The following is a 68282-nucleotide window of genomic DNA, read 5'->3' on the forward strand; positions in this document are numbered from 1 at the left end:
GAAGGTCAACGGCGTTTCCGTGCGCTGCTCTGGTTCGCCAACAGCGGCTTAGTCCTGCTGGCCACATGACCCGAAAGCTGTACGCCGGCTCCCTTGGCCAGTAAAGCGAGATGAGCGCCGCAACCCCAGAGTCGGCCATGACTGGACCTAATGGTCAGGGGTCCCTTTACATTTACCTTTATGGGGCAGGGATGGGGCAGAAGGGCTTTGAGCTTTGCAGAGGCTGCTTTTCCTGACTTGGATATTGGGGGGCCTTGTTACTGTCAATCCAAACCGGGTCAATGAATGCCCACCAGTCACCCCACTTTAAAGAGCAGGTCAAGGGACCGTGCAGCCACGTGGGTCAGGCCTGTGATGCCCTGAAGCAGCCCCATGTCTGTTGTCCTGAGCTGGACTCACCCAGGTGGTCTCGGCAGCGCCTGCCTCTTCCTTCCAGCAGCTGGGAAAGGGGCCACGCAGCCGCCCTCTCCGTTTGGCCCCGTGGCTCTTGGGGCCCGGGGGAAGCCAGAGCAAGCCGCCTCCAGAGTGCTGCTTTAAGGCAGGGAGAGAGTCTAGAGGCAGGAGGTGTGGAGAATTGGGGGCTCTGGCGGGAGGTGCATCCTTAGATGCCGGGAGAGCAAAGATGTCTCTGGCAAGTGAGCCAGGATCCCTCAGGGTTCACTGGCCCAAAGAGAGGTGGGGAGGGAGGCTGAAAGAACCAGGCAGAGGGTCTTCTTGGCAGTGGCACCCTCCCTGTGGAACGCCCTCCCGTCAGATACCGAGATAAATAACCATCCAACTTTTGGAAGACATCTGAAGGCAGCCCTGTATCGGGAGGTTTTTCAGTGTTTGATATTTTATTACGTTTTCATGTGTTGGAAGTCGCCCAGAGTGGCTGGGGCAACCCAGCCAGGTGGGCAGGATAGAAATAATAAAAGGTCATCCTCATTATTTTATTTTATTTTATTTTTATTTACCTACCTACCATGAGTATGGTGATCTGAAAGAGAAGTCGTGTTTTTTCAAAACACACACAAATTGGGCGGGGGGGGGGGGGAGAGAAGAACCTAAGCAGAGGCTGCTGGGTCCGGCCAAAGGGGACCCATCTAGGTCTCACTTTGGCCAAGCAGGGTTGACACCCCCTTGGCTGAGGCTGACCCTGTGGGACAAAAGGCAGAGGGTCTTCTCGGCAGTGGCCCCCTCCCTGTGGAACGCCCTCCCTTCAGATGTCAAGGAGATAAAGAATTACACAACTTTTAGAAGACATCTGAAGGCAGCCCTGTATCGGGAGGTTTTTGACGCTTGATGTTTTATGTTTTTAGATATGCTATAAGCCACCCACAGTGGCTGGGGAAACCCAGCCAGATGAGTGGGGTATTATTATTATTATTGTTGTTGTTGTTGTTGTTGTTGTTGTTGTTGTTGTGTGAACTTTTTGAAACACACCTGTGTGAGTCTGGGGAAGAAGAGCAGCCCTTTGTCTTCCTTTCGCTGCCTCCCCAGAGCAAAGGGCATCTCCCCCAGCTCCCTGCAAGGTCTGCGCAGGCCGTGCCCTTGGCCTTGTTCTCGGCTGTGGCAGGAGGGGCTGCTGGGGTTGGCGCCCCCTTGCCGGCCCTGGCTCACCTTGCCCGTTCTCTCCCCGGGGCGGGGGCAGTTGGTGGACCTGAAGCTGACGGTGGACGGGCTGGAGAAGGAGCGCGACTTCTACTTCAGCAAACTGCGGGACATTGAGCTGATCTGCCAGGAGCACGAGAGCGAGAACAGCCCCATCATCTCAGGCATCATCGGCATCCTGTATGCCACGGAGGTGGGTGCCAGCCGGGGGCGGCAGCTGCCCGTGCCCCAGCCCTGGCCGCCGCCGCTGCTGCTCTTGGAGGGAGGTGGGAGCAGCCCTGGCCGATGAGCCTGGCGGGGGGGGGGGCGCCCACTTGGCCCCGCCTGTGTCTCACTCCTTCTCCCCGGTCCTTGCAGGAAGGCTTTGCCCCCCCAGAGGACGAGGAGCTGGACGAGCAGCACCCGGAGGACCAGGATGAATACTAGCTGGGCCCCCGCCCTTGTGCGCTTGCTCGCTGCCCCACCATGACCGACCGCCCCACACTCCTCACAGGCCATGGACATTTACGGTTTTGCATTGTACAGCCTCCTCCTGCACAGTCACACATTATAACAGGTTTCTACCGACCCGAGAGGCCCGCGGTGCTTTCTGTGCGTTCCGCAGATCCCGTGGGAAGCCCACGACTACCTGGTAAACAAGCGTCCCTAGAGAGGAGACCAGCGCTGTAAATAGGCCTGCGGTGGGGCAAGATGCTGGGTCCGGTGCCCCGGGCTCTGGCCCCCCACCCCGCTCCCATCCCACCCCATCTTCCTTATTTATTGAATAATTTTATTCTTTCTCCAGTTGTCTTGGGTGTGAGCGCTCCCCATCCCTTGTATTATATTGAGAGACAAATTCTTTGTATATTTTTCCGTACTGGATTTCACTTGCACTTTGCCTGTTGTGTTTGTGCGGAGCCAAGCTCTGGCACCCCCTCCCGGCTTGGGGGAGTTTTGGGGGTGTGCGAGCCGGGGGGGCCAAGCCCAGCACTGGAGGCTTGCTAATTTGGGGGTGGGGGGTGGGAGGAGGAGAGGGCTTGGACTTGGAATATTTATTTATTGGGGTTACTTTAATGAGGCTGCTGAGAATGTGGCTTTTCCAGCTGCTCTGTCTGACATATCAAGTGGGTTGAGGGCAGGAGAACTTCATAGATGGCTGCCTTCCTCTGCCAGGAGCTTCATGGGCGGAGGGGTGACCCGGGGACATGGCAGCCTTGCAGTTGGGAAGAGAAGGGTGGACAGGAGCTCTCCCCCCGGCCCCCAGAACCATCTGTTTCTCATAAGCATCTCTTTGGTTTGAGTTCCACCTCTTGCCCTTGGGACGCCCACCATTGGGAGGGGCTCAGGGCTTTGCCTGCTCCCCCCAGTTGTGGCCCCCCAAGGTTTTAGTTCATGCTGTTTTGACAAGATTGCCACACAAACTCTGCCTTGGCCTGTTCCTCGTTTTGCATTGCCTGTTTGATCACAGACACCGGTGTGCAAAGCCTGCATCTGTGTTGCGTTTTATTTAAAATAAAAGTTGTGTGGTTCGAGAACTTGTCTGCTGCCTCTGTGCCCTGGAGTCCTGCCTGCACTCCAGCCTGCAGGCCTCGCCCCCCCCCACCCCAAAGGGGCCGTCCACACAGCGTGGGGCTAATCCCTTTCATGGTTACTCTTGTGGCTGGGGGCAGCTTTGGCTTTCTTATAGAGCCCAGGTTTTATTAAGGCTCTGCACAACACAATGAAACAAACAAAACAATTTTTAAACTGAAAATAGAAAGAGAAAGAAGAAGAGGAGTTAGAAAACTATAAGGTTGTTGGGATGCGTCCGGGGAGATGGGGGCATTTGACAGGCCCCCAGCTAGCTCCAGCCACCAGCCGGCAACCAGGCAAACTCCGATTCTCCGAACAGCATCAATCAGCGACACAAGCCTCAGAGACCTTTAGAGACTTGGCATGCTCTTATCAACAGAATGAATAACTTCTCACAACAGAAGTGGCGGACAGAGACATACGTAAGCATTATTTACAGGCGTTTATTCAGCATAGTTCAGGAACAAAGGAAAAACATGTCTGCTTCCCTTCGTGACCAAGCACAACAGCAGCAACACAAAAGCAATATACAAACTGAAGTTCCCAGCAAACCTGTGCTGGAAATAAACAGGCATGTGACACACAACAGTCATGCCTGTTCCTAACATAAGGTCCCCTCTCACTGATATATCCTAACTTTTATCCCATACAGGGAAGGGTGTGCCCTCCCAGCTCTCACCTGGGGGCAGCCCTTTCTTCCCCCAGCCCCCCCCCCGGAAATCTCCCCTTCCCTGCCTCTCATACGGGGTCCTTCACCAGCTTTCCATCATCTTCACCTGTGTACAATTCTTACCAAAATACATTGAGAGTATTAAAAGGAAGTAATAAAATAACAGGAAGAAATAGAAAAATGAAAGTGATGGATAAGAGCAAAGGAATAAGAACAATAACAGAATAAAACAAAGAGATGAATAAAAGTGACTTCCAGCTCTCCGCCTGTCAGTCGTAACGGCAAGATTCTTCCCGATAATCCCATGGGGTGTCCAGTTCTTCCTCTCACTGCTAGCTGAGTTTTCCCAGGGTTCAATCCAGGCATCTCATGACCATTCCTTATCCTTTTCATCCAAGAGTGCTTCTCCCAGCTTCAGTGGGTGGGGGAAGCCAGTCCCTGCCAGGTGCCTCCTCCAAGGCTGACCCTGCTTCGGAGCCCAGAGCGGGGGCTTCTGCGCACAGGAACCAGGAAGGCCGCCTCCCCCCACCCCACCCATTTCCTCTGTGGCTTGGAGGTAAAACGGCTGACCCAACGTGGAGGCGGAGGGGTTCGCCAAGACGCAAGAAGTTCTTGTAGGCAAAAAGTACAGCAGCTGAATGAGGTGAGGCCTGACAAACTGGATTACAGGAATTCAAAAGGACTCCTCTTTGGGTCTCAAGCTGAATTACAACCATAGCATTTTACAAACACCCAGTTAGAGAAGTGGGATGACGGTCTCTATGTTAGTGGAATAGAAGCACGGCCGTGGGGGGGGGGTGGCTTTCAAGGGGAAGACCAGCTATGCTGCCCTGGTACTTTAAGAGTCAACACACACTTGCCGTTTGTGTCAGTGCACACCCCTCTTGGTATTCTTGGGTTGGGTTCCATGCAGGTTTTCCAGCAGATCACACAGAAAGGGTCTCTCTTCCACCTGACTTTTTTCTTAGAAGAGGGGCTCCCAAAGCAGTGGTCCAAGAGCTCCGTCTGGGTGGTCTGTGGTTTGTCTGCAAAAATACAATTAAAAAAACCACACAGCACCTAGCACAACACATTGCAAAATACTCCCTCATTGCAAGAAGTGAGGTTACAGGGAACCACCTTCTCGGTGGTGGCACCCGCCCTGTGGAACACACTCCCTTCAGATGTGAAGGAAATAAGCAGCTATCCTATTTTTAAAAGACATCTGAAGGCAGCCCTGTTCAGGGAAGTTTTTAATATTTAATGCTGTTTTGTTTTTAACACTTGACTGGGAGCTGCCCAGAGTGGCTGGGGAAGCCCAGCCAGATGGGCGGGGTACAATTATTATTATTATTATTGCAATGGGTGCAACAGGCAGAAAAATTAACTATGGCTCACCAAGGCTCTCGGCAATTTTCAGGTGGTCTCCGGGGGGGGGGGGGGAGATGTTTTGGGAACCAAATGGTTAAGAAACTTAGTTGTCCCATCTTCAGCTGCGTGTGGCGTCCATCCTGTTGCTAAGGCATGGTAGGTTCTGCCAGTGCTGTGTGAGTTGGGACAGTGATCAAGTGGATCAGGCATGGTCCAGATGTAGAAATGGGATCGGGGGGTCCTTGCACAGAACGGATATTTATGTATTTTGCAAAGAAAAAACAACTATACCACCAGTTGTTAGAGAAAATACCAAAATGATTATTGGTACCCCGGTTCAGTTGCCTCGGACGGTCAGTCAATCTGGACGCGAGTCAGATCAATTAAATGGTGTTTAATAAATAAATAAATAAATTTTTATTTATACCCCGCCCTTCCGGGTTCAGAAAACCGGGCTCAGGGCAGCTAACAACAAATTTAAAACACTTAATTGATGCAACAAAAAACAACATAAAATACAGTATAAAATGTAAATAATAAAATTCAAAGTTCAGAAATCAATTTAGGGGAAATCCATCCAATAAACATTAGATAATCCCCAGGGCTAGCTGGTTGAATTGGTCCTATTTGGGCCAGCGAGGAGACCAGGAGAGAATTAGCCGTGGGGTCTCAGAGCGGGTGAGGGAAGGGAAGGGAAATAAAAGATCAGGCTGAATTCAAATTAAAGGCCAGGCGGAATAGCTCTGTCTTACAGGCCCGGCGGAAGGAGGTTAAATCCTGCAGGGCCCTGGTCTCCTGGGACAGAGCATTCCACCAGGTGGGAGCCATCACTGAGAAGGCCCTGGCCCTGGTGGAGGATAATCTGACATCCTTAGGGCCAGGGACCTTCAAGCTATTATTATTCATGGACCTTAGGGTCCTCCGCGGGGCAGACCAGGAGAGGCGGTCCCGTAAGTATGAGGGTCCCAAGCCACAAAAGGCTTGAAAGGTCAAAACCAGTTTATTAGCATTGCAATGCCAGCAACACGACATAGCTAATGGCCTCCGACGCTTACAAAGCATTTCTCTGCTTCTACTGTCTTGGCCGACTTGCTCGGTGTACGGTGAGCTTTCTCACAATCCTTCTCGACGTACTTTGGCCATTCGGTTTTTTCCCCATAACAAACAGAACACCAAATAGCACAGCATAAAATCAATAAAATTCATAAAACCTCTCCAAAATACATCACAAATAACTAGATCAGCACAAGATGAAGAGAGCTAGATCACCCTTCAGGGAAAGGCTGGCTGAGGCCAGGTAGAGAGCTTGGTTTTAAAGGAAAGCCCAGAGAGACAGAGGTCACAGGGGATACCTGATGAAATGGGGGGGTCGACATGGAAAGCTGACTTGGGCCCACCTACACTTCATCAATAGAAATGGAGGCAGTGAGAGATTTTACTTTCTTGGGCTCCATGATCACTGCAGATGGTGACAGCAGCTACGAAATTAAAAAATGCCTGCTTCTTGGGAGAAAAGCAATGACAAACCTAGACAGCATCTTAAAAAGCAGAGACATCACCTTGCCAACAAAGGTCCGTATAGTTCAAGCTATGGTTTTCCCGGTAGTGATGTATGGAAGTGAGAGCTGGACCATAGAGAAGGCTGATCGCCGAAGAATTGATGCTTTTGAACTGTGGTGCTGGAGGAGACTCTGGAGAGTCCCATGGACTGCAAGAAGAACAAACCTCTCCATTCTGAAGGAAATCAGCCCTGAGTGCTCACTGGAAGGACAGATCCTGAAGCTGAGGCTCCAAGACTTTGGCCACCTCATGAGAAGAGAAGACTCCCTGGAAAAGACCCTGATGTTGGGAAAGATGGAGGGCAGAAGGAGAAGGGGACGACAGAGGAGGAGATGGTGGGACAGTGTTCTCGAAGCCACAAACATGAGTTTGACCAAACTGCGGGAGGCAGTGGAAGACAGGAGGGCCTGGCATGCTCTGGTCCAGGGGGTCACGAAGAGTTGGACACGACTAAATGACAACAACAACAACAACACACTTCATCAATATTGCCTTCACTGGCTGGCAGGGCCCTCTCCCAGGCCGCCTGCAGGCGCTCTTGCACTGAGCTGTGACTCTTCTGTAAACCAGAGGGAAATGGTGAATCCCTTGAGACACAAAGGACAGGGAAGGGGCAGGATGGAGTCCAACAAGCTAGAAATCCCCAAAGGGGTGGAATCAAGGCGGGTGGTGAAACTGGGCAGGTGCCATCTTCCTCTATACTTAGGGGGCACAGGACTCTCCATGGCTGCTGACTGAGGACTGTGTTCCACCTCGACTGTCAAGGCAGCCATGATTCTGAATACCAGTTGCTGGTAGCCACAACTTTGTAGCAGGAGAGCATCTAGGGAGGCGATTGGTGTTAAAGGAGGATAAGGAGATTGCGAAGGAGCGGAATGAGTTAATAGAATCAAAGAATTGAAGAGATAATAATAATAATAATCACTTTTTATTTATACCCCGCCCTTCCCGGTTCAAAAACCGGGCTCAGGGTGGCTAACAACAAATTTAAAACACTTTAAAACAATTATAAAAACAGCATAAAATACAGTATAAAAACATGAATGACAATAAAAATCAAAAATCAGGGCTAGCTGGCTGAATTGGTCCTACTTGGGCCAGCGAGGGAACCAGGGGAGAATTAGCCGTGGGGTCTCAGAGCGGGTGAGGGAAGGGAAGGGAAATAAAAGATCAGGCTAAGTTCAAATTAAAGGCCAGGCGGAATAGCTCTGTCTTACAGGCCCGGCGGAAGGAGGTTAAATCCTGCAGGGCCCTGGTCTCCTGGGACAGAGCATTCCACCAGGTGGGAGCCATCACTGAGAAGGCCCTGGCCCTGGGGGAGGATAGTCTGACTTCCTCAGAAAAACAATGTTTTTCTAGGTAATTTTTATAACACTCCCATTCCTTAGTGAACTTTTGGCTCATTCTATTCCTAACTGAAGACAGGAGTGCCTGGCGTGCTCTGGTCCAGGGGGTCACAAAGAGGCGGACACGACTCAACGACTCAACAACAACAACAATTCCTAATTGTTCCTGTCATTTTAGCCTGCTCAATGTACTGTATTCAAATAACTTTACTTGCCATTCCTCCTTTGTCGGGGTCTTTTCCCCCTTCCATTTTCTGGCAATGAGCATTCTTGCCAGATGGGCGGGGTATAAATAATAAATAATAATAAGAAGAAGTAAGGTTCTTGTTGTGGTTGTGGTCTTGGTTGACCACAAACTTGACATGAGCCAACAGTGTGATGCGGCAGCTAAAAAAGCCAATGCAATTCTGGGCTGCATCAATAGGAGTATAGCATCTAGATCAAGGGAAGTAATAGTGCCACTGTATTCTGCTCTGGTCAGACCTCACCTGGAGTACTGTGTCCAGTTCTGGGCACCACAATTCAAGAAGGACACTGACAAACTGGAACGTGTCCAGAGGAGGGCAACCAAAATGGTCAAAGGCCTGGAAACGATGCCTTATGAGGAACGGCTAAGGGAGCTGGGCATGTTTAGCCTGGAGAAGAGGAGGTTAAGGGGTGATATGATAGCCACGTTCAAATATATAAAAGGATGTCACATAGAGGAGGGAGAAAGGTTGTTTTCTGCTGCTCCAGAGAAGCGGACACGGAGCAATGGATCCAAACTACAAGAAAGAAGATTCCACCTAAACATTAGGAAGAACTTCCTGACAGTAAGAGCTGTTTGACAGTGGAATTTGCTGCCAAGGAGTGTGGTGGAGTCTCCTACTTTGGAGGTCTTTAAGCAGAGGCTTGACAACCATATGTCAGGAGTGCTCTGATGGTGTTTCCTGCTTGGCAGGGGGTTGGACTCGATGGCCCTTGTGGTCTATTCCAACTCTATGATTCTATGATTCTAAGTTTTATTAATTTATCAATCTATTATTATTATTATTATTATTATTATTATTATTATTATTATTATTATTGCCGCTTAATAATAATAATAATAATAATAATAATAATAGTAGTAGTAGTAGTAGTAGTAGTATCGCTCAGAAATAATAATAATAATAATACTATCGCTCAGAGCATCTCCTGCTCCTCGGACCCTCCCGTGTCCGCTCCCAGCATCTCCGCCTCCGCCTCCCTCGCAGGGTTGTTGCCAAGAGAAGCAGGGCGCCCCCTGGCGGGAAGAAAAGCCGCGACATGCAGGCCAGGAAACGCAGAGAGACGCGGGCGGAGCGCCCCTAGCGGCGAAGGACGGAACTCGGCGGCCTCTCCCTCTCCGGCGGTGTCACGTGATCCCAGGAGGCGGGCCCGGCCGGGGACGTGGCAGAGCGTGCGGGCTTGGGGCGGGCGCCTGCGCGGCCAATCGGCGCCTGGGGGAGCCGCGCCAGGTCCCGCCTCCGCCCGCCCTGGCGCATGCGCGCGGCCTCCCGGGGCTTCGGCGGGCCTCTCCGGCTGAGGCGGCGGCGGTTGGGCGCGATGGCGGCGGCGGTGCTGGGCCGCTGGGAGGTGGTGGGGAAGCCCGGCCGGAGGGGCGGCGCCGGAGGAGGCAGAGGAGGAGGAGGAGGAGGCGGCCCCTCGGGGCGGAAGGCGCTGGGCGGTGAGTGCGGCGTCGAGCCTCCCGGGCCCGCGGCAGGCTACCCTCGCTTGAAAGGCCCGGACGGCCTCCAGGGCCCAGGAGAGCTGAAGGAGCGTCTCCGCCTCCCCGGACACCGGGGTCCGGCCCAGAAGGCCTTCGGGCGGGTCCCTCAGGGCGAGGATACAGGGAGCCAGGCACAGGGCCTTCTCGGTGGTGGCGCCTCCTCCCAGCAGATGTCAAGATAGCTGACTTTTAGAAGGCATCAGAAGGCAGCCCTCTTGAGGGAAGCTTTTAATAGCTGATAAATTATTGTATTTTAATGTTTAGCTTGAAGTCACCCAGAGTGGCTGGAGAAACCCAGCCAGATGGGTGGGGAACAAATTTATTATTATTATTATTATTATTATTATTATTATTATTATTATTATTATTATTATTATTATTATTGGTGCTGACCTTTAAAGCCCTCAACGGCCTCGGTCCTGTATACCTGAAGGAGTGTCTCCACCCCCTTCGTTCAGCCCGGACACTGAGGTCCAGCTCCGAGGGCCTTCTGGCGGTTCCCTCCCTGCAAGAAGCCAAGTGACAGGGAACCAGGCAGAGGGCCTTCTCGGTGGTGGCGCCTCCTCCCAGCAGATGTCAAGGGAACAAAGAACTATCTGACTTTCTGAAGGCATCAGAAGGCAGCGCTCTTTTAGGGAAGCTTTTAATAGCTGATAAATTATTGTATTTTAATGTTTAGTTTGAAGTGACCCAGAGTGGCTGGAGAAACCCAGCCAGGTGGGTGGGGTACAAATATATTATTATTATTATTATTATTATTATTTTATTTTTATTATTTTGGCCCGAGCATCAGAGTCCATCCTGCCAACTACGATGCTGTCTTTAGGGACGCAGGTGGCGCTGTGGGTTAAACCACAGAGCCTAGGGCTTGCCGATCGAAAGGTTGGCGGTTCGAATCCCCGCAACGGATTGAGCTTCCGTTGCTCGGTCCCAGCGCCTGCCAACCTAGCAGTTCGAAAGCACGTCAAAGTGCAAGTAGATCAATAGGGACCACTTACCGTGTGCTGCGCTGGCTCGCCAGATGTGGCTTCGTCACGCTGGCCACGTGACCCGGAAGTGTCTGCGGACAGCGCTGGCCCCCGGCCTCTTAAGTGAGATGGGCGCACAACCCTAGAGTCTGGCAAGACTGGCCCGTACGGGCAGGGGTACCTTTACCTTTTTTATCAGAGTCCAGCCCTGTGGAACGCCCTCCCAGCAGATGTCAAGGAGATAAAGAACTATCTGACTTTCTGAAGGCAGTCCTGTTGAGGGAAGCTTTTAATGTTTGATGGACTACTGTATTTTAAAATTATGTTGGAAGCCGCCCAGAGTGCCTGGGGAAGCCAGATGGGTGGGTTATAAATAACAAATTTATTATTATTATTATTATTATTATTATTATTATTATTATTATTATTGGTACTGACCCTCAACGGCCTCGGTCCAGTAGACCTGAAGGAGCGTCTCCATCCCCATCGTTCAGCCCAGACACGGAGGTCCAGCTCCGAGGGCCTTCTGGCAGTTCCCTCCCTGCAAGAATCGAGGTTACAGGGAACAAGGCACAGGGCCTTCTCAGTGGTGGCACCCACCCTGTGGAACACCCTCCCATCATATATCAAAGAAATAAACAACTATCTGACGTTTAGAAGAAATCTGAAGGCAGCCCTCTTTAGGGAAGCTTTTAATGTTTAACAGACCATTGTATTTTAATACTTTGTTGGAAGCCACCCAGAGAGACTGGGGAAACCCAACCAGATGGGCGAGGTATAAATAATAAATTATTATGATTATATTAATATTATACCCCAGGGGCGGGGGCAGCTGCGCGTTCAGCCTGTGACGGCTGTCTCTGCTCTGGGCCTGCAGCTCCCTTGGCCACGCAGGACAGCCTCCCGGAGCTACGCCTGGACAAGGCGGTGGCGGCGTCTGGACGGCGGCGGCAGCAGAGCAAAGATGAGGTTCCGCCTCCTCTGTCAGGGCAGCCAGCGTCCAGGAAGGCCCCGGCCGCCGGTGGCAAGAGTGGCAAGAAGGCTCCACCCAGCGGGGACCCGGCACCCAAGCAGGGCCGCTTCCGCAGCCTGGAGGACGCGCTCAAGGCGGTGAGTGGCTGGCGGGAAGGGGGATCTGTGGGCGCTGCTGCCTGCCTGGGACGGCAGCTGCGGAGAAGCCCCGGGAGGTCATGGGGGACCGGAGGGGGGCAGGACAAGCTGCGCCGGGTGGCCGATGGGCCCCCAGCCCCCTTCCTTAACCTATTCTCTGCCCATGGCGAGGTCTGCCTAGGGCAGGCATAGGCAAACTTGGCCCTCCAGATGTTTTGAGACTACAACTCCCATCATCCCTAGCTAGCAGGACCGCTGGTCAGGGATGATGGGAACTGTAGTCTGAAAACATCTGGAGGACCGAGTTTCCCTATGCCTGGACTAGGGCGAGGCAGGCGGCGAAAATGCTCCCGTCCTTCTCTGCTCCATCCAGGCCAGCGGGGCTGTCCTGCTCCAGGGCTTCTTCTCCAGCGGCGCCCACCCCATCGTTTTAAATACTGTCTTGGTTTGTCAGCTGCCTTGAGTTTCTTTTGATGAGGAAGCAGGGCATCATTCCTAAAAAGGTATCCAGAATTGCTATGCTGGCTGTTTCACCTAGCTAGAGAAAGGAACTTTAGAAGAAACCCCGAGTTGTCAATGCGTGCATAAAGGTCTCCTCCTCATCCCATGTATCTAGGACTGCTCTTTGAACCATTTCCATGAAGGGACTGTGCCTTTCGCCAGCCTTTGCATTGATGCTGGTGTCTACCTCATGCACAGCCTTTAGCTTCAGAATAAATAGTAATAGTCTAAAAAGGCAACTCGTGTATTTTTTTTATTTTGGAGGGGGAGTCCTAAACTTTGCCTTCCTTAATATATGCGCTGGAAATGTGTTGCCTCCTTCCTGTGTCTTTTCATAGAATTTGGAAGGTGAAGTACCGAAAATGCATCTCTTGTTCATGTAGACTAGGGACCAGCTTTAAGCTGCAGGAGGAGGGAAGGAAGCAAGCAGTGCTCTAGGGACTCACTGCCTCCCTCTCCCCCTGGGGGAGGGGGCAAGCAGCTGACAGTCCTTCTGAAGATTTAATGGGCTCCACTTGGCGCATGGATGGGATGCTGGAGAAAGAGCCTTTGGCTGATAGGTCATGACCTCTAAAGGAGAGGCAGGGTCCAGTCATTTGACTGACCCTTGAAGGAACCAGCAGTGGAGCATTTCTCCTGCATGCTGAAAGTTTAATCCCTGACACCTCAAGCTAAATGATCAGGTGCTCTGTGATGTCAAACATCTTTCTCTGCCCAAGACCCTGGAGAGCGACTGCCAAAGAGGGCAGATGGACAGACAGGATAAGACAGCTTCCTCTTTCCCTTGGGGGCCAATGGAGTTGAGGTGGGACTCCTTGGCTGAGGGGCAGCCACTTCCGGTTGTGGAATAGGTTCACTTGGGGAGCGGTTCCAGAAACAGCCCAAATGTGCCCTGCTAAAGTGGGGAGTGGGGGGTCTTCCCTTTGCAGCAGCTCAGCTAACTCTTCCCCACCCCAGCTTGATTTGTCAGAACTCCAGAAGGAGCTGGACAAAAGCGTGAGCATGTTCCCCGAGAATCCTTCTGTGTGGGTCAAAGACCTGGCTGGATATCTGAACTACAAGCTGCAAGCTCCAAAGAGCGACCCCACTCTCAGCCAGCACCCTCATGGTAAGTGTTGCCTTGGAAAGTGCCTTTCTATCAGTTGTGCGTGTGTTTGCGAGAGAGAGAGAGGCCATCTTGCTCGCTTGAACACCCAGAGCACCTGTTCTGCTGTGGGCTTGGTTTCGGGCCTTGGCAGCTGCTTGCACAACATTCAGACTTTCTAGTTCATTGATCACAGAGGGAGAAACGTGAGTAAGCTCCTGTCAGCAAGATTTTGAATTCTGCAGTTAGAAAACCTCACACTTGTAAATTGGGTGGGAAATTGCCAGCATTTGAATGCTGCATGGATTTGTATGGTTTTGCTAGGAATCTTGTTCTTTAGAATTTGGAAATTTGTTCTCTGTTTTTGGAGGACTGCAGAAACAAAAGTAATACCTGACATTTTTGTGCAGCTGTGACACCAGCAACAGAGTTTTTGCAGGCAAGGAGAGGCTTGTATGGGTTGTGACCCCTGGAATTCTAAACCAGAGTCTCACCTCTTCATATACCTGAAAACACACTGGTGGTTTCTTTCTTACTCCTTTTAAAAGAAGATAAATTCTCGGGGTTGCTGATGATGTGTCCTACATTCTGTCACACAGACTTTTTTTGTGCCTCCGGGGATGAGGAATGTGGGCTTGGCTGCCTGGTTTGGCCTGGGCAGGGAAAAGCCCAGGAGAGAGAGAGAGGCGAGGTCTCCTCCCAGCCATTCCCTCTGAGCTTGTGCTTAGAGAAGCAAGTCTCATAACCACGGCATGTTCAGTTCCTGCTCGGAATGCCTTTCTCGCCCTTTTCTGACCCAAGGGAGGGTGAAAAGCAGCTCCTCTCTTTCCTGCCAATATGCCAAGTAGCTGGAAGCCAAGCAGGGGCGTTATGGGCAGAGTCTGCTGCTTTGGCTTGGGAAGGGTGTCAGGTGCCGAATGCTCCCGGCGTGGCTTCACAATGCTGCCTTTGTCTTCAGCGTTTCCCAGTGGCGTTTGGCAGCAGGGCAGAGGCCAGAAGATCCAGAGATGCTCTTCCCGACTCCGCAGGGACGAAGAGGCTGGCTTTGGCAGCTGGGCAGCATCCTGGGCTGGGGCCTTGCAGACTTTGGGGGTCGCTTATTTCCTTTTCATTCCAAGGGCTCTTATACTCATCCTCCTGATCAGAATGTATCTCTGCTCCAAAACCCAGGAGCCCTTGACAGACTCACCAATATTTGAATTGTGGTCGACTTGAGAGCTCTGGCAAGGCGGCTTCGGCATTGGCTTCTGGCTTTGTGCTGGTGAAGAAGCAGCTGTGCCTGGTTTGGTTCTCGTAGGGCAGGCCAGTCACCTCTGCACAGTTCTCTCCACGTTATCCTTGTGCTGCCAAGGTAGAATTCTGAACTGGGGCTCCCCGAGAGTCTGCTGAAGCCGCAGTTTTGGACTGCTCTGCTGTTTAGGGATGTGGCTTCCCACCTGTGCTTTACTCATGGGAAAGTTGTTGCAGCAGTGAGGGCTAACGAAAGCCAGCCCTTCCTTCACACTGCCACCTTACTTTTGGCTGCAGACTATCCCTACTGCCTTGTGAACAAAGAGCTGAGGAGCACCATCAAGTCCTTGCTGTCGAAATCGGCGGGTGTCCTGGAGCTTTTCTTTGACCACTGTATTTACACAATGTTGCAAGAGCTGGACAAGACTCCTGGTGAGTGTGAAGTGCAGCCCAGTAAACCAGCCGTTGGGTCAAAGGTTCTGCCACATGTGCTCCCGTGAGGGAAGAGAGCAGTTGAGGGAGACTACAGTCATACCTCTTGTTGGGTTTGCTTAATGTTGTGGCTTTTTGGGTTGTGAACATGGCAAACCCAGAAGCATACTTCTGGGTTTCACCACATGCGCAGAAGTGTTCTGTGCGCTTCGCACATGTGCAGAAGCGCTCTATTGCGCTCTTTGCGCAGAAGCGCCACATCCCGGAACGGATTGTGTCCGCAACTAGAGGTACCACTGTATTTGTACTCAGGGCCCTGGTGGGTGTTGCATGTACCTCAAGGCAGTTTATGTGCTGGAAGTGGCACTAAAAGTGACCAGGGCTGCCCACTGAGGTTGTGAACAAACCTGATTTCACACCCACCTAATTCTTAATGCTGTTACCCTAAAGGGTGCAAGGAGGTGAAAAGCCTCTGGTGAAGCTGTGACTTTTGTGGTGAGGTACTGAAAGATGGGGAGCAGCAGGGCAGAGGCGTGTGGGGTGGAGACCTGAGGGGACCCCAAGGGGGAAAGAGGTGCCAGCTGTGATACCTACATTGTAGGGGGTTGGACTAGATGACTTGTGAGGCCCTGCAGTTCTGTACTCTGGCTCCATGGGCCAGCAAGAGAATTGGGTGAGAGGCAGCAAATTAAAGTCAGAGCTACATTAGTGAACAAGCATGGTGCTGGCTGTGTTCTTATAGGGGACTTCAAGAGGGGATTGGGCCATTTCCTGGAGGAGGATTGGGGGCCACAGCAAGGACTATGGGCTCTAAAGCTTCTGCCACTCTATATTGTATTGAGTAAAGCGGAACACCGGGGGACACGCATGCCTGGGTGGGCTTCTGTTTCTCTCCTCCCGCTCTGATCCCACAGCAGCCGCATAGATTTGCCAGGAGCCCAGTGTGCGATGCAATCTACGGTGCGCAAGGGCTCTGGGCTCCAGGCTAAAACGCCCAACCTGAAGGGCCCTCACAGTCTTCCTCGCCATCCTTGTCTTCCAGGGGACTCCCTGCACGGCTACAGGATCTGCATTCAGGCCATGCTGATGGACAGGCCTAAAGTTGCCACCATGAACTTGAGCAAGGTGGGTAGCTGCAGTTGCCCCATCCAACCTGGAGAGGCAGCCCTTTGTCCCTCTCCAAGGTACCCAGGTTTCCCAGAGTTCCTGGTATATTTTACTGAGACAGGTAGCAAAAGTGAAAGCTATCATCTGCGGAATTGGAAAGCATACTCTTGCCCGGCATGCGCATGGAACGGGGCCCCTCCCTCCCCGACCCTCTTTTCTCTGTGCTGGGAGTCCCAGCTTCAGTCCCTCACATCTCATATCCCAGAGAAGTCAGGAGCTGATGTTCTGCGCTAGAGAGCTCCAGCTCTTGCGAGGGAGCATTGTCGCTTTGGCCCTCCTTCCCACTGGGCTCTGTGCCGAGAGTTGCGCTTTAATCCTGCCGTCTTTCCCTTTTCCACTTCAGTATCTTGAGCTGCTGAGCTCCCATCAAAGCCGTCCGGCCAAATGTCTCACGATCATGTGGGCCTTGGGTCAAGCTGGATTTACTGATCTTACAGAAGGACTTAAAGGTGAGGACGGCGGCAGCTTTTTTTTTTAATGTATATGATGATAAACACTTTGGAATATTTTTGGAGACTTAATAAAAATGATATGGGGGGGAAGGGCTGATCAGGAGCTAGAAGGAGCTTCTCCAGCCCCTTGAACGGTGATGCCCTCTTCTCACCCTGCCCCAGACCCTCTGGTGGTGTGGCTCAAGAGCATGTTGTGTGGCCTGAAGGCACTTGGAGCAGCTGCCTTTCTGAAGCTCAGCAGCCCTGAGCTCCATCCTCGGACGAAGGCAAGGGCAGAAATGTAACGCTGCTGCTCTCCCAACTCTTTTCTCCACAGTGTGGCTCGGCATTATGTTCCCTGTTCTGGGAATCAAATCTCTCTCCCCGTACGCCATTGCATACCTGGATCGGCTGCTGTTGTGAGTTGCCATGTCCTTGTTTGTTTATTCAGCATGATTCCAAGCCCCCCCCCCCCCGGTGCTATTTGACATCCCTCTGAAGCCTCTGGGAGCTGTCGTAGGGAGATTTGGAGCAAAGTGTCCTCAGTATGCAGATAGCACTCAGCTCTATCTCTCGGTTCCATCAGAATCAGGAGAGAGGCAGTTAAGGAGTCAGAGCAGTGCTTGGAGGTTCAGATGGGTTGGGTGTGGGCCAGTAAACTGCTGCTGGATCCCAAAAGGCAGCTGTGCTACATGCCCTGGGTTCTCATGTCCGGGAGGCGGCCTCTGGAAGGGGCAGCCTGGGGTGCTCCTGGGCTCAACAGCAAGAGGAAGTCAGCCAGGGATGGTGGGCACAAACAGGGCAGGTTTGGTTTTCCTGCAGTATAGCCCTTCGAGGTAGGCCTGTGGAGGCCCTTGTTCCAGCACGGGGAGTGGAGGCGGAGTTTGTAATGACTGGGAGTGGCTTTCCCCAGCTGACAGGCGTTGCTTTTTCCTTGGCAGGATGCATCCCAACTTGACCAAAGGCTTTGGTATGATAGGACCCAAAGACTTCTTCCCTCTCATGGACTTTGCCTTCATGCCCAACAACTCTCTATCCCCCAGGTATGACACCTAAAGGGAGACCGGCTCACAGTGCATGGATGGGAAGAGTTAGAGCCCCGCCCCATTCCTGGGGAGACTGAGGGGGGTGTCGTGCCTACTTTAGAGTGCCTCTGTTTGCACAGAAATTGTTTTTCAGTTGCTTTGAGATGTTTCCCAGGAAGCAATTAATACATGAAGTAAATAACAGGGAGATACAGAAAAGCCTTTCTGCAGGCTGCCTCACATCTGAGCAAGTTTCCTTTCCTAACCTTCTGCTCCACCTTTGGTAGTTTAGGCAGCATTTTCATAACCCTGCTGTTAGCATAGATTTCAACTGGTATTACGGTTAGAGTTCAATTTTGAGATTTTAATAGCTTTCAAATTGATGCTTCTAGTTTACGCAACGGGTTACTGAACTGTTTACAAGCCAAATTTAAAATAAAATGTTGAACTCAGGCCCCCAGCAGTAACCGTACAAGCCGTGCATTTCTTCCAGAGGATGCAAATGTATTCGCTGTATAGTTTAGGACAGTATTAACAGATACAACTATTTATATAAAATCCAGGCAGAACTGTGTGTGCACATGTAAAAATACAGCAGTTCATATGCAGCAAACGTTCTTTCTCCCCAGCCTGCAGGAGCAGCTGCGCCAGTTGTATCCCCGCCTGAAAGTCCTGGCCTTTGGGGCTAAGCCTGAGACCACGCTGCACACCTACTTCCCTTCCTTCCTCTCCAGAGCCCTGCCCAGCTGCCCCCTTGAGATGCAGAAAGAGGTGAGGAGGGGGCAGAAGGGGGGTGGGGTGGCCTTCCTCAAGCATCTAGTGGGGCTGCCACATTTAGACAACAACTGAGATAGACTGAGGAGTTTAAAACCTCTGGATGAAAAGGTTCCCCCAGTTTGTTGAGTCGGAGGATCTATTTTGTGCCTTAATTCCCTCCAGCGCCAAACCCATGGGTGGCAGTTCTTCTGATAAACTGGGCGTCTCTCTCTCTCTCTCTGAAATAGGAGGGGATGTCTGCTGGGCCCTCCTTGGGAGGCTCAGCCCCAGGGTTTTCCTGGCTCTTCTGGCTTCCAGTTCCCTTTTACTCCCCCTTGCTTGGCTGCCAAGGATGGAAGGAGGGGTGTGGGCTGGAATCCAGGCAAACTGGAAAGGTGCAGGACCCTCCCTCAGCCCCCAAGAGCCTGGAATGCAAGCAAACTAGTTTTGTTTGTCGCTAATGTGGCAACCTTGAATTTCCCATCTCTTCTGGAGGAATTAAATGTCCTATTAATGATCTAAAAACAAGGAAAACAAGGGCAGTTCAAGGCAGGTGCTTACGACTTGGCGTTAGGTGCATTGCTGACTCTGGCTGTGTCTTGGGCAAACAGAGGTGCCAGGGATGGAAGCTGGAGCATTTTGTGTGCTATGCAGGTGCGAGCGATGAATGGCTCTCTCCCTCTCCCTCTGCTGCAGAGATAGGTGTGCAGCAGCCAAATGACGCTTTCAGATAGACACACACACACTGTGGCACCCAGCCCCATTGCTTGGAACTGTAGCCTCCTTTCTCTCTGTCTGGAACCGTTAGATGGGGAGGAACCTCTTTGGGCCTCCTAATGCGGCACTGAGAGCCAGAATAGGAAGGAGAGCTCACCCCAAAGGCAGTTCCAGAAAGAGGGGAGGCTGTAGGGAAGGCACCCCTTCCTGACCCCAACTGGGATCAATAAGTGGGGCACCAGGAATGTCATAAATCTGTCGCGCTATCTTGAAGTCTTCAGTCCTGTGGCTGCTGCTGCCGTTTGGCCATTAGACTCCTGGGACCAATTCTGCTCTTGTCCTGTGCAGCTGCTCAACTGCCTGGCCGAAGGCCTCCGCCTGGATCCCCTCAGCTTCAATGTCTGGAGGCAGCTGTACATCAAACACCTCCCACAGTCAAGGTGAGACTCGGCAGGGATGCTTCCCCACTGCGTGCCCTGCTTGACGGTTTGGAAACCTGCAGGATACCAATCCTGCTTACAGTCGTGGTGGTTGAACGTCCGCTTGAACTTTTTGGAAAGGCTGTGCTTCGAGCCCTCATGGTTGCTGAAATGACGCAAAGTCCACCAGGGAGCGGAGGAGCCTCCCCTGTTTTGCAGGGAGAGCAGTGGGGTCTCTCTCTTTGGGAAGGTGCATGCAACAGTGAGCCAGTGTGGTTAAGAGCAGTGGACTCGTAATCTGGAGAACCGGGTTCACACCTCCGCTCCTCCACCTGCAGCTGCTGGGTGACCTTGGGCCAGTCACACTTCTCTGAAGTCTCTCAGCCCCACTCACCTCACAGAGTGTTTGTTGTGGGGGAGGAAGGGAAAGGAGAATGTGAGCCGCTTTGAGACTCCTTTGGGTAGTGATAAAGCAGGACATCAAATCCAAACTCAAAAAACAGGCCAGGCTCTGCAGAGATCCTTGAGCTGATGCCTTTGCTTTGTTTTCCCAGCCTGCTCCTGAATCACTTTGTGCAGACCTGGGACAGCACTTCCAAAAAGGTTTGTGGCTCCTGCTCTTTGGACTGCCTCTTGCTTGAAGCAGTAGTTTGTATGCCAGGGACAGACAACACGGATGAATTAATGGCCTGCCTGTCTGGTCCAGGCCAAAGAAGGCCAGTGCTAGGCAGCAGTCCATTCCAAAAGGCTGCTCCGTTGCCAAGGTTCAGTCGTTCCAGCTCATCACAGCTTGTGCTTCCTGCTAGTTCTGTCTGCTTCTGAGCTTTGCTATCTCCCATGAGCTGCATGGACAGGATGAGTTTGAACTCTGAAAGGGATCCTGCTGCCCACATTCTCCATAGTTTGCATCGGGTTCAGAGCAGGGCCTGGGAGGCGCCCATCTGGCTTGAGTGGGGCTCAAGCAGGGTGGATTTGCTTTAAATCAAATCAGTTTAAATCACTAGTCAGTAAGACTTGATTTAAATCATTTTTTTACTGAAAGACTCCTTCTTGCTGGTATAATCTTAACATTTACAACCAGATGAAGGTTTCATTTTTGGAATAATAAATTTTCAGAGTAGTTTTTACAATTCAGCAAAAATTACCGATTTGGTTATACTATTAGAAATTCATAGACAGATAATTATGAAATTATTGTGAGGTTTAATAAGTTAACTGTTTATATTTGGACAACCTTTCTGCTGTACTTTATTGAAAGGAGAAAAACAATTACCGTATTTTTCGCCCTATAGGACGCACTTCCCCCCTCCAAAAATGAAGGGGAAATGTGTGTGCGTCCTATGGGGCGAATGCAGGCTTCAGGAAGCTATCCGCAAGCCCGCGGAGCCCAGCGGGAACTCCTGCGGGCTCTGAAGGCTTGCGGATAGCTGCCTGCAGCCCTAAGCCCGGGGTGTGCAGCAGGCTACAGCACCGCGCTCCACGGGCTTCGGATAGCAGCAAGCTCCAGGAGCTCCCGGACCCCCAGCCCCGAGGCTAAAAACGAAGCCAAGACAGCTAGCGGGATCCATCCTGCTCGCTGTCATGGCTTCTTTGCTCTTTGGGGCTTGGGGGGGAAATAATTTTTTCCCCCTTTATCCCCCCCAAAAAAGTGTGCCCTATGGGCCAGTGCACCCTATAGGGCGAAAAATACGGTATTTCCTTAATAACAATTTAAACCATTTATTTAACTAAAACAATAATATAGCATATTGTCAGAGCTGCTTGAAGATCCTAGCTCACAGAGGATCACGCTAGCCAGCGATCATTAAGTAAAAGTCTTTATTGAATTACAGTTTCCATTCTCACGCTGCTGCGCGCAAACTCTACGTCTAGTAGCTAGATCGGCGAAGCTCCGTCTGAATCTCCGCCCCTTGTGCACCAACTTAATATCCTAGCCTTGCTCCACCTTTTCCGCCTGACTGTCCTCCTCTGGGTCCCTCTACCCCCCGGGGCTTCTTCCTTCCGGGATTCTTCTGACGCTGACCCGGACCCTCCTGCCTCCTTGCGCCGGGCTTTAGGACCTGGTTCCCTTTCGGGGCTGCTTACTGCGCCGCCTTCCTCTGCATTTGAACTTGGCGCGCGCGCCCAACCTTCCACCTTCCTCTTAACCGTTTCTTCGCTCCCCGATGGAGGTGTGGCCACTCCTGACTCATGCCCTCCCTCCTGTGGTGAGCTGCCAGCGCTTCCCCCCTGGCTCCCTTCCTCTTCCCTGCTTCCTGGCGGTGACGCTGGTCCCGATTTCCAGCTGCTCTCCCCTGAGTCCCTTCTGGCTCTATCTTCCTGGGGTGCCCCCCTTGACCCCCCCCTTGCCCTGGCCACTGGTGCTCCTTTCTGTGAATCCTCTGATTCACTGGAAAGACTAGGAGATCTCGGGTCGTCGTCATCACTCATCTTTTCTTCTGCCTCCTCCCCTTCGCTCTCTGTTTCCTCCCTTGCCCGTGCCTCTGCTCCTAAACCCCTGACATCCATCCCCCCCTCGAAGCCCCCCATTCCCCCCTCCCCTCCTTCCGGTGCTGGAGCTGGGGGCTGCTGTTGCAAAGGGACGAACGTCGGATATCGGTCGCTTCCCGTGGCGGGCCTCCATCTGAAGTCTTCCGGTTCTTCCTCCCTGCTCTCGTCGACGACGGTCACCTCCGCTTCCATCTCTGTGCCGCCGTGCTCGAAACCAGGGTCGTCCCCGAAAATGTCCATGTCCGTCTCTCCCTCACTTCCTCCTGGCGGCGTTTCTCGTCCTGAGCATTCCAGCCACTTTCTGCGGAACTGCTCCTCTGGCCTATCGTCCCACCAATACGAGGGTTCTGAGGCGGATCCCGAGGGTGACCCCTCCGGGGAACGGACGTCTCGTGTCGGTTCCTCGTCCGAGTCGAACCCCCGGAACGTGCTGGCCGAAAGCGTGGGCGTGAAAAGCCAGTCGTCGAAAAAGTCTGCTGGCATAGGTCTATGTGGGAAGAGGGCATGAAACTCGTCTTTGAGCAGAGGTTCGTCTAAGGCGTAGCCCGGCACCCAGCTGTTCGCACTGGCCGGGGTGCCCTCCTTGGCGAGAAAGTATTCTACCCCCTCTTCCCCCCATCTGGAGTCCAAAATCTCCGTGACTTCGTTGATGCGCTCCTTCTGTGCCACTCCCGCGTGCCCTGTTCTGTCTCTGGCCGGACTCGGCGCCGTTCCGGGTTCCTGGAACCTGTGCGGTGCCTTGTAGGGAGTGAGCACCGATCTGTGGAATACCGGATGCATTCTGGAACCCTCCGGAAGTGCCAGTCTGAAAGCTACCGGGTTGACCTGCTCTTCGACTTGGTAGGGCCCCAGTTGCTTGTGCCCTAGTTTCTTCTTGGCCAACGACCTGGCCGGCACTGCGTGGGCTGCTAACCAAACCCAGTCTCCCACGTGGAGCTCTTCTCCAACCCTTCTGTGCTTGTCTGCTTGTACCTTGTATGCGTGCTTGGCCAGCTCCAGGTGGCGCCTCAGCTGATCGTGGACTTCCTGCAGCTCCGACGCGAACGCATCTGCTGTCTGCGGCTCCCCCTCCCCCATTCTTTCCAGTCCCGGGAAGGTTCTGGGGTGCCTCCCGTTGTTGGCGAAGAACGGCGTGACCCCCGTGGACACGTGCTTCGTGTTGTTGTAGGCGAACTCGGCAAGCGGCAGGTAATCCACCCACGTCGCAGGCTGTTGATTTGCATAACATCTCAGGTACTGCTGCATGATGGCATTGACCCGCTCCGCTTGCCCGTTGGTCTGCGGGTGTCTAGCCGACGCCAGGTTGATCTTGACGTTCAGGAAGCCCATCAGCTTCTGCCAGAAATTCGAGATGAACTGCCGCCCCCGGTCGGACAGAATAGACCGTGGCAGACCGTGAACCTTGAACACGTGGTCTATGAACAGTTTGGCGGTTTGCTCCGCCGTGGCCACCTTAGCACACGGAATGAAATGGGCCATCTTGGAAAACAGGTCCACCACCACCAGCACTGCCGTCTTGCCCCTTGAGCTGGGCAGATCCGTGACAAAGTCCAGGGCCACCCTTTCCCAAGGTTCGACCGGAGTTTGCAGCGGTTCCAACAGTCCGGCCGGCGGTCTGTGCACTGGTTTGGCCCTCTGGCAGGTGTCACACCTCGCCACGTAGTCTGCGACCTCCCCTCTCATTCCAGGCCACCAGAAATCCCTGGCTACTAATTCCACCGTCTTCTCCTTGCCAAAGTGCCCGGCCGTGGGCGCGTCGTGCAGCTGCTGCAGCACCTTGGCTCGAAGTTCGTCTCCCGGCACGTAGATGGCCCCTTTACGGATGAGCAATCCATCTCTTAGCTGGAAACCGTCGGCCGCTGCCTTGCCCCTTTGCACCTCTGCCATCTTTGCTTGTGCGAAGGAGTCCCCCTGCAACGCTCGTCGCACCGCCTCTAGGTCCACGGTCGCCGCGGCGCACGCCCACACTGTCGGTGCGAAGATGTGCATGGCGGCCGCTGGTGTTGCGTCCTCCAGATACTGTGGCTTACGGGAGAGAGCGTCTGCCATGATGTTGGTGTCCCCCGGGACATACTCCATTCGGAAGTCGAAGTTCGCAAAGAACTCAGCCCAACGTATCTGCCTTTGGTTCAGGAACTGTGCCGTGCGCCAGTGCTCTAGATTCTTGTGGTCCGTGCAAACCTGCACCGTGTGCTTGGCGCCGATCAGAAAGTGCCTCCACGCCTTGAACGCTGCGTGAATGGCCAGCAACTCCCTGTCCCATATGGTGTAGTTCTGCTCGGACTTGCTGAGCTTCCTGGAGTAAAACGCTCCCGGTCGCCACACCCCCTGCGGGTCTTTCTGCAGCAGGACCGCCCCCACGGCTCTGTCCGAAGCGTCTGTCTCCACCCTCATCGGCTTGCTGGGGTTGACATGAAGCAGCTGCTCTTCCGACGCGAAGAGACGCTTGAGTGCCTGAAAGGACTGCTCCGCCTGCTCAGTCCAAATGAACTTCTTTTCCTTGGAGCTAAGCGTGTCAGTGATGGCCGCCGTCTGCATCGCGAAGCCCTTGATAAACTTGCGATAGAAGTTCGCAAAGCCGACAAACCGTTGGACCTCCTTCCGGTTGCGCGGGCTCTTCCAATCCAATACCGCTCGAACCTTGGCGCTGTCCATGGCGAGCCCCTTGTCAGACAGCTTGTAGCCCAGAAAATCCACCTCCGGCACGTCAAATTGGCACTTCTCCAGCTTGGCGTAGAGCCTATGTTGCTTTAGCCTGCTCAGCACTTCCTTGACGTGTTTGTCATGCTCCTGCTGCGACTCCGAAAAGATCAGGATGTCATCTAAGAAACAGACGCACGTCTTGTAGAGAAGTCCCGCCAACACGTGATGCATAAATGCTTGAAAAACGTGGGAGCCATTTTGCAATCCAAAAGGCATAACTCTATATTCGTAGGTCCCCAGTGGCGTGAACATGGCTGTCTTCCACTCATCACCCTCCCGCATGCGAATGAGGTTGTACGCCCCCCGCAGGTCCAACTTGGTGAACACTCTGCCCTTCCGTACCTTTGCGAGGAGGTCGTCAATTCGGGGCATGGGGAAGTCCGATGGCCTAGTCACACTGTTCAAAATCCTGTAATCCACTACGAGTCTCTTTTGGGGCGTGTCCCGCTTCTTAACAAAGAATACGGGACTGCCCCCCACTGCCTTGGACTCCCGGATGAAGCCGCGCTGCAAATTATGATCAATGAACTCCTTGAGTTCTTGCAGTTCGTCCTCTGACATGGAATACAGTCTCCCTTTAGGCAGCGCCGCCCCCGGCAGCAGGTCAATTTTGCAGTCATATGGTCTGTGAGGGGGTAGCCTGTCTGCCTCCTTCTCGCAGAAAACTTCCAAAAATTCAGCGTACTTGTGGGGAATCGCTTGCAGCGTGCCTAGCAGCAGTTGTGACTCCTCTTCCTCTCCTTCCTGCCTGGGCACGATGCAGTGTTCAGCACAAAAGGAAGAGCCGAAGGTCAGCTGCCTCTGGTACCAAGCCATCGTTGGGCTGTGCTTGTCCAGCCAACTCATGCCCAATACAACGGGCGTGTCAGATAGTTGAGTGACGTTGAAGCTGATGATTTCTCTGTGATTCCCAAGTCGCATCACCATTGGTGGCGTCTGCTTCACCACTTGCCCCCCGAGCAGCTCCCTGCCATCCACCGTGACAACCTGCAGGGGCAGTGTGGCCGGCAGCAACTGCACAGCGTGCCTGTCGACAAAGTCCTGCCCTATAAAGTCCGCATTGCTGCCTGAGTCAATGGTGATTGGCACGTCTATGGTGATTCCATTGGGCAGCTGGAGAGATGCTGTGAGCCTCACTACTGGTTTGGGCGGGAGGGGGTTCACGGGCTGTAAAATCTCTGGGGACTGCGTCACTAACACGTCTGGCTGGGCCCCAGTGCCTCTTCCTCCAGCCAGACTGCGTCGTTTCCCTGCTGTGGTCCTCCTTGCTGCGTTGCTGCAGTCACCATTGCTGAGGCTGCAGTGAGCTTGTGGGGCCTCTGGGGACACTCTTTTGCCATATGCCCTGGTTCCTCACAGACGTAACACTTCCTGTTCCCTCTAGGAGGCTTCGCTTTCACTGCTGCCGGTGCTAGGGCTCTGGTTGCTGACTGAGCCCTTGCACCTCCAACCTCCATAGGTTCGGCTCCTCCTCCTGGCGGAGGCGTGGATTGCGCCCGCGCTGCTTCTCTGGGAAGGAAGGAGGGGCCCCCGGCTGGTTCGCGCCCTCCACGCCCTTCGTCCTTGCTCCACGGACGTCCTTCCAGCCTCACCCCCACTGCCAGTGCCCTCTGAACGACCTCCTGGGTGGTTCGGGGTCTCTCCCCCCTCGCGATCTCATCTTTAATCGAGTTGTGCAGCCCTTCCCAAAAGAGGTCTCTTACAGGAGCCGAATCTCTGTCCCATTCCAGGGCACTGACCAAGGCGAAAAAGCGGGCATGATACTGCCTGACGCTGGCCCTCCCTTGTCTCAGCCCATGCACCTCCTTCCGTGCAAGATCCACGTCAATACTTGATAAAAAGCACCCATCCATCGCTTTAATAAAGGCATCCGCATTCTGGAGCGCCGGATCCTTATCTCTCCATAAATTGCGTAGCCATGCTTTCGCATCCCCATGCAGATGGGACATGATGAACCCCACTCTCTCTTGTTCATCTCTAAAGTCTTTATGCAGCAGTTGCAGTGCGCACAGTACGTCGGCTCTAAAGTTGGGATACTGTTGCAGGTTCCCATCGAAGTGAGAGACCAGCCCGCCTGCCCGTCTCGCCAACCCAATTCCCTCCTGCCGGGGTGTCTGCTTTGCCAGTACGTCTAACCTGACCTGGAGATCCCTGCAGGCGGCAGCTGCCTCCTCCTCTCTCTTCCTGGATGCGAGAACCTCGGCGTTCAGTTGTGCCACTGCTTTTCTGAGGTCCTCTATCTGCTGCTCAGCCGTCATGTCGTCCGCCGTTCGTGAGCTCGCTAGTAGGCACCTGTTTCTCTCCCCTCCTCGAGGCTGTAGATGCCCACAATGGAGAGACGGAGCTTACTGTCAGAGCTGCTTGAAGATCCTAGCTCACAGAGGATCACGCTAGCCAGCGATCATTAAGTAAAAGTCTTTATTGAATTACAGTTTCCATTCTCACGCTGCTGCGCGCAAACTCTACGTCTAGTAGCTAGATCGGCGAAGCTCCGTCTGAATCTCCGCCCCTTGTGCACCAACTTAATATCCTAGCCTTGCTCCACCTTTTCCGCCTGACTGTCCTCCTCTGGGTCCCTCTACCCCCCGGGGCTTCTTCCTTCCGGGATTCTTCTGACGCTGACCCGGACCCTCCTGCCTCCTTGCGCCGGGCTTTAGGACCTGGTTCCCTTTCGGGGCTGCTTACTGCGCCGCCTTCCTCTGCATTTGAACTTGGCGCGCGCGCCCAACCTTCCACTTTCCGTCTGACCGTTTCTTCGCTCCCCGATGGAGGTGTGGCCACTCCTGACTCATGCCCTCCCCCCTGTTGTGAGCTGCCAGCGCTTAATCCCTGGCTCCCTTCCTCTTCCCTGCTCTCTGGCGGTGACGCTGGTCCCGATTTCCAACTGCTCTCCTCTGAGTCCCCTCTGGCTCTATCTTGCTGGGGTGTCCCCCTAGACTCCCCCCTTGCCCTGGCCACTGGTGCTCCTTTCTGTGAATCCTCTGATTCACTGGAAAGACTAGGAGATCTCGGGTCGTCGTCATCACTCATCTTTTCTTCTGCCTCCTCCCCTTCGCTCTCTGTTTCCTCCCTTGCCCGTGCCTCTGCTCCTAAACCCCTGACACATATGTATCCATGTTTGTTAACTGATGTGGTTAAACAATTTTTTTTTAAAGAAAACTTAGACTGACTGAGTTTTAGTACACATGAAAAACTTAAAACAAATCCTTTGAATAGCCTTTGGACTAAAATGTAACTTAAATAGAAAACTATCTTTAAAAAGATTTTTCCTCCAAAAGCATTTTATTATAAAAATCTGATTTAAATAAAAAAATGTGCTTTTAAAAGAAAACATTGATTTTTATCCACCCTGGGCTCGAGGGTGGGGTGCAGAGAGGCAAGGCCCCTGAGGGGAGTGGGGAGGGCAGCAGAGCCCCTGGCTGTCTGGCCCTTCTGCCCCCCCCCCCATTCCTGCTGCTTCTGTTGGGTTGCAACCATCCCGGTGTGATCCAAGGGTCACCTGTGGCTTTGTGACGGTGTTTGTGGACCGTTTCTCTTCCAGGTGCGGAAATCTTTACAGGAAACAGTTCATTCGTTCAAAGTCACAAACGAGGAACTGACCATGAAAGGACCAAACAGCGAAGAGGATGTTGCAGCTTGCAGAGCTGCCTGCAAGGTATCGTTATTATTTATTCAGTTTGTATACCTCCCTTCATCTGTAGATCTTAGAGCAGTTCACAGCATAGTATAAAAACACAAATACACAATAAAAACAGGAACAAAAACAAACCCCAAATCTCCCCTCCCACAACACATTTCAAAGGGTTTCCAAAGGCCAGATTAAAAAGGAATGTTTTTGCCTGGTATATAATGAAGGCACCAGCTGAACGTCCCTGGTGAGAGCACTCCACAAATGGGAAGCCACTGCAGAAAAGGCCCTTTCTTGTGCTGCTGCCCTCTGAAGAAGAAGAAGAGGAGTTTGGATTTGATATCCCGCTTTGAGACTCCTGAAGGGGAGTGAAAGGCGGGATATCAAATCCAAACTCTTCTTCTTCTTTCACTCCCTTTAAGGAGTCTCAAAGCGGCTCACATTCTCCTTTCCCTTCCTCCCCCACAACAAACACTCTGTGAGGTGAGTGGGGCTGAGAGACTTCAGAGAAGTGTGACTGGCCCAAGGTCACCCAGCAGCTGCAAGTGGAGGAGCGGAGACGCGAACCCGGTTCCCCAGATTAGGAGACTACCTCTCTTAACCACTACACCACACTGGCTCTGGTCCTGTGTGAGTGTCTGGAGGCGGTTGGGGGATGGATGGCAGCTAACAGATTGAGGTTGAATCCTGACAAGACAGAAGTACTGTTTTTGGGGGACAGGGAGCGGGTTGGTGTGGGGGATTCCCTGGTCTTGAATGGGGTAACTGTGCCCCTGAAGGACCAGTCGTTTTGGACTCACAGCTGTCCATGGAGGCGCAGGTTAACTCTGTGTCCAGGGCAGCTGTCTACCAGCTCCACCTGGCATGCAGGCTAAGACCCTACCTGCCCGCGAACTGTCTCGCCAGAGTGGTGCATGCTCTAGTTATCTCACGCTTGGACTACTGCAACGCGCTCTACGTGGGGCTACCTTTGAAGGTGACCCGGAAACTGCAATTAATCCAGAATGCGGCAGCTAGACTGGTGACTGGGAGTGGCCGCCGGGACCACATAACACCGGTTCTGAGAGATCTGCATTGGCTCCCAGTACACTTCCGAGCACGATTCAAAGTGTTGGTGCTGACCTTTAAAGCCCTAAACGACCTCGGTCCTGTATACCTGAAGGAGCATCTCCACCCCCATTGTTCAGCCCGGACACTGAGATCCAGTGCCAAGGGCCTTCTGGTGGTTCCCTCATTGCGAGAAGTGAGGCTACAGGGAACCAGACAGAGGGCCTTCTTGGTAGTGGCGCCCGCCCTGTGGAACGCCCTCCCATCAGATGTCAAAGAGATAAATAATTACCTGACATTCAGAAGACATCTTAAGGCAGCCCTGTTCAGGGAAGTTTTTAATATGTAACACTGTACTGTTTTTAACACTGATTGGGAGTCGCCCAGAGTGGCTGGGGAAACTCAGCCAGATGGGCGGGGTATAAATAATAAATTATTATTATTATAAATTATTATTCCTTGAAGAAATTACACAAAGAAGGGCCTCGCAGGATGCTCTCAGGATCCGGCTTGGTTCATATGCAGAGAGGCAGTCCTTGAGGTATTGCTGTCCTGAGCCATTTAAGACTTTATATGTCAAAACAAGCACTTTGAATTGGCAGCCAGTGCAGTCGGACCAGGATCGATGTAATATGCTCAAACTGTCTTGCCCCGGTCAGCAACCAGGCTGCCCAATTCTGCACTAGCTGAAGTTTCTGAACTGTCTTCAGAGGCAGCCCTATGTATAACGCATTGCAGTAATCTAACATAGAGGTTGCCAGGACATAGACAACAGAAGTTAGGCTGTCCCTGTCCAGATGGGGGCACTCTTGACCACTAAGGCCGCCTCAAGCGACAGCAAAGGATCCAGAATAATCTCCATCCTTGGGGATGGGTGGGTGGGGGGCCAGGTGGGCTAGCCATCTGCATCCCAGAGATTCTCCTCCCGGTTTCCTCTCTTTGTGTTTCCCCTTCAGAACCTGCTGCTGAAGATGAAAGCCAGTGGCCTTCCTTGGGCTCGGCTGCTGCTGGTCGCCTTGGTATTCACTGCGGGGTTCCTAATGCATGACATCAGGACTCATGGCTCCTTTGAAGGTGAGGCCCTGCCCCTGGAGGAAAGGGCAAGGAAGGATTGGACCCTGATTAATAAAAGAACTTTCAGCACAGCGCTTGTAAGAACCAATCAGATGTCCTCTGAGCATTTCAAAAACATCCCCACGTGGGACAAAGTCAGATCAGAGAAATCCTTGTAACTACAAAGAAACTATTTCCTACTTGAGCATGCATACATAGTTCAGAGTAAATAGGAATCAAGGAGGAATGTTTTTAGGAAACCCCGGAAGTCATAAACAGCAGTAAACAGGAGAGGAAGGACAGGTAGTATTTACCATCTCCTTGTGATCTCTCTTCCTGGCCCTTAAGATCTACCTAAAGATTAACAAACTACATCAAAGTTACATCAAAGCTACCTTCTATCTTTATGGCTCAGGATGCCTAGTGAAGCAACCAGTCTGTGTTTAGAATGCTTATACGTGCCTGTCAGGCAGAGAAAGTGAACAGTAGAGAAGATGGGCAGAGATGCAGAGGCTTATGGGATTTAATCAGAAATTATTGTCAATGAATCAAGCCCAGTCAAAGCAATGCTTTTATCGCTGACACAATGGCGTGCTCCATTCTTCATAATTCCTCATAGCAATCCCACCTGACCCCCACAGGAGGCACGTGGGAGGGGGCTGCCCCAAAGACACCCACCCCCGCTGCGCCAGCAGCCCACTCACTGGAGCATGTTGTGTTTTCCAGCTTCTGCCTCGGCTCAGGTGCTTCGCTCTTCCGGCATCCTCTCCGCCTCCCAGCAAGCCTGGAGCAGAGTTTCCCACTTCTCTGGGGAAGGGTACAGGTCAGTGGCTTGCGCTGGCGCTCAGTCGGCAGGGAGGCCCCCTCCCTTCACGGGGGACCAGCGCAGAAGAGCGCTTTCCCTCTGGGCAGCCCTTGGGAGGGAGCCTGTTGCCAGGGTCTCACCCTGCTGCCGCCCCTTGTTCCTTGCAGCTGGCTGGAAGCAAACATGCCTCTCTACTACTCTCGCGTGGCCACCGTGCTGGGACCCAACCTGGAGCTGGTTTGGGCAAAGACAAACGAAACGGCCGCCTACATCTCTGGGAAGTGCTCTGCTCAGCTCACCTGGCTCAGTGACAACCTCCCCAGGTTCATCGAATGGGTAAGGGTGGGGCTCGCCGGAGGCAGGGAAGGCGAGATGTGTTGGGATGTCAAAGGAGAGAGGCGGGCATCAGCGGAGAGGGTTGTTGAAGGTGGCGGTGAGATGCAGGCCCTGACAGTGGACTTCCCAAAAGAGGCATCTGACCACTGCCTCCTCTTAAGGGGGTCAGCAGCAGATGAGGCAAGGCAGGGTTCTGTGCAGAGAATGCGCCAGACAGGTGGTTTCCCCACTTTCAGAGGCACAGCTGGGCTGTGATCTGTCAAGCGATGTCTTTGTTTTGGGCTGGTTTTAATCCCTCTAGGCCATCAACCATTTATCTGCTAAGCTGGAGGGTGGGAAAGTAAATTCACTGGCAGGCACTCTCTGCACCGGCCTATTCACCTGGGTCCACAGGCCCCGGTTCTGCGCATGTGGGCAGTGCCGCTGAGGAAATACAGTTGCAGTGGTATCTGCCACTCCAATGAGTAGCAAGTACGGGCAGAAGCTGTGAGGAGGTGGTGGCAGTGGCAGCTGAAGGCTCTTGACCTGAACTCCCTTTGCAGAGGAGCCAAATGTTGCTCCCAGTATTTTCAGAGTCTGTCCGCCTGCCTGCCTGCCTGCCTTTCTCTTCCCCACCCCATCCTGGGTCCTTTCCCCCTGTAAGTTCCTTAAGGGGATCTGGACCTGTGCTTATGGTTCCCCATCTGCTGGTGGCCACCCTGTTCTCTTTGGCATATGAATCAAAAGGAACTGTGGCCTGGCAGTAATTGAGGAAGAGGGGTCTGTGCCCTGCCCACCCTCTAGCTAGGACTGCTCCACTTTCTAGGGTGTGTCTGGCCAGCCCCAGGTTCTCTGCCTGGCAAGGGCAGGGCTGGCACTTGAGCCTGGCTGAGCCGCCTCGTCTTCCCTGCCAGCTCCAGACCCGGGTTCCAGATTCCGTGCTGCACGGGGCAGAATACCTCAAGGAGCTGCTGCTCTTCCTCATGCGGAACTACTTCCTGCCTGCTGTGGACTACGTTGCTGGGTCCCTGGAGGGGGTCTGGACACTCTGGGTGGCTTCCTGCAAGTGAGTATGGTCTGCACACAGAATCCTTGGTGCCACACAAAGCAGACAGCAGGGGCTGCTTGACTGCGGAAGAGAAGTAGGAATAGAAGAACACAGAATGGGGAGGGGAAACCCACTTCAGGTTCCCGGGGGGGGGGGGGGACACATCCAAACCGATTGGAGACAAAACAAGGCATGTCCCAAAGTAATCCAGGAGGCCTAGAGCATGCATGCTCACCCTCTGCTCTCTCCTCCAGTGGCGAAGGGTCCTGGGAGTGCTTGCGGAAACATGTGACCAGCCTCAGCCATTCCTCTTGGACGTACCTGCAAGACACCACCGTGGCCATCAGAGACTGGGCTCTGGCCATCGTCTCTGGGCACTAGTCAAGGCCCAGGGCTCAGGAGCTGGGTGTGAGGTCTGGGTCACTGCTCTCCCATTGCTGCTGGCAGCAGGATGTGCCAACTCACTGTTCCGCGGGCAGACCACAAAGCGAGGGGCAGCCTCCACCTCTGACTTGCTGCTGAAGCCCAGGTCTGCCCAGCAGGCCGGAAGCCTCCCAGCTCCCCACCCACTGTGCGGTCGTTCTTTGTCTCCACTCCAGCCTTGCTGAAAAAGCCAGTTGTCTGCTGTCTGTTTGATGGACTGCACCGGGCGGGAGGCAGCAGTGCACACCCAGGAAGCGGCCCCTCTGCCCGCCGGTGGGCAAGCACTTTCTGTATCCTACGTTCAGTGCTGTTACCCCAAATAAATAGGTTGCTGGGGCAGTGACCCCCTTCCCCATCCCTCTGTGCATGGAGTGCCTGCTGCTGCTGCTGCTGCCCTCAGCCTTTTCTCTGCGGCTCCTCCAACTGCCCCTGGCAGCTCCAGCCAGTCTCAAGGGCTGGTGCCTGCCTGGGACCCTGCCTTGCCAGTCTCCCACCCATCGCCCTGTGGCCTGAGCAGAGGCTCTGTGGGCATTTCCCTGAGCCGTTAAGCTGCCCCCTTCTCTCAGGTGACTGTGAGTCTTCGCCTTCCCCCAAAGAGCTGCCTTTGCCTTATCGTGGACCCAGGAGGGGAGAGCTCATATTATGCAGCAGGGAGCGCTCATGACTGCAGGGCCCAGAGAGGAGGAACAGGGCGGAGGGGAGAGAGGGCTGGTAGATCCCTCTCAAGGAAGGGCTGCCACTCCTCTTGCAAGTTCCATAAAGAAGAACTGTGCCAACTCCTGGCTTGAAGGAAAACTAGCTTGGTTGGGGTCTCTTTCTCACCTTCTGTAATGCCCACTCCTTGGTCTCTTCCCAGGGCCTGTGTGTGGCCTTGAAGTCTGTGTTGTGACCCTGTTCCCAGCATGCCCTGAATACCTTGAGTTGCCCTCCTCTCTCCCAGCCAGGCATAAGGACGAGCCCTTATTTGGTGGGAAATAGTGGGTCAGAAGAAGCTGCTCCTGCTCACCAGGTGCTGCATCAGTTGCCAGACCCATGTGGGGACTTGGGGGCTGCTTTGCCCCAATTACATTTCTCTCCTGCAGCCAGACTTCCAGAGGTGATGGGACCCTGTCATGACAATGGTGTGCGGCTTTTGTCATGTGCAATAAAGGAAATATCTTTGGTTACATGCTGTGCTTTGATGATCTCTCTTTGCCGTGAGACCTTTTTTGCTGGGCTTGGCCCCAACTCTTTAACATTAAACATATTTATAAGTTGCTTTTTATTTTTCCTTTATTTTTATATAAATATTTTATTAAGTTTTCACAATAAAAGACAAAGAAAATACAAAATCACAAAAAACAATACAATACAAAAATACAGACATTAAACACATCAAAAGAAAAAGAAAAAAACACATGTAATAACAAAAAACAAAAATTCCCTCTTTCTTAATTTCTCATCTTCAATTAGCTTATTTTCCGGACTTCCTCACATCTCCCGTTCTTGTATCCCCTTTTAAAAATTAATTCAGCAAATTCATATCCTATTAATTTATCTGTCTATAAGTTGCTTTTTAGGGCAAAGCCTAGTATTGGGGGGGGGGGGAATGACTGAGCATCATGGCCAGTGGTTGAGGCAGTGGGAGATCCAGTCTAATGACTGGTGGGGGTTCTCCCCCACACTCCTGTTTCATGTCCCTGTGGAATTGGGTCTACAGAGAAGCAGGAAGAAAACCACCAGCTGCTTCCCTGAAAACAAGCTGCCTCCCTCGTCATCTATCCCATGCTGGGGGCAGCGGGGTCCAAAGGAAGCTGATGATGCAGAAGCAAGAGAAGGGAAGGGGATATCTGATAGCTTTTTTCTCTAAATTCACTCCAAGGTGTACAGAGCCCTTTCTCTTATCTCTGCCAGCTCAGGCGGTCTTCTCATCTCTCCATCCATGGCTTCCTTCCACTCCTCCAACATCACAGCTCCATCATTTGACTGTTTCATTCCTCAAAACACCTGTGTGAAGGGCCTCTCTGTTTCACCATCTGCTGCCTCCAACTCTTTAGGATTTCATCCTCCTCCTGGCATTCCTTCACCCATATTGTCCTAAGTTTCTTTGTCCTGTTTAACTCCATTTCATCCCTCTCTGGTCCACTTTTGTTCAAATCTCTGCTCTAAACTCTTTGATTTGCTCATCAAACAATTGCTGAAGAATGCCAACAGTCAGTGGAATGTCCAATGATGTATTGGCCATACTGAATATTCCTGGTCTTAGTAACAATTCGGTCTGCACCTTAAGATCGTCACAGATTTATCTTTTATCAAACCACATTCCTTTTCTACAGAGGAAATGTGATGTAGAAAAATTATGTTCAGTTCAACAAAGGCAACACTTCTGTTGGGAAAACAGAACGAAAAAAAAAAAGATTCTTGGCATTCAGAACTTCCTTGATTGCTTAAAACTTTAATGGCTGAAACAATTAGAACATGCATTTTGTTGCCACACCCCAGATGTAAAATTCAACCAGCAGACACAGAAACCTCTCAGTTATTATTATAAATTATAACTGGCTCTAAAATAGCTAGAGAAAGGCTTTTGCAGACCCAACCCGCAAGAGAGCTCTTCCAGGGCAAGCCTTTGATTCCTCCTCTTTTAAAGCACTCCCCCCCCCCACACACAAGAGCTGACAAGCTTCTCAGTCTCCCGATGTAGAAAATGACCTTTCCAGAGCATCAGAGTTCGATCCCATGAGCTCCTGCTCCTCTCCAGAGCAACTGTAAAAGCCAATATTTATACCTCAGGTCTGATCCGTTTCCCTGTAAATCTCTCCACTGACAACCTGCTAATGGAAAAATAAAAAAATTCCTTCCAGTAGCACCTTTAAGACCAACTAAGTTAGTTCTTGGTATGAGCTTTCGTGTGCATGCACACTTCTTCAGATACACTGAAACAGAAGTTGCCAGATCCTTCTATATAGTGAGAAGGTGGGGAGGGGTATTACTCAGAAGGGTGGTGGGAATGGGAGATTGGCAGGTAGCTGAGATGAGCCTGTTGACGACTCTTAACGACTGTAATGGGTCCTACAGGAAAAGGCAAGGGGTGAGAAGGTGAGAAATGGCTTAGTCATGTATAATGAGATAAGAATCCAATGTCTCTGTTCAGACCAGGTCTCTCCATTGTTTTAAGTTTGGTAAGGAGTTGCAATTCAGCAGCTTCTCTTTCCAGTCTGTTTCTGAAATTCCTTTGTAGTAAAACAGCTACTTTGAGATCTTGTATAGAATGTCCTGGGAGATTGAAGTGTTCTCCTACTGGTTTCTCTGTTCTGTGATTCTTGATGTCAGATTTATGTCCGTTTATTCTTTGGCGTAAGGTTTGGCCTGTTTGTCCAATATAGAGAGCTGAAGGACACTGTTGGCATTTGATGGCATACACAATGTTAGATGATGAGCAATTAAATAGTATCTGTATCTGAAGAAGTGTGCATGCACACGAAAGCTCATACCAAGAACTAACTTAGTTGGTCTTTAAGGTGCTACTGGAAGGAATTTTTTTATTTTGACTATGGCAGACCAACACGGCTACCTATCTACAACTGCTAATAGAAGACATTCCACCGGCGTGCCACGTTCTTCCCCCGGCAGCCTGAAGCAACTTTTCCTGAGGCCGTGAATGCAACTCCTTTCCCGCCCCATCCTCCCCTCGGCTCCTCCCGGCCTGGACTGAGACGCCGCTTGCTGCTCCGGCCCTTTATAACCTCGGCAGGCACCTTAGCCCCGCCCTCCCTCGGGCAGTTACGTGCTCCGCACGCGCGGTTCCCCTGGCGACCAAACAGCTCCCCGGAAGGCGGGGCGCGGCCAGCCAATGGCACGTGGCGTTGCTATGGCGAGGGCGGGCGGGCCAATGGCGCGCCGGGGTGGTGGCGGGCGCGAGGCGCGGCCAATGCGCGGCGGCCTTCTTGTTGCCTGGCAGCGGCGAGGGAAGGGCTGGCCTGGCCCGGGGCCCCTGGCGGCGGCGGCGGAGGAAGCTGAGGCAGAGGCTGAGGCAGGTCGGTCGGAGGGAAGCCGCGGGGCGGGGCGGGCCGCATGCAAATGAGGGTCGTGACGGGGAGCGCCGGGCTCGGGGCCCCGCCCCTTCGCCCCCCCCGCCGTGGGAGGAGGAGGGGGGCGGCAGCCGAGCCCAGCCCCCTCGGGATGAGGCCCCCCCGCTCGCCCGGCCCCCCGTGCCCCCCCTCGCCCCCTAGACTGCCCCGGGGCAGGGAGGCTCCGCTTCCCACTGGGCTGCCCAGGACCCAAAGGAAGCTCCCTGCTGCCTCCCCCCACAGCTTCCTTGCGGGACCCCCCAGTTACACAACTGTCAACCTTCCCTTTTTGGGGGGGAATTCCCTTATTCCAGCGCCATTTCCCGCTGCTATCCCGGATTGTTAGACATCCCATAGACTGTCCCTGGGACCGGGGAGGCTGCGGATCCCTCATTTTCAAATCTGAAAGTGGACAGCTATGGCAGGATCCTGGGCCGGATGGGTCCCCTTTGGCCCAATGCCCCTGCCTCGGGGCTCTTCTTGCACGGAGCCTCCATGGACAGAGCCAGTCTACCTTAGCGGGCAAAAGGCACTCTCCTCCTGCTTGGGGCGCCTGGGTGCCGGATTCTTAGGCATCCCATAGACTGTCCCCGGGACCGGGGAGGCTGCTGATCCCTCATTTTCAAACCTGAAAGTAGACAGCTATGGAAGGATCCTGGGCCGGATGGGTCCCCCTTGGCGCGATGCCCCTGCCTCAGAGCTCTTCCTGGTTTCTGAGGAGTCCTGCATGGAGCCTCCATGGACAGAGCCAGTCTACCTTAGACGGCCAAAGGCGCTCTCCTCCTGCTTGGGGCGCCTGGGTGCCACCGTGGGCGCAGGATCCCGGGCCGGATGGGTCCCCTTTGGCATGATGCACCTGCCCCAGGGCTCTTCCTGGTTTCTGAGGAGTCCTGCATGGAGCCTCCATGGACAGAGCCAGTCTACCTTAGAGGGCAAAAGGCGCTCTCCTCCTGCTTGGGGCGCCTGGGTGCCATTGTGGGCGCAGGATCCTGGGCCGGATGGGTCCCCTTTGGCACAAGGCACCTGCCTCAGGGCTCTTCCTGGTTTCTGAGGAGTCCTGCATGGAGCCTCCAGGGCCAGAGCCAGTCTACCTGAGAGCGGCAAAAGGCGCTCTCCTCCTGCTTGGGGCGCCTGAGTGCCACTGTGGGCACAGGATCCATAGCTGTCAACCTTCCCCTTTTTTGCCGGAAATTCCCTTATTCCAGCGCTGCTGCCCACTGGTATCCCAGATTGCTAGATCTCCCATAGACTCCCTGGGACAGGGGAGGCTGCTGATCCCTTCTTTTCAAATCTGAAAGTTGACAGCTATGCCCAGTTATGATATCAAGGGGAGAGGGATCCCCATCCTCCTCCTCCCCCCCTAGTTCCACGCCCCTTTCACCAGCTCTCCTCTTCCTCTCCCCATCCTGGGGGGGGGGGGGGACAGCAAGAAAAGCTCCAAGCGGCGGCGCCTTCTCTCGCAGGAGAGTTTCTCCATCCCGCCAATCCATTTCCGTTGCCCTTTTCTGAAACTTTTCCAGCCCCGCAGTGTTCTGCTTAAAAGGCACAGTGACCCGAACTGTGCATTGTGTTTGCTGTATCCTTTTGGCCCCGTGGATTTGTGATACTGGCAGGTTTGTTTCCAGCCTCCTTCCTATTCCTGATGATCTTGCTGCAAACCAGGCTGATGTTTTTTCATTTTGTTGTCCCAACTTAAGCCTGTTCCCTGATTAGCTGTGGCAAATTCTGGCGCTTTCAGTATATATTGCCCCAAGGCGCATCATAGAATCATAGATTGTGGAGTTGCAAGGGACCCTGATGATCATCTAGTCCAACCCCCCTCAGTTTCATAGTTCCTTGCATTGAGCTGGATTTGCTGTTTTGTGGCCCATCTAGTCAGTGTCGAAAGATCCTTCTGGAGCTCTGCAGCCTGCTTTGGTTTTCACCACCTTGAAAAGTTGTGTGCCATCCACAAACTGTACTACCTCACTGCTCACTCATAATTCTGGGTAGAAAGCACAGTTCCCAGCTTGGATCCTGGGGGGCAGATAGAGAACACCTCATGCTCTGCTTCCTTCTACTGCCCCATAGTGCTGGCTGTGCCAGTTTCTCATCTCTGTGGCTGAGTGGAATGGCCTCTTGCAGGACAGGACCAGCCCTTCTCCATGGAGAGAGGTTCACAATGATGCTGGTGGCTGCTCAAGGTTCCTATTGCTGCCTCTGCCCCCCCCCCAACACCAGGTGCCTGGCAGACCCCGCTTCCCCATGACATGTTGTCCCCGGGGTGCTGCCAGCCAAGCAGCCAGACCTGTGCCATTCCAGGGTCTCCTCCTCGGAAACACCAGCTGAGCCTTGGGGCTGGGCAGCCTTCTTGTCTTCCTGTTGGCAGGCAGGGTGCCCCCTTGAGGACATGATTTCCTTCCTAAGCCGAGCCTGGAGCTCTCTGTCAGCGCTGGAGGGGGCCTGAGAGTAAGAGGAGCAGGTGGCCCTGACGGTGATGCTGGCGATGATGATAGTTGTGGTGATGATGGCACAATGGGCCTCCTGCAAGAAGTCTCCCTATTGGCATGCCATTTTCATTCTGGCCCAGTCCTAGAGACCAGTGGGGAGGGAGAGGGGAAAGGGGGTGATGGAGGCTGCCCAGCTGCTCAAATAGTCCCCAACATCAAAGAATCGGACTTGTTTCCCTGGGTGATTTCCTGTATCTAGGTGCTGCTGGACAAAAAGGTTGCTTTGGTAAGCCTGCTCCCCACAGCAGGTAAATGACCAAGGGCATGTGTTTATGCTTTTGTATTCTGGAGTGTGTAGTGGTCCCCCCCCCAGTTTTTTTTTGGGGGGGGATTGCAACACCTCCCTTGTTGTGCTTAGGAAGGCCTTCAAGGGAATTGTCTTTTGCAGTACCTGGAGTGTGCCAGAAAAACATCTCAGGTGGTGGGAGAAGAAGGAAAGAGAAGAGAAGATGGGTTTCGTGATTGGCAAGGCCAGAAATAGACTTGTGGGGTTTTCCCCTTAGACTCTGGGCTTCCTCTCCTAGCAGCCTTCTTCCACTAGCAGGACAAGGAAACTGGATTCATTCTGCAGCAACGAGGTGAGGAATTGTGCGTACCAAGTTCAGCTCTTCCCTTCTTCCCTGTAGGAAATCCTCAGAACCACCTGTTGCAAAGAGGAGAATGAGCCCCCTCTGCTGCCGGCGAGGTTACGATGGAGGTGCGCTGCGGTGGCCTCTTGTTCAGCTCCAAGTTTGACTCGGGGAACTTGGCTCATGTGGAGAAGGTGGAGCACCTGGAGGGCGATGGGGACGGTGCCGGGAATGGCGGCAGCGGTGGCAGCAGCACCTCTGCTACCTCCATGGTGTTTGGCACCTCCCTCCCTATTGCTGACTACGAGTTCAATGTGTGGACCAAGCCGGATTGCGGAGACACAGAATACGAGAATGCAAACAGGTAAAGGAGGTACCAGCCCTCTGTGAGGTCTTGCTAGGCACCAGGCATGGGGCTATCAGGTAAGGCCTTTCTCGCTCAGCACTCGTCTCGCCTCCCCTTTGAAACTGGAAGTGCTGAAACTTCTCGGGCTGTTGCTTCCAAAGTCTTCCTCCAAATGGAAGATAACATTGCCTGTGGCATTAGGCAGCCACTGCCCCCATGGCAAAGCTTTGGGTTTCTTTAAAAAAATGCTCCTGCTGCCCCTTGCCAAGGCATGCCTGACCCTGGCTCTCTGCTTGCCTGATGCGGCAAAGGTCTTGTAGCTGGCTCCTTCCTGTGTGAGGCATGGCAGCTTGCCCCCTGGGCTTTGCAAATGGCACCCAGCATGGAGTGTTGGGAGGTTGCATAGCAAATGAGACCTCTGGATTCCTTGTCCACCTGGCCTTTCAGGTCAGAGGTGGAGAGGGCCTTGGGCTGATGGGGGGGGGCAGGACCCCTGCCAGACCCTTCCCTGACTACTCCCGATTGCCTTCACTCCCCAGATCCTGGTTTTACTTTAGTGTGAGGGGAGGAGCCCCAGGCAAGCTGATCAAGATCCACATTGTGAACATGAACAAGCAGACCAAGCTGTACTCGCAGGGGATGGCCCCCTTGGTCAAGACGGTGCCCATCAGGCCTCGTTGGGAGCGCATCCGCGAGCGGCCCGCCTTCGAGGTATCTCTTGGGCAAGACCCTTGGGGAAGGACATTGGACTGGTGTGGGCACGGCCTCTGAGAGCAGCGTGTCACGGGGAAGGGCTTGGCTTTCCCTTGTGGGGATGACGGGAATCTCTGTGAGACGAGACCAGCTTTGGGCTGCAAATGGCTGGAGAAGGAGGGGATCAAAGAGGTTTCCAGGCTCCAGTCAGTGGAGTTCTGACATTTTGGCTCCCCTGCCTCCTTCCATTGTCCTTCCAAGGGACCAGAAAGTCGTTTCCTTGCCTGCTTCCCCCTTGCCAAGAGTCGACTGCCTGCTTGGTTTGACTTCAGGCTGTTCTGCTCAGTCACATAGACGTGCTTGTGTTTATTTGTGTGAGAAAAAGCACGTGAGCTGCCCAGAAAGATGAGCTAGACTCCAGGTTATGTATGCCAGGCTTCCGTTGGGCTCCCTACTGTCCTGCTAGGGAGCAACGGCATGACCCTGAGGCTGGCACTGAGGGCAGCCCCTGGCCTACACCATCCTCCTAACAAGAGTCCCGGATGTTAGCCAGGATCATTCCCCTCTCTGCCTCCTTTCCCTGGCCCCTTGAATGGGCTCTGAGCAGCGAAGTGACCCTCTCCCCACAACAGGCTTTGTTAGGACCCTGCCACAAAAGTGTAGGGCAGAGTGCTGAAGGTCAGGAGACCTGGCAGGTGGGCTGTGAACATGGCGTCCATTGCCAGGTATCCGATTCAGGTCCTGGCAGTGCGCAAAGACTCTTCAGCCCGGCCCTGAACAACAGCAGGCTGTGTGTGCTGATTGATGTCTGTCGTGCTCCAGCCACAAGGATTATGCCTGGGCAGTGGCCACTCAGTGCCCGTTTTGTCTCTTTCTTTTCCCCGTACAGATGGTGGAAACCCAGTTTGTCCTCTCTTTTGTGCACCGCTTCCTGGACTGCCGAGGTGCCACCACCTTCTTTGCCTTCTGCTACCCCTTCTCATACACAGAGTGCCAGGAAATGTTGGCACAGCTGGATGCCCACTTTGCAGAGTGCAGGCACCTCTCTGCTAGCAGGTGAGCCTGGCCTCTGACACACGGCTGCCATCCTCCTCTCTGCCCCCCAACCCGCTTGGTGACTGCACACCGGCTCCTGCGAAGTTGGCCAAACTCCTTAGGTGGGGAAGAGTTGGGGTGTTGCCAGGGAGGTTACTGGGGTGCCCTGAGATAGGTCCTTGGTTGGACTGTGGGTCTCTCCCAGGGTTCTGTGTCATGGCAAAGATCCTAGCGGGGACTTTCTGTCTCCCTTTTGGTGCAGACTCTGGCACTGCCTGGAACACTTGGCTCCTTGTTTGCAGTTCCTTGGTAACCGTCCCCAGGAACTCCCTTTGGCCCTTTCCCTCCTAGCTCCCTGCCCCCCCCCCCAACTTGCTCCTGAAAGCGCTCAGGGGACAGAGCAGCTTTTGCACAAACGCCGCCTTACTTCTGCTTGTTTCTGCTGTGTTGCCTTTCCCCCAGCTGGCTGTTGTTTGAAGATGTGTTTTGTTGTATGTGTTTAGTAGTTCTATGTTGTTCAGGATGCTTCCTTTAATGAGAGAAGGGGGCTCTGAATGCTTTCCACAAAAGGGGAGCCTGCAGGAGCCCTCCTGGGCTGAGGCTGGGCAGGGCTCTTCTTGACCAGCTGCTTTCCTTTGGCCTCTGTTGGCACCTCCTGCCTTGGCAGCACTTGCGGGCAGAAGAATAGCCCTCCTGGGAAAGGGCCTCTCCAGTCCAGAGCCTCCTTGGCAGCCTGGGTGCAGGGCATGAATGGAACAGCCATTGCTGGGTGGTGTGAGGAACACAGCTGCTTCTGAGCAGTGCAGATTTCTTCCTTAGTTACCTGAGCTCACTCTGTGACCTGGTCAAGTCCAAAGGAGTATTCCTTAGGCGAACTGAGCGTTGCCTGAAGGAGGGTCTGCTCAGCCTGACTTCAGGCTGTTCTGCTGGGGGCCTGCCAGCTGCCTGCCCTTGTATATCTGCAGTGGCCACTGCTAGCGTAGCGGCAAGGACAGAAGCCAGAGTGACAGCTGCAGGGCCCTGTCTAGACAGACTGGCTGGCGAGGCCGGGGACTCTGCCCCTTTGCCAGCCTGCCAGCCTTGGGCATTTGCACTTCCTATGTTGCTCTCCAAGATACCTGGCATGGGCAGGGACCCAAGGGCAAGGCTGGTTTGAATGGGAAGAGGATCCCCACCGCACTGTTCCCGCCTTCTCACCTGAGGCTGCCTTGGTCAGGGTGGGGGGGGGGGCGAAGAGGCTCCATTGGTCTGCTGTTGTTGAGGGAGGCAGGGTTGTGGAGTCAGAACCAGTGAAAGGGGGGTGGGGGTCAGGAGAAGGCGGGAAGACCCTCCCTTCCCATCTAAACTCATGTCCACCGTTATAGCACAGTCAGTCGGAAGGCAGGTGCGGACTCTCGGAAGGCGGAGGGGAAGCCGCGACCCACCGCCCACAGAGCGAGGAAATGCCCTAAAGGAGGGCGTTCAAAGGGGAGGAAGGAGGCCCCGCTTCGAGGGACCCCGTAAGTGCTTGCTTTGGTTCCCTTGCAAGGTCCAGGTGGCCCCACTGACGGGGAGGGGACCCCCGGGCACAAAGTCAGGCTGCCTTGAGGTCCCTTCTGGACAAGAGCCTGGCTTTGCAGGGGGAGGGAGGAGAAGAGGACAGGAAGCCCCTCTGGCCACCTCTCTCGCCACAGGGATGTGGGAAGGAGCACAAGGGAGGATCCTTGGGATCGTGGAGTGGGAATCAGATCATGGGTGGGAAAGAAGAGGCTTCCTTGCATGCTGGGCAGGCGAAGGGGAGTCTGTGGGAAAGAAGCTTTGAAAAAAGAGCGAGCCTTTGAAAGCAAATCTTCCTTCTGGCCTTGCGGGGCATTGCTGGCTGTGAGAAAAGCTGTCTGCTCTGCTCTCTACCTGCAGCTCCCTGGACTCCATCTACTACCACCGGGAGCTGCTGTGCTACTCCCTGGACAAGCGGCGCGTGGACCTGCTCACCATCAGCTCCTTCCACGGTCTGCGGGAGGAGAGGGAGGCCCGCCTGGAGAAGCTCTTCCCGGACAAGCACACCCCCCGGCCCCACAGCTTCGTGGGGAAGAGAGTGAGTTGGCTTCTGCCGTCCCCACTGGGCAGAGCGCCCCGCCATTGCTGGTGCCCACGAGGGGAGCATGGGGCTTGGGCAGTGCGGCCTGCCCTTGTTTCTGGAAGCCCTTTGGGCCCACATTGCCTCCGGCAGGCACCTCAGTGCTGTCCTTCCTGGTTTGCCTCTTGAGCATCTTCCTCTATGCCTGTGCTTCTCTCTGCAACCGCTACCCCAGTTTCACCCACCCTTTCTGATTTCTGCCTCCTTCCTGCTCTGTCTTGGCTCAAAGTGCCTCAGCGAATCCCATTTCAGTTTCTGCTTCTGGCTCCTGGGTCCCTGTTCCTTCCCTGTTCTCTCTCTGCCTTCCTGACCATCCACATGTGCTTCCTTCTCCTGCCACCCTCTTGCCTTCCTCCTCATCTGTGCCATCCCCAGCTCTGCACAGAAAACCCCTTTTAAAGCTGCCTCTCCCACGTTCGGATCTGTCAGCCTCCCGCTTCCTCTTTCCTTCTGCTTCTCTTCCCCCTTTCCTCTGGGTGAGGCTGCAGGCAGGAGTGAGCGCCTCCTGACTGATGCCTGGGGATAACTAGTTCCAAAGTGGGGTGGAAATAAATGGCCACACAAGCAGATGGGTGGGCAGGAGGCCTGTTGTGGGAGCTTTGAGAGGAGCAAGAGTCCTTGCAGAGACTCCGGAAGATGTCCAGTTTGGGAAAGGAGCAGATCATCCTCTCTCTCTCTCTCTCTCTCTCTCTCTCTCTCTCTCTGTGCCCCCACTGCCCCAGCAGGTGTTCTTCCTAAGCAGCAGGGTGCACCCAGGAGAGACACCCTCCAGCTTCGTCTTCAACGGCTTCCTGGAGTTCATCCTCCGTGAAGAGGACCCTCGGGCGCAGATGCTGCGCCGCATGTTTGTCTTCAAGCTCATCCCCATGCTGAACCCGGACGGAGTGGTGCGGGGCCACTACCGGTGAGTAAAGCCAGCATAAACACAGAGGGGGGGCCAGCCCCAGCTCAAGTCCCAGGCTGGTGGGACAGATCCCTCTACGAAGCCTCTGTCGCTGCAGACTCATGCTAGGTGAAGGCTGGGCGAAGGCAACTGGCCAGTTCAGTTGGCCTGGAGAGAGACACTCCGTGGGTGGGGGGTTCCTCTCCCACCCCCCAACCCATCTCAAGGGAGCTGGTGGTGGCTGGTGCTTGTCTCTTCCTGCCTGAGACACCCAAGCGACAGTGTCACCCAGGAGGAAGGCATCTTTGCCCAGCGAGGCTGACCCCTCTGGCTCCGTCTCTTCCCCACAGGACAGATTCTCGTGGCGTGAACCTCAACCGCCAGTATCTGAACCCTGACGCTGATCTGCACCCGGCCGTCTACGGGGCCAAGGCCGTCATGCTCTATCACCACGTCCACAACCGCGTTCAGCCGGGCTCGCCCGACTGGCGCGCCTGCGTCCCTCCCCTCGGCACCAAGGCTGCCAACCAGCGCTCCACCCGCAACTGCCCTCCCAGCGAGGAGACCCCCCTCTCTGAGCTGGAGAAGGCCAACAACCTTCGCAACTGTCCCAGGGATGCTGGCGTCCCCTCGCCTCAGGACCACGAGCCCTCAGAGGCGCCAGGGAGCAAGGACCAGGATGTCTGGATCCTCTCGGAAGACCTGCCTCCCACACTCCGTGAGGACAAAGCCGAGGTCCGCTCTCCGCCCGCCCCGGAAGCCATCCCACCGCAGCAGAGTGGCCTGGCCTACTACGTCGACCTGCACGGGCACGCCTCCAAGAGAGGCTGCTTCATGTACGGGAACAACATCTTCGAAGAGGCTCACCAGGTGAGGAGGAAGGGGAGAGCAGCCAGAGGTCCGTGAGCCAACAGTGGGCAAGAAGGGAATGGGGGGCCACAGTCCCAGGCTTGAAGTGTTTGAAGATCCCCCTTCCAAGTCCAGCCAAGGCTCTAGGGCCTCTGAAAGAGCAACAGCTACTGCTGCTGTGCTTCTTTCTCTGATTTCTAGGCGCAATCTGGGAGGCCATTGCAGACTTCCTCCCCTTCTTGGGTGTCTCCATTTGGTCTGCTGAGCCTCAGCCTTTTCCTCTCCTGGCCTCTATTGTTTGCTGCCTGGGATCCCAACTCCATCAGCTGCATGGGGCATGCTCCCTTCTGCGCATGCCCAGCCAGCTGTTGTGTTGGCCTTGTGGCAGGAGGCTGAGCTGGGCTGGAGAGGGGCAGCTGTCTGCTGGGGGTGGCTGCTGAGTAGCACTGGGGACTCTGCTGGTGTCAGTTTCACTGGGTGAGCTCAGTTCCCTGTGCCTGAGCGTAGGTGAGAAGCGGCAGCCCCAACGTCTGTGGTTGATCTTGCAGGTTGAAAACATGCTCTTCCCCAAGCTCATCGCCATGAACTCTGCTCACTTTGATTTCACGGGCTGCAACTTCTCCGAGAAGAACATGTACGCCAAGGACAAGCGGGACGGGCAGTCAAAGGAGGGCAGCGGGCGCGTGGCCATCTACAAGGCCTTGGGCATCATTCACAGGTGAGCAGAGGACACAGCCTCACCCACAGACCAGTCACTTACGCCTTCTGCTCCGCACCTGCCTTCAGACAGCTTCAGAATATGAAAGATTCTGCCTCCGTAAAGAGAGACCCCTTCTAGATCAGCTCAGAGCTGATTTGGACCATGGAAGAAATATGGTCGGGAGCATCAGTCCCCACCTCCTTTGAGAGCCGCTCATTAGAGGATCCTGGCAGAATAGGCAGGCGGGGAGAGTTGGGTGGCTAAAGTAGTTTTGCATCCATAGTGGCAGTGCTGGCTGAGGGCAGGAGTGCTGGATGAGGCCCAGTTCATTGTGGATCGGAGTCCGCATTTGGGCAGAGGTAGAGTGTTGGTTAGGGTGGTTATATTCCAACCTGTCTTTCTGGCCTGGGGGCAGCAGGGACTCCTCCTCTTTCTCCTCCTCCTCGGTCCAAAGTTAGCCCTCTTCCCCTCCACCGTTAAGGCCTGGTACTTGGTGGTTCCTAAACACTGCCCGGTGGAAATGTCTTTTATCCTACCAGGCTGCTTCTTGGTGTAGGATCAATTTTTAAAAAAGGGGGGGGGGTAGCCTGTGGTGAGCATGTCAGTGGAGCTGGGTGTCCACAGGAACACGTTTTATTGATAACATTCACAAGAATTGAATTGCTGTCTTTTAAACTGTGTGTGTTTTTGTAACACGCGTAGAGACATTTGCAGGAGGCAACCTATAACCCCTCTGTTCCTTCTAGCTACACGCTGGAGTGCAATTACAACACGGGACGGTCTGTCAACGCAGTTCCAGCTGCTTGTCATGATAATGGGCGGGCGACCCCCCCTCCTCTGCCAGCATTCCCCTCCAAATACACAGTGGAGCTCTTTGAGCAGGTATCAGCCTCCCCCGCCCCCCTTTATTAGATGAGCTTTGTGTGGGTGTCAGTGGGTGCATAATTCCAGGGACTTGCCCCCGGGGCGGATGGGGCCTGCCTGAGTGGTTTTGGTCAGGCAAAAGAAGGCTGCCTTGGCCACAGCAGCAGCAGCAGCAAGTCTTCCTCTCTTAGCTGTGCTGCCTGCGAGAGCCGTGATTGTGCCTGGGGCCTCACAGTGCTCAGGACTTCCTGGTGTCTCCCTGTGCCCAGGTGGGAAGGGCCTTGGCCATCGCAGCGCTGGACATGGCCGAATGCAACCCCTGGCCCCGGATCGTCCTTTCCGAACACAGCTGCCTTAGCAACCTCCGTGCCTGGATGATGAAGCATGTGCGCAGCATGAGGGGCGTGGCCGGCTGCTCCCGGAGGAAGGGGGCCAAGACTCCTCCCAAGGGGACCAAGTACGGAGGCTGGGGAGAGGCCGGTGGGGTGACGCCAGGGCTCCCAGGGTCCCTTCCAGCAGGCCTCCCTGCTGTAGTCAGGGTGCAGGACTTGGCTTATCTCCCACAAGCCCCTGGGGCCCTGCTGCTCTTCTGCGCCTGCTGCCGCCAAAGCCTCTTCCTCCTGGTCCCATCGAAGGCTCAGGAGGAGGAGGAGAACCAGAGCTGACCTTTTGCCGAGCAGGCAGTAGAGCAGGTGGAAGCCCCTCTCCCCAGAGGATTGTTGTAGAATCATGGGATTGTAGGGTTGGAAGGGATCCCAGGGGCCATCTAGTGCAGGAACTACTGCCAAATCTCATTTTTGGGTGGCCCACTCAGTCACCTTCAGGTTGCGAGGCTTGAAACAGCAGTTTTCAAATGGGGCGGATATGTCTTAGCTTGGCCTGAAGCATAGCCTTGGATCCCAGTCAGATTTTGCAGAAAGAAGCCTCCTTTTCCCCAGCCTTGGTTCCCTGTGGTGGGCTTCCCAGGGGTCAAAGAGGGTCCATTTTACTCTTTTGGAACCAGCGTGAGATAAATGCCCCCAACCACAGGGACGGCTGGCAATGTGCAACTGCGCGGATTTAAATATTGGAGGGGGAAGGGAGAGAACGCGCATTTGTGCCCATTGACCACGTGCATCTTTCCAGCAGGATAGAGGGACTGAGAGGCTAAAGGGTAGATCTTGAGGAGGGATGGTGTCGTGTTGCAAGACAGAGTCAGTGATGGAGGCCGGGGGGGAACCCCCCCCCCCCGTGCCCCTATTCAGACACCTTGAGAAAGGAAGCCTGGTGCGTCAGAGGCTGCCTCTTCCTGGGCCACCTCGCAGGGCGGGCGTGCTGGGTTTCTGCCCCGGCGGTGACGCCTCCCTTTGGCCTTCCCTCCCAGCGGGGTCTCTGCCTCCAGCTCCGAAAACTCCCTCTGCCGGGGCCGCAGCTTCAGCAACGGGAGCAGCAGCAACCAGCAGGCGGCGTCCCCGCAGGTCAAGACCTCGCCCAGCTTCACCTTCAGCTGCTCCGACCCCGGCGGCCCCCTGGGCATGGGCCAGGGCCCCTCGAAAGGTCCCTCGAGGGTGCTGGCGCTCGTGCGAGGTAAGCTCTGCGGAGGATCCGTGCTGGGCGCAATCCGGAGGATCTGGGAGTGGCTGCGCTGGCAGAAGTGACGGCCTTGCAAGAACCTCGCCTTTTCTCTTTCTGTCTCCCTCCCTCCCTCTTTCTCGTGAAATAAAAGTGTTCCACAATAGATCCCAGTCATCCTGTGAGAGCTGGCCCCCACTCAACCCGAGCCCCCCGCCCTGCTCTCTGAACCGAGGGGAACCCCAGGCTTCAGGGGACCTGTGGGGGTCTTATGTAGAGCGCTGGGCAGAGGCCTGTGCTGCTGCTGCTGCTGGTGGTGGCACTACTCCTGAGGAAGCGGCAGGTGAGCTGGTCCTGCAGGGAAGGAGGGAGCTCTCCAGCAGCAGGGCGCCTGCTAGGGAGGGGGGCGTTTCTCCCAGGCCAGCCACCGTGTGGCCACGTTCCTCTCCCATGCTTCTGCAAGCAGCTCAGGGTGCTTCCATGAGGCGAGGCGAAGCCGTTTGCCTTGGGCTCCCTGCCATTGCACCGCTGCCAGCCCCACCTGCACCAACGCCCCCTTGCCATCCCGGCTACTGCTGCATTGTGGCACTGTAGATGCCACGGCAGGTGAGGGTGCAATGGCAGGGGCAGGGGGGGGGCAGTGGTGTTGAGCATTTTGCCCACATCCTGGGCCACCCCTGGCCTTTGGGATCCTTTGTAGCCCTGTGAGTCAGATTATGCCAAGAGCAATTTGATTGAGGCCGCCCAGTGAGCGGCTTTGTGCCCAGGCAAAGATGAGAGCCTCTCCCTGCCAAGGCCCAACCGTCCTCCATCACCAGCTCTGCTGCCTCCAAGGTGACCCAGCCAGCTGCCCCCGTGGATTAGCTGCCTCCCTCAGTCGAGGAGTTCAGCCGGAGGTCAGTTGGGCTGATAGAGCACCATCAGGCAAGAGTCACCTCGAGAAGAAGATAATGGTGTGCTGAGAAATGACCTGGGCAAAGTGTGTGGCTTCAGCAGCCCTAGCACTGCTGCAGAGATGCCCCTCTCTCTTTCCTCCTCCTCCTCCTCCTGCTGAAGGAAGGATAGAGATAGCCTGGATAGAGAGAGAGAGATATATATAATGCAGTCGCTGAATGCATTAAAGGATTGTGGGATTTGTGCCCCCACCCGCCCCAAGGAAAGCTTCCGGTTGGGGAGTGTATCAGGAGGGGCGGGGCTCACCACCTTGTAGCTCTGCAGGTGCAGCAACCTGCTGCTGTTCCCTGCCTCCCCCCCCCCACAAAACGGGCTCATCCCTGGGCTGAGGTTGGAGGCCCTCAAAAGGGCCGCTGCCTCTCCCCACTGCTGCCCCCGTTCTTGGTGGTGTGTGGTGCCCGGCAGCCCTCCAGAACTGGCTGCCACTGTGCAGGTGCTTTGGGCTCCCTTGGGGCAGCAGATAGGTGGCACAGATCTGGCCCCCTCCCCAAGTGAACGGAACAGCCGCACTCTCAAGAACTGGCCTTTGTTGGAGACAAGAAAATGGATTTCCCCCACCCCTGGCTTCTTCTGGGCAAAATGTGTTCAAGCCTTGTGAAGGAGGGGAGGTGCATGATGGGGCCACCCCGCTGCCCCCTCGCAGAACTCGGCTTTGCCTTGTCCTTTCTCCCTGCTCAGAGTCGCGCGGCCAGGAGAAGCGCCGTCACCAGCACCAGTCCTTGCTGCGAGCAGCAGTGAGCAACATCCAGGCGCCCCCACCTCTCTCTTCTTCCACCAGGACGGCCTCTCACCTCCAGCTGCCGACCGGCCTCGGCTCCTGCCCCCTCCCAGCCACCCTCAACAGGACAGGTGCGTCTTCCTTCGTTCAACTAAAGGCCGCCTTGGCAACACAAGTGTGAGCCCCTTGGCTGCTGGAGCAAGCCTGGGCCAGAGGCCGGCATGCCACTCCAAAACTGGCCCCTTCCTGCCGGTTCTCAGGTGCCGCCAATGCCTGAGTCAGGCGAGAGACGGAAGCAGCAGAAACAGGGAACTTCTTGCCTTCCTTTCTCCTACCAAAAGTCCCCAGTCAGTTGGGAGGTGGTGATAAAAGAATTAGAGACCCAAGGTGTGTATTTCTGATCTTACTCGTTTCAAAGGTGTAGAAGCGACTTCTTACTAGACCGGGGACGGCCTCCCAGTTCCTGCTCTCCTTCCCAGCACAGCCCCTGACTCAGCTGTGTCCTGCATGGGCGGCCGGCAGGAGCAGAGCTTGACCCTTGGTGCCGCTTCCCTCCCGAGCTTGCTTACCCTGGGGAAGAGAAGGAAAGGCAGGCAGGAGAGCGGCCTTCCAAGAGGCCTTCAGATGAAGCATCTTCTCTGTTGCTTCTCCAGGGGGCAAGACTAGGATCTGCGGGGTCTTTCTGGGAAGCAGATTTGAGCAGAGGGCCCCCACCCGAGTCGCAGCATCACGTTCTTAGTGATTTCTTGTTAAGTGTGCCCCCTGCTTTTCACCTCATCTGGGTCTCATGCTGCTTTCAAAGTATTAAAATGTGTAATTTCTTCTTTCCAGTTGTAACACTTTAAATATTTGACAGTAAGTAACAGACGGTTGAAGCTGCTTCTACTAAGGATTCTGGCCAGAAATTTGCATTGCTGCCCAGGGGTGGTGGAACACGAGGACACAAAGTGACTGAGAAAACCCAGCAGTGCAACTGTATTCCGTGTTAGCGTGTAGAACTCAAGCCTTTCATTTTTTTATCCTTTAAAAGGGGTGGCCAGTAGTGCAGTCAGATAATGTCAAACTTAATGGTTTTAGAAGAGGGAGCTCTTCAGAGAACGCCCTGCCCAAATGGCAGCAGGGGGAGGTGGCACATGCGACCCTCCAGATATTGTCAGATTCTGATCTCTCCTCAGCCCGTGGCCTGCTGGCATGATGGGAACTGCAGTCTAGCATCCCTCGGAGGGCCACAGATTAGCCATGCACACCAGTGTTTTCTATTCCCTTGCAAACTGACCCAGGGCGAGGGCCTTGGTGGGAGAGCCCTTTCTCAGGCTGGGGCACAGGAGCAGAGATGGAGGCTCTGGCGCAGTTTTGGCACTGGGGGTGGGAGCTGCTCAGAAAAAGCCAGCAGAAGATAGCAGCGGGGAGCCAGCAGCAGCTCCTGCCCCTGCAGAGGTGGGGTGGGGGGCAGGTAGGCAAGCCGGCTGTTTGACCCACTTTCGTCACTGAGGCCTGGAATTGTTCCAGGTGGAGAAAGGGATGTGGCAGGCTCTCCAAAGACCAGCCTGCTGGATCAGGCCAGTGGCCCATCTAGTCCATCATCCTGTTCTCGCAGTGGCCAACCCCTCAGCGGGGTCTGAGCCCAAGAGCCCTCTCCCCTCCTGTTGCTTCCAGCAAGTCGCACTCAGAAGCATCGCTGCCTCTCTGGAGCTTGGCATTCAGCCTGCGCACTTTTGCTTTGGGCTTGGCCAATTATTTGGAAGATTTGCTGACCTATAACAAGGGGATTTCTCCATAATTTCCGGGGCTTTGGTTGAGGGTACAACCAGTCCTAGAGCCTTGTGGTACAGTCATACCTCGGGTTGAAATTGCTTCAGGTTGAGCATTTTCAGGTTGCGCTCCACGGTGACCCGGAAGTAACGGAACACGTTGCTTCTGGGTTTAGCCGCTCACGCATGCACAGATGGTCAAAATGACATCACGCGTGGGTTGCGTTTGCTTCAGGATGCGAATGGGGCTCCGGAATGGATCCCGTTCATATCCAGAGGTACCACTGTATATGCAAGGACCAATATTCTCAGGGGATCAATCACCCCATCCTCCCTGACAAACCTTGGAGCTTGTGTTGCTGCTTCCTGGAGGCTGGTTAGGCAGAGGACAGCAGAAACTGGTCCCTCCTGCCCAAGAAGGGCTACCATGGCCTGGCTAGTGGCCTTTCTCCTTGTGCTGTGGGGCAGCAGAACCCTTTGCCAGCCAGTCCTTGTAACCTCTTGCTGCCTCCAGGGATGTTCATCTCCCTCCCTCCCTCTCTCGTTGGTCATGCAGGGCCTGGCTGCAATGGACTGCAGGAGGCAGAGCACCCCAGTGAGGAGCTGAAAGCGCCTCCGCCTTGTGGCCTAGCCTTGCTGCAGGTAAAGGGGCAGTGGTTAAACAGGTGGGTGGGCTGGACTCAGCTCCTCGCTTGCAGCTGGACTGCGGCCCTGAGCCAGAAGTTATGGGCAGCAGTCCTCTTTTGAAACCAGAAAGCAAGAGGCAACGCGGGCCTTGATTTACGTCCCCCTCCTCCCCAAACTAAGGCTCCCCGTTGCCTGTGGCTGCTCCACTGCCCCCTCACCCACAGCTCATGGCAGCTCATGCAAGCCAGGCAAACTCTGACTTCTCTTTCTTTGGCAGAATATTTCAAGGCGGCTGAACAGCGAGCAGCTCTCAGAGACACCCAGGTAATGGCTGCAACATAGCAGACCGTGAAAGCACCGGGGGCGGGGGGCGGAGAGTGCACTGACCCCCCTGCTGTGCTTGAGGTGGAACAGGCATGAGAGCAGGAAAACAGAGCCTGCCTCGGCCGTCTGGAAGTTTATCCCTCCCCAGGAAGCGAGGCAGAACATTTCCCAGTTCTCTTGCCTGAGTGGCTTGGCTGCTGAGCCCCCTCCTAGCCTCGCCTTCTTCCCACAGGCTGGAAATACTGATGCCTCGGCCGAGCCGGATCCCCATCCGCAGGAGACCGGCTGGACAGTCCCAGCATCTGCTCAGGCTCAATGGCTGCAGTGATGACTCCTCCCTCAAGGTGTGGAAATATGCCCCCTCACAGCTGCCAGCTCAGAGTTCCCTGCCAGGTAGGCTCCTCTGCTAAGTGCCCGGGGGGAGGAGATGCCCTGTGCCCAGGCCTGCTGGACTTCCAGAGACGGCACCTTGGGAGCCTTCAGCTCCCTCATTTCCTGGGTCATAGACAGCAGCATAAGACACACCTGCTGCTGGATCAGACCTTCTGGTCCAGCCTCCCGTTCTCCCAGTGGCAACCAGATGCCTGTGAGAAGCCTCCAAGTTACAGAGCACAATGTCATTCTCCCTCAAAGCACCTAGTATGTCAGGTTAGTTGCCTAGTCATTAACCACTGACGGCTTATCCTCCATGAATTCCTACACGCCCAACCAGTCACTGTCTTCCACAGGAGGGGACACCTGCAGAGATACTATTGCACCAGGAGGTCCAATCCGTAGTGTCAGAATTGGGCCTTCAGTGTAGCAGCATCCGCTCCTTGGAACTCCCTGACATATATCAGGCACATTTTCTTCCTTTTTTAACACAAGCCTTTCAAGTAGAGGCTTTTACTTCAGCTGGTATCTGTTTCAGAACTGAATGGATTTATATATGCATTGCTTTAAACTATTTTTCTGTAAGCTTTTTTTATATATGCAAGTATTTTAGCTGTGTGTGTGTGTGTGTGTATGTGTATGCACACACACACACACACACACACACTTGTTCCGTTTGCTTTTACTGCATAGTAAACCACTTTGGGGTGCCTTGTAGAGAAGGAACCCATAAATGAAACAATTTGTCTAGTAGTCTCCTTTTAAAGCCACCTGCAATATAGGTGAACGTCACATTTTGTAGAAGTGAATTTAGTAGTTTTAATTACATCCTGTGGGGAAGTCCTTCCTATAGTTTCTCCTCAACCTGCTCTCCTGCAGTAGATTCATGACATTCGAAGGTTCTAGTATTAGGGAGTGGGGGGGGGCACTTTCTCCACATTATCCATTATTCTGTAAGCCTCTAACACAGGCATAGGCAAACTCGGCCCTCCAGATCATGGGTAGGCAAACTAAGGCCCGGGGGCCAGATCACCTTCTAAATCCGGCCCGCAGACAGTCCGGGAATCAGCGTGTTTTTACATGAGTAGAATGTGTCATTTTATATAAAGTGCATGTCTGGGTTATTTGGGGGGCATAGGAATTAATTCATATATATTTTTTTCAAACTATAGTCCGGCCCCCCACAAGGTCGGGACAGTGGACCAGCACCCTGCTGAAAAAGTTTGCTGACCCCTGCTCCAGATGTTTTGGGACTACAATTCCCATCATCCCTGACCACTGATCCTGTTAACTAGGGGTGATGGGAGTTGTAGTCCCAAAACATCTGGAGGGCTGAGTTTGCCTATGCCTGCTCTAACATGTCCCTCCTTAGAATGGGGGCTGCAAGCTCCCAGAGCTGATGAGGCTTTTAACTTATTCTAAACTTTCTATGGTATTACTGTACGGTTTTGTTTTATATTGTTGTAAATTGCTGCAGTATATTTGTGTGATACAGAGGTATATATATATATTATAAAGAAAGTTGTATCCAGCATCATCTAGTCTAAGCAGCCCCTACTGATTCAGGAGTGCCACCCTGACAGCATCCCTGGCAGGCTGCCCCCCCCCCGCCCCCCGCCTATTGACCAGCTAATTCCTGTTAGACTAACCTCCTGCGAAGCCTCCCTCCCTCCCGTGTTTCCGCCTTTTCCCCTAGTGGAGTTGCTCCTGCTGCTGATGGTCTGCTCTCCTTGCAGAGTTTCCGCTGGACGTTCCGGAGCTGACGGTCACGGGGGGTCAGAGGGAAGAGCCGCTTTTTCTGTGCAACCCCCCCGACGTCTTGCTGGACGAGGTATGGCTCCCCTACAGCCGCTGCCCTCCCCTAGAGCCCCCACCCTGTAGGCCGAAGAGGAGGAAGAAGAAGCCAAAGCGCATCCACCGCGGCGTAGGCAGCGACCACCCTCCCCCTTGAAGCAGCTCGGGGGGGCAGCCTCGCCCCGACGGTGACGCCGCTCGCCTCCCCCCCTGAGCCAGATCTCTCTGTTGCAGCACATCCCGGGGAAAGCAGATCCCCCCCAGCTCACCTACCACAAGATCCTGTCTTTCTGCACAGAGGCCTGATCCGCCAGGGGGGCCGGAGCAGCTGCGGCCCACCCGTTCCAGCGCCTCCGCAGCCGCCCCGCAGCAGCGCGCCAGCGACACGCCGACGACACCGACGCCTCCCCCCGTGGTGCGCCAGAGACCGCCCGAGACACCCTCCCCGCTGGCGGCGTCCGGCGAGCGCTCGCCCCGGCCTCCCCCCAGCCCTCCCCCCCGCCCCTGCCCCTTCAAGCCCAAGCTGCTCTTTGGGACTCGCCAGCCCACGGTCCTGGCTCTGAGACACCTCCCTGCCTGCCAGGGGCCGCTCTCTCCCAGCGGGGGCCAGCTACACAAGGCGCCGCCCAGGGCCTAGCTGGGGATCCATCTCCCCTGCCTTGCGGACCAGCTGGCCTGGGAAGGAGCCCCTGGGAAAGACCAGCCTTGCCCCCCCCCGACCCCCCCCCGGCCCTTCCCGCAGCAGCTGTGTACATAGTTGGTTACTGGCTCGGAAGCTATTTTTTGACAGGAGATTTGTCTTGTGAACATGTTTCTATTAATAAATTTCGTTTGACAAAATGAAACCAAAGAGACAACAACCGGCGGGTGTCATGGGCGGCGTCTGCAGGGGCCTTGTGGACTCAGAGGGGCGTCGGGGGGGGGGCGTCACTCCAGCCATGGCTTCCCTGCTTGGTGGCGGCGGCTCCTGGGGGTGGGAAGAGAAACGGGGAGAGGTGAGGCGGGGGGGGGCGGCTTCTCGAGCTCCCCTCTGCAGAGGAGACATCTTGGCCTCTTTCTCCGGCAGAGATTCAAGGAGGAAGCCTGACTCCTTCGCATTCCCAACTTAGCCAGAACTCAGAACTCCTGGCGGGGGCCAATGGATGCCTGCGAGGAACCAGCAAGCGGTATCCGTGCCCCCCCCCCCGCCATGGTCTCCCACAGCTGGGTCTCACAAGCCTGGCTGCCTGCAAGAGCGGAGGCGGAGAATTGCCAGGGCGGCAGCCATGGACTGTGACCCCCCTCTGGCTATGAATTTGTGTCCCCCCTGCCCCCCCCCCGCTCCCTCCTGGTACCTGTCCTCCTGGCGCGGCTCCTCCGGGGCGTCTCACTCCTGCCTCTTGGGGTTGTTGACGGCCACGTAGTGATAGAGGACGACCAGCAGGAAGAGCGAGACGCCCAGCATGTTGGCGAAGATGGCCAGCTGCACGTCCGTCACCATCCTGCGGGGGGGGGGAGAGGGTCAGGCGAGGCGAGCCAGGGGGGGGCCCGGCGGGGGGGGCGGCGGAGGCCGAGTCTCCTCACCTGGCGGGTCCCGATCCCTCCCTCCCTCGATCTCTCGGTCCGGCGGTGAAGGAGACACGTCTGCCCAGCTCCAGCCGCAGCGCCTGCTGGGAAGCGGGCCGGACGTCCGGCGACGACGCTCTGCCCCGCGCCCCTCTCGGCGGACAGGCAGGACTTGGGACTACGACTCCCATCATTCCTAGCCACTGGTCCTGCTAGCAAAGGGGTGATGGGAGTTGTAGGCCCAAAGCATCCCATGCTCCCCTCTGCCCTCCGCTCTGGCCCTCGGCGACTCTATGCTCCGCCTCTCTCTTGCGCCCCCTGCGGGCAGAGTCGGGCAGCGCGGCTCTGGGGCGCCCCCTGGCGGAGGCGAGGGGCGGGAACTGGGCCCTTCCCGGCCCCGAGTCGCCCTCCCTCCTGCACGGGAGGCCCGCCCCGCACATTCACACGTGACGCTCAGTCCGCGTGTCAGGCGTGCAAGGCGCTGCCCGGGCCGAAGAAGAGCGCCCAAGGGAGAGCCCAGGGCCTCTTGCAAGGAATGGCTCCGGGCACCGGCCTTCTGCCCGCTCCTTCGCTCCCTTCTAGACCCTGGGATGCCCCCCCCCGCCTTCCTTGAGGTTCGGCAGGCAGGAGCTTCCGAGCCCCACATCAGCGGACCCCCCCCCCCGCCCCTGCTCTTGCTGGTCCTTCTGGCGGGGCTGACCCCGAATCCACCTCGGCACCTCCCTCCCCTTCGGAAGTTGAGCTGCCTGCATTGCGAGGGCTGGACTAGATGGCCTTTGGGGTCCCTTCCAACTCTGTTCTTGTTGTTGTTGTTGAGTCGTGTCCGACTCTTCGCGACCCCCTGGACCAGAGCACGCCAGGCCCTCCTGTCTTCCACTGCCTCCCTCATGCTGGTAGCTTCAAGAACACTGTCCCACCATATTGTCCTCTGTCGTCCCCTTCTCCTTGTGCCCTCCATCTTTCCCAACATCAGGGTCTTTTCCAGGGAGTCTTCTCTTCTCATGAGGTGGCCAAAGTCTTGGAGCCTCAGCTTCACGATCTGTCCTTCCAGTGAGCACTCAGGGCTGATTTCCTTCAGAATGGAGAGGTTGGATCTTCTTGCAGTCCATGGGACTCTCCAGAGTCTCCTCCAGCACCAGAATTCAAAAGCATCCATTCTTCTGCGATCAGCCTCCTTTATGGTCCAGCTCTCACTTCCATACATCACTACTGGGAAAACCAGAGCTTGAACTATACGGACCTTCCAACTCTACATGTCTGTTATTCCAGGACCAGCAAGGGCAGCATTTTTTGCCCAAGAGGCGTGTGGGGGTCCCCAGCAAGGGGGGGGTGAGGAGAGGAGCCCCTCGGGGTCCCATGGGGTCTCCATCCTGTCGCCTCTCATGCGCGTTTTCTCCAGACTAAACAGCTGCCAGGGCAGCAACCTTTGGCTGTAGGCTGGGCAAAGAAGGGCAACTGGTCCTGATGGAGAGTTTCTCTCGCTCCTCTGAGGCAGTGGACTCAGTGGGGAAGCAGGCCAAAGCCCCCCCCCCCATGACCTGCCTGGTCACTCTGGAGACACCAGCCCCCCCTTGCCAGGTCCAGCCAGCGGCCGCCAACCCTATAGGCAGCTCAGCCTCTCCAGGCACCCAGCTGAAGACCCATCATGTCCATGGAGTTGGGAGTTTTAATTTGCTTAGTCTTGTTAACGGAGAAATCTGAGGACTCCCTTGGACAAAAAACAAGGACACCAGCCAGGAAGACCAGAGCAAAAGAGCAGCCAGGAGGCTTGGCCTTGATTGAAGACTGTCACGACAGGACTCCCACCTGCCACCAGGTGGAACAAGATGGAAGCCCCAAACAAAAGAGCCCCCAAACTTTTGTTAGCTGCTAATCCCCATGTTACACCCCCCCCCCAACTACATCACTCATACATCATGGTTACATCATGAAAGGGGAGGTCTGGTGGCCATAATCTGAGCATCCTGGACCCTGCCCCATGGTTCCCCTTGCCCTCCACCAAACACCCATCAAGTGGAACAAAAAAAGATATTTCTATTTCCCTGTTTCCCAGCCAAGTTCATCACACCCTTTTGTCTTCATCTGGGTTTGGTATTTCTGGAATGGCTACCTGTCTGGCACTCAGGTCTCAGGATGCCAGGGATTATCCCTCAGGCAGAGGGGCTGCTGAGCAGCTGAGCTCAGGTGTCTATAGGAATTTCTGAAGTTTTCTCAGTGAGCCAGTACAGAGATCCATTGATCAGTGGATTCCTACATTTGGTATCGTGCAGCAGAGGCCCTTTGAATAGAGAGGAAGAAACTGTGATGAAGTGTTTTGCGGGGACAAATCACAAAAGTCACAAAAGTGATTGTGGATTGTGCTGATTTTGGTAGTGCATGAGATCTGCTGGAGGGGCAACCCCTCCCCAAACTATACATAAATTCCTGCTACAGATAGGTAGCCGTGTTGGTCTGCCATAGTCAAAATAAAAAAATTCCTTCCAGTAGCACCTTAAAGACCAACTAAGTTATCTGAAGAAGTGTGCATGCACACGAAAGCTCATACCAAGAACTAACTTAGTTGGTCTTTAAGGTGCTACTGGAAGGAATTTTTTTATATAAATTCCTGCAACAGTCTTCATCTCAGGGTTGTGGGTTCGAGTCCCACATTGGGCAAAAGATTCCTGCCTTGCAGGGGGTTGGACTAGATGACTCTCAGGGTCCCTTCCAATTCAACAGTTTTATGGTTCTGTTATCAGTGACGCTAATGACAACTTTGTAAGTCTTCTTCTCCACAGCCTTCACTTTGGCTTGGCTTCCTTTGCACGTTTGCCCTGCAGATGTCAGCAACGTGCTAAAAAGGGTCTTTGCACAGGGCTCCCCCCCCCCTCCCAGGGAGGAAGAGGCTCCCTGCAGGGACAGACTTGGCTCCCTCCTCCTCCTCTCAAAACTCCTCCAGTTCTGATCCTGCTCAGGCTCCTTGGCAGCTGTTATTTACATAACAAAAAGCTTAACTGGTTTGGCCCTTGATTGAGTCTGGACCCCTGAATGGGCGCCTGGCTCCATCCTGCCTCAAGCGCCCTTGGGTTGTTTCATTCTTCCATCCATCACTTTTTACAAAAACAAGTTGGTTGGCTTGAAGCAAAAGCAACAAAAGAGTCAAAACAGTCACATCACATGGAATACTAAAAGCTAGGAAAACATCCTTCTCCGCCTCAAGCGGAAGATCGAACCTCATCAAGGAGAGAGTAAGAATGTGTTTGCCTGAAAGCACCAGGTGAGGCTCCCAGGAGAAGAGCATCCCAAAGCCAAGGGGCCACCACTGGCGCAGCCTCTTCGCTTGCCTCCAAGGAAGACTTATTGGGGAGGACAGTCTGGGGAGACACAGACGTTGTGATCCTGGGGTCCTGAACCTAATAATAATAATAATAATAATAATAATAATAATAATAATAATAATAATTTGTTTACCGTATTTTTTGCTCTATAAGATGCACCAGACCACAAGACGCACCTAGTTTTTGGAGGAGGAAAACAAGAAAAAAAATATTCTGAATCTCAGAAGCCAGAACAGCAAGAGGGATCGCTGCGCAGTGAAAGCAGCAATCCCTCTTGCTGTTCTGGCTTCTGTGATAGCTGCACAGCCTGCATTCGCTCCGTAAGACGCACACACATTTCCCCTTACTTTTTAGGAGGGGAAAAGTGAGTCTTATAGAGCAAAAAATATACCCTGCCTTCCCCAGCCACAGCCAGGCTCAGGGCGGCTAACACCAATAAAATCACAGCAAAAACATAATGAAGAGGCTCCATTGCAACTATATCTGGAATTTGAGATCTGACTGATTTAAGTCTAACTTGTTCAGAGGGATGGGAGAGTTCTGGATCTGGCCCTCGGGCTGGATCCAGGTCCCTCTCGCTGCTTTACAGCACCAAGCCCTTGCTCAGAGTTGGACCAGACCCTCCCTGACTGGCACTCATTGCAGACGGGCCAGAATTGCTGTTATCTGCTGGGGCTGCCTGATCCCAGAGACCCCACCCCCACCCCCTCACTGCCAGCAAAGGCCTGTTCTTTATCTATGAAGGTTTCAGATGTGCTGGAAACCACTTAGAGATTTAAACCACTTAAAACAACAAAAGCAGCGTATAAACTCTCTGAATAAATAAATGCAGGGCAGGAGATATGTAGCAGGAAACCCCCCCCCCCAATCATTCTGTTTGTACAAACTTCACACACACTCACCCTCACACACGACATACGCTACGCTTCTGTTATAAATTCATAGAAAATCAACCATACATCGGATTTGCACTGTTCCATTTTTATGTTACTCCATATGACAAGGACTATCAAAGGGGGGTGGCTTGGTTTCTGGTCAGCCATAATCCCTTCACCATCCCAGCACATCCACAGGAACCCTGCCCAGTTGCTATGTCAGCCCTGATGATCCCAGACAGAAGACAATCAAGATCACAAAGAACTTGCATATGGGAGTGGATTCAGCATGGACTGGAACAAAGGACAATGATCAGATCTTCCCTCTGGGGGCAGGAAACTGCAAACTCCCCTTTGTCTCCTGGAGGTGACTCATGGGGAGGGGGAAAGCCAGGTGACAGGACACTCAGGTTACCACCACAACTCCTCCCTCAACCCCTCCTTTCTGTGATGTATGCATGATGTTTCTGGGGGTGGGCTTGATCTACAGGAGGGGAATTTCAAAAGTATAAGACCTTGCACACCATTTTTTCTGGGTCCCTCCTCTCTCCTGCAGGTGAGGGGAGCACCCTGTTGCAACAGTTCAATAAAGGCCAAGCCTACAGGCTGCTGTTTTGCTCCAAGTTATCCTGGTTGGTGTCTTTGTTTTTGTCCAAGGGAGCCCTCGGATTTTTCCGTTAACAGATATGCTCCAGAGATCCAGACTGTGAGGGGCCCCAAGAAATTAATAAATACAATTTGGACTATAATTTGATCTTTTTTATTTTAGTTTTTTATTTTTAAATTGAAGTATTATGATTGGATATTTAATTGGATGTTTTTCGTTGGAAAATCAATAAAAATGATTTTAAAAATAAAAATAAATGCAGGGCAGCTCCAGTTTTGACCACGTCAGCTGCATCAGGCAGGAAACCTCCACAGCGCAGGAACTTCTCCTTGACCTCCCAGTCAAATCTGATGTGACAGCAGGAAGGCGGCTCAAGGCTCCAGGCTCCTCTCTTCCAGGTCCTGGGACTCCAGAGCGGAAACCCTCCTGGTGCGCTTTGCTACAGCCGACAGTGGGGACAAAGCGGCCTTTGGGAAGAGAGCACATGGGGGTGGGACTTGGTGGAGGTTGCGTCCCGGATTGGCTGCGCTTGATGTCATGGAATGCTTGCAGGCCTTTTATCTGGGATGGAAGTCGGCTGGGGCAGTGGCAGCAGAGGCCTGGGAGGGAAACAGCGGGCCTGGTGTGTGTGGGGAGGCCCTGATCCAGGGGAAAGGAAGAAAAGCAGAGCCAAGTGGGGAGATGGAGAAAGGGGGCAGGCCAGGGCCAGTGACAAGGCAGTGGGGGGAGAGGACACACGAAAGAAAGCTCTTCTTTATGCAGTGCGTAGTTAGACTTTGGAACTCCCTCCCACTGGAGACAGGAATGGCCACCAATTTTGTCTTGCTCTCAGGAAGAGGTGACATGATAGACACCACACATGGCAGGGAGAAAGATGTGATGCTTTTTTCCTCATTAATCTAGAACGCATGGACATCTAAGGAAACTGAATATTGGAAGATTAAGGGCAAGAATTTGCTGCAGTTCCAGCACGACAAGGGACAGACTAGATGAGCCTTGGGGGTCCCTTCCAACTCTACAGTCCTATGATTTGGCAATGCCATCTGGATTCTCTCCTGGGAGGTTGTGTGTGTGAGAGAGAGAGAGAGAGAGAGAGAGAACAAATGATGACAATTCCAGAGAAAAGGGTTTTCGTGGAATCAGCTCTTCTTTCACTGGAAGTTTTCAGAACTTCTGGCCCAAGCAAACCCCGTGGGAGTTCAAAAGCCTTGACGATGCACCTTCGTGTCTGAGTTGCATCCGGTGGTTTTGTTGAGTGGTCACTCTGGTGTTTTTGGCCCTTCTGGGGAAATGGTTGGCTCTCGGACGTTCTGCCTTTATGAGCAATCCTGAGCACAAACCTTTTCTCAGCCAACTTGGTGAAGCAGATAGAGCAAAGATCCTGGTAGAATTATCCCTGGGACAGGAGAGCCCAAGGATGCCCCCCCCCAGGAAAGGCATGGGCCTCATTTTCTAGAGAGAGAGACCCAACACACACACACACACACACACACACACACACACACACCCTGCTAGCTTATGGTTACCAGACGTCCCAGTTTCTCAGGGAAAGTCCCCGGATTTACAAATCTGTCCGCAGACAAAATCCGTCCCTGGAATGTCCCCGGATTTGATTTAATGTCCCCGGATTTATATTTTAAGAGTTGTAGATTTATTAGTAGGGAATGAACATTGTGTGATTGGTTCAAGGGCACAAGACACATCATATGGGGACTTCCAACGAGGCAAAATGGCGGGTGTCACGGCAGCAAGCAGCTCCTGAATCCAGCCAGAGCCGATTGCGCTATCAGGCTGGCTCCAGGCTGCTGAGGCTGCTGCTGCCACTGCCAAGGGGGAACTGCTGACACACACATACCATGACCCAAATCAAGCCAGGAAGGAGAGCGCCCGACCACCCGGTCAACTGACTTCTCTCTTTTTTTAAAAAAAAGTGTCCCTGGATTCTTTGAAAAAAATCTGGTAACCTTATGCTAGCTCCTGTTGGATAAGAAGAACCAGGAGAGGCCTGGATGGAGGAGCCCTTTGTCTGGCCAGACCAGGCTGGACATGTGACCAAGATGTGACCAAATCTGGTGTGCAGCTCAAGGGAAGTCACAGTCCCACTCTGTTCTGCCCAGCTGCAGCCCCGTGTCTGGTTCTGGGCATCCCAGTTTAAGGAGGATATGGACAAGCTGGAAGGCGTGCAGAGGAGGGAGACCAAGAGGATCAAGGGTCTGGAAAACAAGCCTTATTAAGAATGGTTGAAGGAGCTGGGGATGTTCAGCCTGGGAAAGGGGGGGACTGAGCGGAGATATGAGGGCCATCTTCAGATATCTCAAGGGCTGTCACATGGAAGAGGGAAGAAGCTTCTTTTCTCCTGCTCTGGAGGGCAGGACTTGAACCCATGGCTTCAAGTTAGAAGAAGGGAGGTTCTGACTAAAGATCAGGAAGAACATTCTGACGGCAAGAGCCGCTCGACAGTGGAACGGACTCCCTTGGGAAGTGGTGGACACTCCTTCCTTGGAGGTTTTTAAGCAGATTGAACGGCCATCTGATCTAGTTGAGATTGCTGCGTTGCAGGGGGTTGGACTAGATGGCCCCTGGGGGTCCCGACTGTGATTCTCTCTCTGGGACCCTGCAGAGCACAAGCAGTGGGGGGGGGGAAAGCCCCCTCCTCTTCCTTTCCCAGGAGCCCTGCATGGCCTCTGCTTCTGCTGACTCAGCTCCGCTCATCCAGTCCAGGAGGCTCCTGTCACCTTCTCCTTCCTCCAGCAGCAGCTGGGAGAGATCAGGAAAGATGGATTGGGGAGAAGGGGGAGAAGGGGGTCTGGGAAAGGAGTGAGGGGGGCTGTCCTGCTGGGGGGGGAGGAAAAGGGGGAGGAACAGCTGGACCAGACTCCAGTCCCCACAGTCCACTGCCGAACTTTGCTGCTGCTATGGCCTCCCCACCCCCTTCAGCCCCCCCTACAATTATTTTTGCTTCTGGGTTAGTAGCTGTAGAGAAAATATTTGCACCTTTCCAGGAGTGGGTTCAGCCAGCTGCAGGGGCCCTGGAGGACAAGAGGCAGGAAGGGGCTGCAAGAGGAAGAAGAGATTGCTGGACCAGGCCAGAGGGGGTTAACTCCAGCATCCTGTTCTCAGAGACCAGCCAGATGCAAACAGATGCAAACAGCAGCAGCAGCAGCAGCACCTCCTCTCCCCACTTGGGATTCCCAGCTACTGGGGTCCGGAGGCATTTACTGCATCCAGCAGTGGAGGACAGGGACTGAGGGGTGAAGAGACTTCATCATCATCATCATCATCATTTTATTTGTATGACGCCTTTCCACAGTTAAAACAAAGCGGCTTACAATAGGAAAAGATTTACAAACAGCAGGCATAAAAATAAATAAAACACATCACATCTACATAACCAAACTGAACAATTTCCACATAAAAATAAAGATACAGAGGTGGTGTTGAAGAAGGTGAAATATTTGGGGATTAACATGACAGCTAAAAATGGGAACTTATTTAAAGACAACTATGAAAAATGTTGGTCGGAGGTTAAAAAGGATTTAGAAATATGGTCAAATCTGAAGCTTTCCTTGTTGGGTCGAATTGCTGTTATAAAGATGAATGTATTGCCAAGAATGTTGTTTTTGTTTCAATCATTACAAATTTTAGACAAGATGGACTGTTTCAAGAAGTGGCAGAGAGACATTTCTAGATTCGTCTGGCAGGGCAAGAAGCCCAGAATAAAATTTAAAATACTAACGGGTGCAAAAGAAAGAGGGGGATTTGCCCTGCCAGACCTTAAACTCTATTATGAATCAGCAGCTTTCTGCTGGTTGAAAGACTGGCTACTTCTTGAGAATACAGACATTTTGGACTTAGAAGGTTTTAACAATGTTTTTGGGTGGCATGCATACTTGTGGTACGACAAGGTTAAAGCACATAAAGCATTTAAAAACCATATTGTCAGGAAAGCATTGTTTAATGTCTGGACAAGATACAAAGACTTACTTGAAAATAAAACCCCAAGGTGGTTGTCACCGATGGAGGCGAAGGCTCAGAAAAAGCTCAATATGGAGGCCAAGTGGCTGAAATATTGGGAAATTTTGAAGCAGGAAGGAGATAATTTGAAATTGCAGAGTTTTGAGAAACTAAAAGATAAAGTGCGAGATTGGCTTCACTATTACCAAATAAGAGAGACCTTTAATCTAGATAGAAAAATTGGCTTCCAGGTGGAAAAATCAAAGTTGGAAACAGAACTGTTAGATCCTAAAACAAAGATACTTTCAAGAATGTATAACTTGCTGTTGAAATGGAACACTCAGGATGAAACGGTTAAATCTGCTATGATTAAATGGGCACAAGATGTTGGGCATAACATTATGTTTGCTGACTGGGAACAGTTGTGGACCACAGGTATAAAATTTACGGCATGTAATGCCCTGAGAGAGAATATTATGAAAATGATTTATAGGTGGTACATGACCCCAGTCAAGCTTGCAAAAATCTATCATTTGCCCGATAATAAATGTTGGAAATGTAAAGAAACTGAAGGTACATTCTTTCACCTTTGGTGGATGTGCCCAAAGATTAAGGCTTTTTGGGGATGATCTATAATGAAATGAAAAAGGTATTTAAATATACCTTCCTGAAGAAACCAGAGGCCTTTCTCTTGGGCATAGTCGGCCAATTGGTGCCAAAGAAGGACAGAACTTTTTTTATGTATGCAACAACAGCAGCAAGAATATTAATTGCAAAGTACTGGAAGACACAAGATTTGCCCACACTGGAGGAGTGGCAGATGAAGGTGATGGAATACATGGAATTGGCAGAAATGACTGGCAGAATCCGAGATCAGGGAGAAGAGGAGGTGGAAGAAGATTGGAAGAAATTTAAAAACTACCTGCAGAAATACTGTAAAATTAATGAATGTTGAAGTGATGTTGGACTGATAATAAGCGGTATTGGCAAAAAGTCGAATAAGAATATGTAAATGTAGATTGACAATGGTTGGAAATATATAGTTATAAAAGGTTAAGATAATAAGTAAAGATAAATGATAGAGGGTAAGGATTTGCTGAACTAACTATGTGAACTGGAATACAGAAAAGGGGTGTGTGAGGAGGTCAGGAAATAAGTAATTGAAAGATATGACATGAAAATATTGACTGTTTTTCTCTTTTTTATTAATTTTCTTCTTTATTGTCTATTTTTGTATTTTTTTCTCTTTCTCTTTTACTATTGTTATGTTTTTTTACTTTCTTATTTATAATTTTGTAATTTTTACTGTCTGGAAAAGCTTAATAAATATTTTTTTTTAAAAAAAGAGGTGTTGTTGTTGTTGTTTAGTCTTTTAGTCATGTCCAACTCTTTGTGACCCCTTGGACCAGAGCACTCCTGTCTTCCACTGCCTCACACAGTTTGGTCAAACTCATGCTGGTAGCTTCAAGAACACTGTCCCACCATCTCGTCCTCTGTCGTCCCCTTCTCCTTGTGCCCTCCATCTTTCCCAACATCAGGGTCTTTTCTAGGGAATCTTCTCTTCTCATGAGGTGGCCAAAGTCTTGGAGCCTCAGCTTCACGATCTGCCCTTCCAGTGAGCACCCAGGGCTAATTTCCTTAAGAATGGATACAGAGGTACCTCGGGTTAAGAACTTAATTCGTTCCGGAGGTCCGTTCTTAACCTGAAGCACCACATTAGCTAATGGGGCCTCCCACTGCCGCCGGAGCACAATTTCTGTTCTCATCCTCAACAAAGTTCTTAACTCGAGGTACTATTTCTGGGTTAGCGGGGTCTGTAACCTGAAGCATCTGTAACCTGAAGCGTCTGTAACCCGAGGTACCACTGTACAAAAAATTAATATCAATAAAAGCAAAACTCCGAACAAAACCTCACCTAGAATACCCCCTCCATCCTTGCTGGGCAGCAGCAGTTCTTATGAAGCCTGTCAGGTGGAAAGAGGCAGGATCGGGGCCCTCAGGCTCCCAGCAGACCAGCCTTCCCTCTCTCACATTCCTCCCCCATTCCCAGCAGCAATGAGCCTCGAAAAGCAACCAGAACTGCGCACCCTCCTCCAAGTGTGATCACACCATAGATTTATATAATGGTATTATAATATTCGCAGTTTTA

General features: G+C 53.6%; 5 protein-coding genes across 19 annotated transcripts in view; 4 read left to right on the plus strand and 1 right to left on the minus strand.

The window, feature by feature from the left end:
* MAPRE3 (microtubule associated protein RP/EB family member 3) overlaps positions 1 to 3107 on the plus strand; it is a 37595-nt gene extending 34488 nt beyond the window's left edge. For all 4 annotated transcript variants that reach the window (XM_081188761.1, XM_081188762.1, XM_081188763.1 and 1 more), the window contains exons 6-7: positions 1634 to 1786; positions 1951 to 3107. In XM_081188761.1, the coding sequence (XP_081044887.1) occupies positions 1634 to 1786; positions 1951 to 2019 (222 nt within the window). In that variant the 3' untranslated portion in view covers positions 2020 to 3107. The remainder of the gene's footprint in view (positions 1 to 1633; positions 1787 to 1950) is intronic.
* A 6497-nt stretch (positions 3108 to 9604) lies between these two features.
* On the plus strand, positions 9605 to 34317 carry TMEM214 (transmembrane protein 214). The gene is made up of 17 exons (XM_081188571.1): positions 9605 to 9757; positions 11645 to 11877; positions 13336 to 13486; positions 14990 to 15124; positions 16167 to 16249; positions 16635 to 16740; positions 17060 to 17141; positions 17664 to 17765; positions 18377 to 18518; positions 19569 to 19660; positions 20194 to 20242; positions 28374 to 28487; positions 30464 to 30581; positions 31287 to 31383; positions 31533 to 31701; positions 32595 to 32746; positions 32983 to 34317. The coding sequence occupies exons 1-17, from the start codon at positions 9637 to 9639 to the stop codon at positions 33107 to 33109; spliced, it is 2073 nt and encodes a 690-aa protein (XP_081044697.1). The 5' UTR covers positions 9605 to 9636; the 3' UTR covers positions 33110 to 34317.
* Positions 34318 to 40380: 6063 nt separating this feature from the next.
* On the plus strand, positions 40381 to 56685 carry AGBL5 (AGBL carboxypeptidase 5; the record flags this gene model as incomplete). Of its 12 annotated transcripts, none has more annotated exons than XR_014006494.1 (18): positions 40381 to 40622; positions 41144 to 41315; positions 42187 to 42353; positions 43697 to 43831; positions 44229 to 44406; positions 45174 to 45352; positions 45682 to 46201; positions 46729 to 46898; positions 47627 to 47762; positions 48014 to 48201; positions 49108 to 49310; positions 49450 to 49638; positions 50928 to 51098; positions 53275 to 53360; positions 53623 to 53669; positions 53902 to 54013; positions 55778 to 55872; positions 56070 to 56209. XR_014006494.1 is itself a non-coding variant. In XM_081188423.1 (18 exons), the coding sequence occupies 18 exons, from the start codon at positions 40381 to 40383 to the stop codon at positions 56396 to 56398; spliced, it is 3408 nt and encodes a 1135-aa protein (XP_081044549.1). In that variant the 3' UTR covers positions 56399 to 56685. The 12 variants fall into 12 exon arrangements, 11 of the variants coding, with proteins under 11 accessions (XP_081044549.1, XP_081044556.1, XP_081044554.1 ...); XM_081188423.1 differs by having other exon boundaries at positions 53902 to 54062; positions 55738 to 55872; positions 56070 to 56685; XM_081188430.1 differs by having other exon boundaries at positions 53902 to 54062; positions 56070 to 56280.
* Positions 56627 to 57507, minus strand: OST4 (oligosaccharyltransferase complex subunit 4, non-catalytic). The gene is made up of 3 exons (XM_081188906.1): positions 57399 to 57507; positions 57170 to 57316; positions 56627 to 56802 (listed from the first exon to the last, which is right to left on the minus strand). The coding sequence occupies exon 2, from the start codon at positions 57313 to 57315 to the stop codon at positions 57202 to 57204; it is 114 nt and encodes a 37-aa protein (XP_081045032.1). The 5' UTR covers position 57316; positions 57399 to 57507; the 3' UTR covers positions 56627 to 56802; positions 57170 to 57201.
* Positions 57508 to 65335: 7828 nt separating this feature from the next.
* The window catches only part of ABHD1 (abhydrolase domain containing 1), a 128457-nt gene continuing 125510 nt past the window's right edge, over positions 65336 to 68282 (plus strand). Inside the window, exon 1 of the mRNA XM_081188736.1 lies at positions 65336 to 65348. The gene's annotated coding sequence lies outside the window, so the exon portion shown is untranslated. The remainder of the gene's footprint in view (positions 65349 to 68282) is intronic.

This window comes from Podarcis bocagei (assembly GCF_964188305.1).
Source record: "Podarcis bocagei genome assembly, chromosome: 3".
Classification (NCBI taxonomy): Eukaryota; Metazoa; Chordata; class Lepidosauria; order Squamata; family Lacertidae; genus Podarcis; species Podarcis bocagei.

Bases quoted from the DNA above. Each gene is read 5' to 3' on its own strand.
- TMEM214 (XM_081188571.1), top strand. From the start codon at position 9,637: ATGGCGGCGGCGGTGCTGGGCCGCTGGGAGGTGGTGGGGAAGCCCGGC. The intron at 16,250-16,634 runs GTGGGTAGCTGC...TTTCCACTTCAG, and splicing joins CCACCATGAACTTGAGCAAG to TATCTTGAGCTGCTGAGCTC. The intron at 17,766-18,376 runs GTATGACACCTA...CTTTCTCCCCAG, and splicing joins AACAACTCTCTATCCCCCAG to CCTGCAGGAGCAGCTGCGCC.
- OST4 (XM_081188906.1), bottom strand. From the start codon at position 57,315: ATGGTGACGGACGTGCAGCTGGCCATCTTCGCCAACATGCTGGGCGTC.